Genomic DNA, 71,456 nt, shown 5'->3' on the forward strand with positions numbered 1-71,456 from the left:
AGGTTATGGAACAAAGACAATTTCACTGACCTTTTGTGAATCCCAGTCATGAGGCTTGCACCGAGGACTACTGTAAACTCCAGGGCTGCTGTAAATAGCACTGGGTTATCTGTTGCCAAGAAGAAGAGCAATGAAATTAGTATTTGACTTGTCGGTGGTGCTCTAGCTGTGTCCATTTTTCTGACCATGACTTCTCTAGTGCTTAGCAGGACGTCAGGTGGCACAGAACTGTTATACCAATTTACTGTTATTTAGAGAATTTCCCATTATTGGGCATCCTCAAACAGCTGGTTGAGGCAATTTGGGGGTAAGAAGGAGCTGCAGCACAAAGACATGACTCATTAAGATTTACATCTATGAGGTAGTCACCTTAAATTTAATCTACAGTGCTGCCTCCCTGGTGTATGAGGTATGAGCAACAACCACAAACTTCTGGCAACCAGTTTGCTTATGCCTACATTGGTCTTCATACTGATCACAGCACCACAGAGCCCAGCGAGGAATGTTCTCCTTCATCATTCAGTAGGGACTAGATTATTTTTTGTTTGAATTTTTCATATTTTTCAGTCGCCAATGTGGTTTTGCAAACTGCTCAGAGGTTAAAAGTCATCCTCCCAACTTTGCAGAGCAAATTCTAGGTTAGCAGGCCATTTGCCAGAAAGCCTCTAGCCCCAGCACATATTTATGTCCTTCCTGATGTCAACAGCTGGACAATTCTGCCTTCTTACTGGAGCTAGAGAGGGTGGCAAATGGAGGCAGACCTTCCAATAACTACAGTTAGTCTCCTGGAAAGTTTGAGAAGGACGACTGAGCTCCTTAGCTAAACTCCGTGATTAACGGAGTCTGAAATAGGAGCAGAGCAGTTGGTGTGAAATGCTTTTAATGGCTTCGTTTACTGAGCAGAGTTGCTGTTCAGATCTAATCCGGTGTTTGTTTATTTGGGGATTTCAGGTGCAGATAGAGGGAACCTAGAATCCAAAATGCAGGGTTTACTGAATCCAATCCATGCTTTAAAGAATAATTTATTTGTTATCAGAATGTGCATAATGATGTGGGATGCGGCTGTCTGGGCATTCAAAAGCAGAGAAAGGCAGGCAACCCCAAGGGGAAAGCCTGATGTTACTGCAGTCAGTGGGAGTTTTGCCATCCATTTAACCAGAGCCAGATTTCATCTCAGGAAGCTTGTCATGGGATGACACCATGCCACAGGCATTCACAATGTTATCAGCGACACTTAGTTTGGTGTTTTTCTCTCTGTTTTGGTGGTTGTCATATAGTCTTTGTCCTCAGGTGAGATCATTTGTGGAGCCATGCTGATAACTGAGCCTCCATTCTTCTTCCCCACTGACAATGCCCTTGCTTTTCCAGCATCCCACTTCTCACCGAGGTGCTGTAATGCATCTTTGGACTGAAAGACTTTTTCCACGCCCAGAAAGAGAAGAGACAGACGATCCGTGCCCTCTCCTGTGAACAGGATCAGCCTCCTCTGCAGTTTAAAAACCACATAAGCCAGGCAAGGATTCCAGGTGGTGTTTATCCCAAAGCATTTCCAACAATCCCACAAGAATGTTAATTACTGACACCAACAATCTTGTTCTCATTCGTATAATGGGAGTGCCTAAAGGTCTTACCTGAGGTTGGTCCTATTGTATGAGACACCATACAATCACACAATAAAAGCAGGTCCTTTCCTCAGAGAAGTTAGGAGGAAAACCGAACCAAGGGAAGGTGTTACTAATCACTGAAGGTAGTGCAACAGGTCCACCACAAAGACACATTTCACATCTCTTGAGTCCTAGGCTTTCAATGCCTACCACATTTTCTCCTGGTCTTTGTGCCAGGAAAGGTGGGGAAGTGAGACTCTGGGAGCAATTCAAAACAGAGAGGAAAAAAAGTAGAAAGGCTAAAAACAAAAGCAAGAGAAGCTCTCCAGCTCTGGGACCCATCCACTGCCCAGGGGCTGATCAGCTGCCTTTGGTTTGTGGAGTCCAGGAAGTGGAGAAGCAGCCACGTCACCTGCATGAAAGGCAAATGGGTCAGCAGGAGTTAGATGAGCAAGTCTCAAGTATTTTGCCCAAAGAAGCTGTGGGTGCCCCATCCCTGGAAGTGTTTGAGGCCAGGTTTGACGGGGCATTGAGTAACTTGGCCTAGTGGGAGGTGTCCCTGCCCATGGTGAGGGGGTTGGAATTAGATGATCTTTAAGATCCCTTCCAATCCAAACCATTCTGTGATTCTATGATAAAACTTCAAACTAGACAGATTTCACTGCTGCATCAATACCTGCAGCTCCCATAAGTGTCCTGTGCTGCTAGAGGTCAGTCACGGCTGGGTTTTATCTCACACTACTGCTTTAGATCTTTAAAAGTGAAGGTAAGATATACGTATAAAGGTTCCAGGAGCCCCTGCTGGAAAATACTGACTGAAGTATCCCCACCTTAAACCACAGAAACTGAAGAATAGCAGTTAGTAGAGCCTTGTGACAGTACAGTAAATACAAACAAAATTACCTCAGCCCATGAATTTAACAGTTCAGGAACAATGGCACACACCATTAGTACGATATAGTGAATACAGATGTGCAGAAACAGGTAAGAATATTGACATCCAGACCACAGATCTGGACTGGGACAGAGTTCTGTTTGTAATGAGCAACTATCTTGTTCATACACTTACCTGGTATCCCTTTAAAGATTGGGGTCTCCTCCCTCCTGTTAGAATGCTACTCAAAATCTCATCACTCTTTCAAATTCCGTGAAGGAATTTCCTAAAAATGTAATGGACATTTTATGGAAGAGATATTGTATTGGGCTTCTTTATTTCTCCTGGAGGACTTGTCTTTTGTCAGTGACCTCCTGCCCCAGGATCTGTGAGCAGCTGAACGCGGTGACCCCACAAGGGACACATGCCCACCCTTAGGACAGAGCTCAGGTTCTGGATATGGCCATGGTAGCTTTCAATTGGACTCAGCTGGAATATTTCAGGTGTTCAGATTCAAACTTTGTGTTATTTCTGTAAGCAAGAATCAAATGTTGTACCTTCCTGCCAAGAAAGGCAGGGAGCCATGCTGCAGCACCTGAGCATGCTGCAAAAGTCCAGACAAGAGCTTGGTTACGCAGCTCATGGAGGAGAGCAAGCAAGCCTCTTTGCAGAGTAACAGCAGCGACACAGCCTTGATTTGCTAAGAAACAAGCTCCTGTTCCCAGCAGTATCTAGTCTGAAAGCAGAGCTACGCCTTGAAACATTCTGCATAAATTTTAGTGTAAAATCATTTCTAGCCTCCTGCAAATTTCAAGTATCTCCAAAAGGAGGGCAAATTTGCCAGTGTTTCTTCCTAGATTTCAGAAGTCCGGCTTCTTACCCCCATTAGTACTGCCTGAATCTTTCTCAGAAGCAGGGCTGAGCAATTTGGAGAAACAAGGGACAGCTTAAAAAAAATACATTTCACACTAAGGAGTGGTACTGCACTGACAGCTCAAGCAGATAAAACGTGGGTAGCCTTCAAATAGGTAAAGTGTTTTACTCGCTAAGGCTGTCAATCTGGCACTTTTCACAGACGTTAATTTTACTTTCTTTTTTTGTTTAAATATCCCTTCAGGGCAACAGTTCTGGAAAAAACACCACCATTCTGCCACCGCTCCATGCTCCTCCCAGGGGACCAGTGATCAAAGCCAGGAGAGCAAAACATGCAACTCTGACGGGGTACGAAATGCGGGTGATCGTGCCATGAACCCTTGTATCTTCCTGACAGACCCGCGGCACATTAAGCACATCAGGGGCTGTACGTCTGCTGTCACGATGTGGTTTTACCACACACTTTTATTTCCTTAGTACCTGAACGGCAGCTTTAGAAATCAGATTACAGTCTGAGTGCTACAGGCTGCAGCCCCCTGACTGAGCCACTAAATCAGACTAATTGAAACAACAAATATGCCCGAATAGCAGTTCCTTAGGAAAATGTTGCCCTTACAACACATTGCTTTTACTTCTAACATAACTTGACTGCACTTATTGACTAGTTGGTATTTCTGCTACTGCATTTGAAGTCTATTGATTCTAAGAAATATGAAATGAGTTTCAAAGAGGTCAGAATGTGACTTTGTGTCCAAGAGAGACACAAAGACATTCAGAAACACTTAAAGGGAGCAGTGGGAACTGCAGAAAACTAAATGAGGTTACTAGTTCGTACCAACAGAGATCAGTGGTTTTGGAAAATCACTGCCCACTGGCAGTCACGTGCCTTGCCCCAGAAGAGGTGAAGGTGCTAAGCCACTTCCTAGCAAGCAGGTAGCACCGCACTGTAAGAAAATGTTGCCCAGGCTGTCGCACCACCTACTTCCCCCTACACTGATGCACATTTTGGGGAGGGAGGATGCTCTGAGAAGGACCAAAGGTTGAAATGGCATGTCCTCCTTCAGTGTAGTGTGAGGTACGTGTTGGCAAGGTAGTCTGGAAAGAAAATATTCTTACACTATGCAGGTATTACATTTTGTGTAAAAGCAAAATGCCTTCACACTCACAAAGGCATTCAGCTAAAAATGATCACTACCAAAGACCAGTGAGAATTCAGATGTTTGGAACAAAAAAAAAAAAGGAGAAATAGTAGAGAAAGGGGTGAAGGCTATGGGAAGCACCTTTCATTTCTGAAAGTACAGAAGAGCTTTATTCACCAAGAAATCCATTTCTCAAAAAGACTCTCATTCCACATTCAAAAACCTCCATTGAGGGCTGAAGAGAAATTGAGGTTTATGTCTATACCATCTAGAATGAACATTTACATTCCAGGAAGAAAAGAAATGGCATTTTTCAGATGTGAGCCCTCTGAGGCAGGTAACAAATAAGATATATTTGACAGAGGAAGAAAAGCTTTCTCACGAATCTGATGTTTTTCTAGCCCCAAATGGCTGCAATCTGCCTCCAAAGCCTTCTTTCAGGCTGCTGCTTGCTTCATGATCTGTTAGTTTTGCCTAAGCCACTCTCTCAAATGGTAGTCCAGCTTTTTCCTTCTGACCTCGAGCCACTCACCAGACAGCAGGTAACAGTCACCTGGTTGTTCTGGGGTTGTCGTCACGTTATCTGCTGTGAGCCAATACTTCTCCTGCTGCCAGGTCATTCTAGGAAGTGTTACTTTTGGAGAAGACAGCGTAGGAGAAGACACAGTATTACTGACACACTTTTGATGTTTACTGCTACTACTGGTGTTAATGTGTGTTTTTACTAAAGAGCAGAGCTCATGTGTAATCCTTAGCTTAAAAATAAAGCTGCAAAAAATACCAAAGAAAAATACCAGGAAAAACAAAAAAGCCTCACATAAAACTCCCAGTCTCTTATTCTATCTTTTTTTTTTTTTTTTTTTTTTTAAGTGTTGCATACAGTTTCTGACAAATGTAATAGCCCATGGGGGTACAGTGCCCCCAGAAGACTCCTGAAGAAGCACATGCTGTGCCCAGGCTCCTGCTGCAGGAAGCGAGCAGTGAGAACTCCAACTCCGTGTGAGGCAAATTCCTCACTGTGGGCCGTTTCCAAACCAGGCAGATGAAGAAGTTAGCCTTGTTCCTGGCTCCAGCCAGTTCAGACGCAGGAAAGGCTTTTCTGATTTTCAGCTGATGCAGGTGAACAATATGGACTGTTCTAGAAGGGACATATGTAAGAAATCTTGCACGTCACCTAAAAATAACAGATTCGGTGTATGTAAAGAAGGACTGAGCACAGAGAGCTCTATCATTCTCTGACATGGATAATGTATTTATACTGTTGAAAGACAAACTGAACTCAAATAATAGACCAGATCCTGACTGGGTTTTGGAACTGTGTTCTCATCTGTGTTGAGAAGCCTTGTTTACATTAGAAAAACACCTTCATCAGAGCACCTGAACAATAGGGAGTTTGTTTTTTGTTAAACAGGGAAGCCTGCACAGGATGCTGAATAAACCTAAATAGAGCCCACCCATCATAAAGCTCACATCCTACATAAAATTCTCATGTGGAATACAGCAGACATTAGAGGAAAGGGTGAAAAGGCTCACAGCTCTGTGAAGGATAAGAGGAAATGCAGAACTGACAGCAAGTGGACACTCATGGGTCACCAGAGAAAGGGGAAAATATAAAAAAAATATAAAAACTTTGTGATTACAGCTAAGCACAAATAAATACATTAAAAAAAGATAAAAATCTGTTTCCTGCAAGGAGTAAAGTTTGGGGGGAAATGGACTCTGCCAAATATTTTTCTCTGCTGGAGGCATCAGCAGGGTTCTGACAGACACGTTAGGAAAACAGAGCATACGTTTGTGCATATTCAACAGCCCCTATGGGAGACATAATTTTCTCAGGCAGCCATTTGGGTTGTGTTTGGCACTTGAACTGTTTCATGGGCTTTGATAGCCTAGGATCTGTGTAGATGATGTTTTGTTCTGCGGCAAAAGAGTAGAAGCACATGACCAAAGGCTCTGATCAGCTATTGAAAGACCCAGACCAGCAGAGCTCAACCAACAAAACTCCTTTGTAATGGAAATGCCATACCTAGGCATGAAATTAGAAAAGCAATGTGTACAAGGAGATTACAAAAAGATTGAAGTCATCCCCAGTATTCCTGCCCTAGCAGAAAAGGATGCAAAGTTAAGATACCTTTGAGCAGTGAACTGTCTACCCAATTTAGCTGCCCAAGCAATCAATGACAGATCTTTATGTGCAAGAGCATTCCCTAGATCTAACATACAGATCCTCCCAGGGAAACTGAAAGGAGCTAATTAATAGCCCCAGATAAACAGAACTAAGTGCAAAACTGGACATAGATCTTTATAGACCAGTGCTGACCAAGCTGAATTCTCCCCTTGCACTCTTACTAGCACTTATGACCCCAGTGAGGCATAAAGATTAATGCTTATACAAAAAGCATTTGCTTTCCACTTTTTGTGAAGCACTTGTAGGCTGACTGCTCGAATGGTTCGTCTGGTTTCAATTAGAGATATTATTAGTCTTTACTTACAGTCAGAGTTGGGTGTAGTTTTGCTCTGGACTATTCAAGGTACTAACCCCCGTGCCATTCCAGAGGAGCCTGAAGTGATACCTTTCTATCCCTACCCTACGATTGCTAGGAAGTTAATTCAATAATAAGTCAGACTCTGTTTACATTCCCAATTGACCAGCTCTATTCATGTCAGCAGGGTTGCCCTGTCTGCAGTGCATTCTGAACCCCTCGGTGCCCTGAGCTCCAGAGAGGTAATGACTGTTATTCACAGTTAACCCACAAATCACTGGCCAGGCGGGAGATGTGAAAAGTCATGCAAATCCTCTTTGTTCACAGGAGGTGCAGCGTAAGTGGCCTCATAGGAGTTTCAGGAGGAGTTTGAAGGCTGTCCTTGAACACAGGATGCTTCCTGGTATCACAAAGGCCAAATAAACTGTCTTAAACTGTTCTGCTGTGTAATACTGAGGCAGTGTACAAAGGAGACACCAAATACCATGATGGCAAACATTCTGGTAGGCTGAATACACTCAAACAGCCCAAAAGCATGAAGCTGCACAGGCCAGTTCGTTGTGTAAGCAACGAGCCTCTGAAGATGTGTATGCTGAGACAGCACCTAGAGGGAAGCATCTTCCTGTTTGACTCCACTTGCTCTCTTAATTAGGCTTCTGTAATCATACAGCAGTAAGAAAAAGCTGGCTCCCTTTGGAGAAACACTGCAGAAGTGGGTAATGCACATTTTCCAACATCAAGGCCTACCTAGCAGAAAGGGCGCCCCAGCCATCAGCATATGCCCACAAAAGCTCAGGGCAATGTGCTAGGTAGGGTTCCTGGGGCTTTCTTCTAGAAAATGCAAAAATACATGAATTTACTTTGACGATTGGATTGTATGTGGTCTTCTGCAGTCGTGCACAGGATTTCTGGGATAAAGCTCTCCTCCAAGCCACCCTACGGCAAACCTCTCCAGGGAGAGGGAGCAGAGGGAGCAGAATGCATACCCCATGCCTTCCCTTCCCCTGCAGAAGGCAGTCACAAAGACCTGCTGTCCTCCCCTCTGACTGGGCACTAAGAACATGTGCAGCTACTGCCCTCCTCCATCAGACCAGTTCATTTTGACCTAAACATTTTAGGGAGAAATGCTAGAAACAGTTTGGCCAGTAAGTCAGCAGTAAAGGTCTGTCTGGTGCAGGGGAAGAAGTTAAAATGCTGAAAATGAAGAGTCTGCCATGCATAGACAGCCCCTGTAGCACGCAGTGCTGAGAGCAGGTTTTTCAGGATCATGACTTTGGACTAATGTGCCTAAATTCTGTGCAAATTTCACTTCAGATGTTTGGATCTAGCCTTAAATCTCCCTTCATTCCTGTGGAGAACTGCAATACTTCCATGGTGTTTCACAAGGTCTTTGTTAAACTCGGCAATCCCTCTTCAGGATCTAGGGGTGGAAGGTCTCACTCAAAAAAAAACACATTTATTTTATAACTAAATGTAAGCTAAAAGAGGACATCAAGTAGCAGAGACAGCCTGAGGGTACTGCTAGGATTCAGAGAGATGTAATATGCTTTAGAAAGGTAAATCTCAAGTTCAAGAGCTGCAACTGAACTTGGGCCCCTCACCTCAGCTGACACGGGAGCTGCAGCACTGCGTAGCTGGATGTGTCATTCCTCCAGCCAGGTCTCTTGGCTCCAGTTTCTCAGAGGTGCCTTTCTGTATGGAAGCTAAAGATCATTAAAATCTTCCAGAGGACAACCATGAGATCCAGCCAACATTCCTCCTTTCAATAAATAAAACAGTTTCTAGCATAGGCGGCTCTGTGAATTATTGCAGAGCACATAATAGTCCCTGTATTTGCCTACACAATCACTGAGCTCCCCAGATCTAACTCATTACTGTGCTTAGCGAAGTGCTTTGAACTGCCTCAAGCATGAAAAGCACCATCTAGGAACAAATTTTATTCTCATAAAAAGGTATTAAGGCAAGTTAGAGGCACTATTGACGCACATGATATGTTAGAATTGGCAAATGTTCACAAAGGCAAAATCCAGCTTTGTGCATCAAGCTGGAGGGTACCTGTGTGCACGTGGATTGTGTCGGAGGGTGTCCCCTGCTCTGCCCTCCAACGCTCCCAGCTCCCACAGACAGGCTGGCTGCGTGAGAGCCACGGCTTCCTAAATACAGCTGTTCTGCTTAGCAGGAGAAATCTGGACTCTGCCTGACCTGATTTTAAAGGGAGATGTGAACACCGCTGGCCAATACCTGGCACTCTCCAGCTGAAGGACTTCAGCCGTTCCTGACCCATCATTCCCCGTGACCATTGCACCACCTCCACGGACCAAAACTGCACCCTTGCACCTTAGCCAAAACACATTCCTGCGTCACCCTTTCCAGTGCTGTCAGCTCTGCTCAGCTGTGACCTGCAGCACCCTCTGTTGTTGCTGTCCCGGACTTCACCCAGCTCTTGCTCCCTACCAGGACTCTCCCTTTCCTGTTTCAGTTTCTGTCTTCCAAAAGAACTGTGTCAGGGCACCACAGTTATGCCAGACTGTCCTGGTCTGCACTCTCATTCCCTCCTTGCTAGTCTTGCCAAATGCAATTTTATTCCAAAAAAATGATCTGTGGAATGGAGAGACACTGTAGGTATGGGACTGAGACAGCTGAAGTCCTTCTTGCTGGGAAGAGCTACAAGAAATAGGCTCTAGAGATCCAGAAGTCCTGGAAAATAAAGTTTGGAAGTGTCAGGTCGCTCCTCTCCATGAAATTCTTTATGTCAGTGCTGGAGTTAAGGATGTTGTCAGAGCAGCCAGGATGTTCTCAGGGTTGGTGGGTAGGGGACAGAACATTTTTCGCAGACCCACAGGAAAGCGTTGTGCTGTCCCAAGCCAGTATCGTGTCCCAGAGGGACACCAGAGTCAGCACTCTCACTGCTGTAATTGCCAGCAACCAAGATAAATACATTAAATATTAAAGGGAATATTGAGAAATAACAAAAACTAATACAGAAACCACAGTGGTATGTGCTTGCAGGCACATGTGCACGCGCATGTCTGCAGTCTGTCCAATGGCCTCATGCGATCATCCACGATTCTGTCCCACAAGCTACATTCAATCCCTCCAGCTTTCCACTGTCTTGAATTCGGTCTGTAAGATGGAAGCCCCGTGGCCCATTTTAAAGCACTAACAGCCCCTTTTTGGCTTGACAGCCCAGTACTTTTCAGGAGGTTGGGGCACAGTTTCTCTTCTGGGTTCTGAGGTATTTGGGACGCTGCAGAGATGGCACAGCCGTTCTGGAAGAGAAAGATGTGCCCCCACATACGCTCCATGTGCAGCAGTGCCAAGCGAGCTCCACACCTGCCTTCCAGCTTCGTGGTCCAGCACACAGCCGTGAGTCTTAGCAAGAGCAGGTGAAGGAAAGAGTGAAGGGAGACCTCCAAATACCTGAAGTGCTCCTATACTATGGGACTGAGGAAGAGGGAAACACACATGCACTGGCACCTTCGCCAAAGGCTGTGCACCAAGATCCTCATCCACTTCTTATTCCAGCACTTCTCATGGGCTTCAGGAGGAACTCAGTGAAGTAAATGCCTCAGGATTTAACCCACAATGAACCTACACATAAATGATCTGCACGTAAGGAGAGGTCCCCAGGACCGTTGCTCTGGAGGCCCAGGGCAGAAATCCCATTCTGTGAGGACCTGACTATGAGATGCAATACCAGGCCTACGGCAGCAGCCGTATCAAAGACAAAGCTTTCTAAAGAAGGGGCTGGTGTGTGTGGTATCTCTGTCCTCAAGCATACAGGAAACACTGCTTGAGAGCCTTCACTTCAGCTGTGCGCTAGGTTTTTTATACCTCTCCATCTAGTTAAATTTTCTTGGCTGGCCTCCACTCTACCCACAGAGTGCTGCTTGGAAAGGAGGAAACTCTGATTTGCATGCACAAAGACCAGCAGATTTCTTCTTCCACACAACAATGCACTATTGAAAGGAAGTGCAGTCCAGCAGGTCCCTTACCTGGGGGGGCGGTCTGCTTGTCCTCACCAGCGTTTCAGCTGAGCTCATTCCATGGAGTGAGCCTGGTGCTAGTAAGTACGAGAAGACTTGGCTGAGTGATGTGCTCACGTAGCTTCATTTTTAGATCTTCCCCGATGGGAGAAATTGAGAGCCAAAGATGTTACACCAAAAATACTCATCCAATTACTGGAGCACTTTGAAAAGGTGATATGGATCAGTCTAACACCCCAAGCTCCTTCTAGAACAGAACGTGAGCATGCAGACGCTGCACTTTTGGGAAGCATCAAGAACCAGACAGATTAGCTTTGTGGCTTTTGTTAGTTGGTTCTGACTTGCTTTTGACTTCTTGCCTGCTCACTATTAACACCCCATGGTGCAGTTGTGTTTGACTTCACTATAACAAACCCTGATTTATATGGCCTCACACCATTCCTCCTCCTTTGTGTGGCCTTGAGAACAGCATAACAGGCATACTAAAATGGAACCCATTTCAATCAGTCACTACCAAAGGAGCAGACATCTTCAAAGAGAGCTATCTTTGTGAATCAAACTTCACCCTCCCTAAATAACTGTTTTTTTGAAATGAAATGGCTTATTGGGATTTGGCAGAAGCTGACAAATACCTACTCCAGTGAGTAGACTTTAAAAAAAAAAAGGTGAAAGCATGACTGAGATTCACAGAGCTGCACAATAAAGAGAGAAAAGATTCAGAGGAAAATCAAATGTGCTATATTCATCACTCAATCACTCAATTACAAGTATCCGAGCAGCTGTCCAGTGAAAGGAATTCAAGCTCCCTATTTTATGGTGCGTCTCTGAGCATCGCTGATGCTTTTCCACTTGGAAATGCAGCAGATGAGCTGTATCCTTTCCTAGACCCGTTGCCAACAGAAAATCTGCAAACCATTGTCACTGATACTAACTTAGGAGCCATGCTGTAACATACCCTGCCACCAAAGTGTGTCCACTACTTAACGCACTGCTTGCTTTAGGAATGTGGCTTTTCTTTGGTACAGAGTGAACACTGCAATTTTGTGTTGCATGTGCCAAACAGGCAGGGCTGGGTGGGGAAAGAGGAGGGAGGCTTCAGCTCAGAAATGATAGTACCTATTTTTAGGTTCCCAAAGCCAAGCTGTGCTGCTCCCACTCTCTTCTGATGATCCAACACGTATCACTCTAGATGTCACCAATCCCAGGCAGTCTTGTCAGTTTGTGGTGCTGGGCTTCAGCATCCTGGGGGAGGGAAGATAAGCAGCAATTTTTCTGAAGTCTGTGGCAGCAACAAACTGTATCATGATAAATGTAAGTTTATTATTATTATTTAGATGAGTTGTTTTTTGTTTGCTTGTTTTTTGAGTCTGAACTTGCTTTTAGGAGATACATACCTGGCTCTGCCTGCTCTGACAGCCCTCCACCAGAATGCAGCAGAACGTCCCCTTCACTGAAACATCCTCTATGAAAACCTGCTGGAAAACCACAGCGGATTTTTTTAAGATCTGATTTAAGGATATTGAACGACCAAACACCTTATTGCTCACTGCTGCCTGGGACACATAAAAGAAGGTCTAATTGGAGTAAATTCAAGTCCCAAGTCAGTTTTACAAAATTATAGTGTTTGTTGGGGGGCTGCACAATCTTTTCATAGCGCTCTAGGTACTACAGTCCCTGATTCCCTCAGAGATTCAACCCACAAGCAGTTTACTGCACATCTGCTTTGCACTAAGAGCCCTCTGCATGCTTTTAACACTCTACCAGCACAAGACAGGGGTTACTGTAGCCCCTTGGTGACAACTTATTCAAGTAACAGAATCCTCAGGTACCACAACCGAAGTGCTCTGCTCACATCACCTGCAGCAAGTACCCGCTGGAGTTATGCCAGAGCTCTTTGAGAAAGCGGGGAACCAAACTGCAGTCTCTTAGGTCTTCAGTTGACCTACTGCAGGAACATCCCTTCTTTTTTCAGCTGCTTTTTTTCCGTTACATTATCCTGCAGTACACTGTGCAATCAAGTAATTAGAAACACAAATGGTACTGTTTCTCAAATGCTGGAGCATTTATCTTTAGAAATCTAACAGTGAAAGAAAATGACACCATGTAAAAAGACACTGTTGTAAACAGGAAGGGTTCACTCTATTAAAAAAAAAGTTACATTCTTGATCAAGAAACAAACTGGTATGAATATTCACGATCGTATTTTGCAGCCATGCAATCTTGTTATCTTCTCTCCCAAACATCTGAAGAATATGAAGTCTGAACCCTTTACATAAAAATAGCTTAAACTAGCATTGACAGAAAACACGCAGCCATATATTGACCTGAGAGGCCAGAGAGAGTTCAAACATGAGCGAAATGTCCCTGATCTTGGATGGGGGCTGGCAGAGCTCACCTGGGCCAGCCGCACCCTGTGTCACTGCACACCACTTCTGCCAGCCACGCAGCCTGGGGGTGCCTCAGCTGAATTCCTTTTCAGCAAAGGCTGGCTGAAGCCAGCAGTGCCATTATATTTAATCACAGCGGAGTTTTGGTACCCATAGAAGAATCCTGGAACCCAAGTGTATATTCATGATCGGTGACTACAGCCTGGTATAAAATGTCTGCACTGCTTCTTTCCACTCCAGTCTGTGCCTTTGAAGTCATGGTAACAGCTTTTGGATTCGAATCCTCTGATGAGACTCCTTGATTTATTAGGTAAAACATCTGGAAAAAATGAAGACTTGTGGCAGTGTAAATCCTCCAGAAGGAGCAGAGAGGTTTTGTCTGAGCAGTACTCCTGTCAAAAATCAAGGAAACCTGAGCCCTGGTGACTGGCTTAAGGTTGCTCCGTGGTTGCAAAGCTGCAGCTCAGAATGGGCCCGTTCATGTTTCACCCACTGCCCTGAAACCATCAGGCAGGCTCGGCCGAGGCCGTGAGCACAGAGAGGAATGTACATCAGCTAACAGCCCTCGGTGCTGGGATCATGCCACAGCTAACTACATGATTTTCATACGCTCTTGCAGCTTGAATGTCGGTAGCAATTCTGCCCTTGACATTAATAAGGTAGCTCCTGTTATAAATCACTCCGTACTGTGGAAGCAGTATGAAATGTAAAATACCTGCCTCTCTCCCTCAAAGAAAAAGGCAACAGCAAAATGCAGACAGGCCGGGAAGACGAAGTTCAGGTCACCTACCCTGCCGTTCTGTGCTGTAAAGGGGTGGCAGGGTGGCAGGTCTGCTCCCCAATTACAACCACCTATGTGAGGAAAGGAACGCTGGCTTTGGCAGGAGGCGAAAATTACCAGCCTTGGATAACGCTGATTTGAAAGGAATAAAACCTGTACAGGTAACAAACGAGGAGACGCACATTTTGTGAAGTGGATTTCTTCTTTTATTTGGAATGAGCCCTGAACCAAGGCAAAAAAAAAGAGAGGAGGCATGGACCAGCAGGAGCAGCTTGCTTTGCCACGGAGTTGCTGCTGATGGCTTTTTCTACGAGAGGTGTGTGCAGGGACACGTGTGTGAGCAGATGCATCTATGCCTATTTGTAAAATATTTGTTAGATGAGGGCACAGCTATAAAGCACAGAGGTACTTGACTCGGAATTATTTACTCTCTCTGCCTCCTCCACACACCAACCCATGATCCAAATTTCAGAGCTCCCGCTTTTTTCCCCAGAGAGCCATCTTTTGACAGTCATTTTCCCATCTAAATCCCCCTTCCAGCGATTTGAATAATGCAGCTGTAACACTAGCCCCAGTGCCAGTCTTCTTTTTGGAGGGGGTGTAGGGCCGGCAGAGGAGGGGGGAGTTCGGGGAGTATTTTTTTAATCAGATAAATTATTGCTGGGAAACCAGCCACTTCTCTTCATTCAATTTATACTCTGTGGGGAATCCATCTAATACCCCTTTGCCGAGTGTGAGGCAGGACCAGCGAGATGCTGTCTCAAACCAGGGAGGAAAGCAAAAGATGGGGTGGAGCGCTGGGAACGAACAGACCACTGGAGGAAGGGGCTATGCAGAAGCAGGAAGGCAAGAAGAAAAACCTGAGACATGCACGCAGCTCCTCAGACGAGGGAGGAAAGGAGAAAATGTTCCTGCTCACTTCTCCGCTGGCAAACTGGAGCCGACTCGGGCTGCAAGCGGCTGATATGAGCTCGGGGCTGGTGTGCGGAGCTTTTCACCTGCAGGGAGGTGGCGAAGCTCCAGGCAGGTCCGTGGCTGCACGGGAAGGGGGTTCCTATCGGGCACTGCTTGAGTTTGCAAAATGGGTTTAGTGATTTCACCCTGGCTCCCAGTGGAACTGGGACTGTGCCCGTTCACCTCCCCATTGTAACTGGAACTGGTTAATGCCTTGTTGGCCGACTGAGAGAAGCTGAGGGCTGGGAACAGAGACAGCTCCCAGCACATCGGGTTTCAGACATGCTTGCAGGGCAGCATGTCTGGGAAGCTTGCCGTGCTGTCTGGGCATACCTTTTATTCTTGTTTGTATTACTTTAACACCTAAGGCCCCAACCAAGACAAGGCTCCATTGTGCCGAGGCGTTGTGCACGCACGTAGCGAGAGATGGGCTGTGTCCTGAAGAGCTCACAGCCTAACCAGACAGACAATTAGAGGTGGGGAGTGGAAACAGGTGCACAGAGAAGGGAAACGATTTCCCCGAGCTCAGGGAGTGAGTCAGCGTCCAAACCAAAACCAGGACTCGGTGCCTGATACCAGGCCACAGCACTTGCTTCCCTTTCATGTGCTAAAACCAATTTAGCCTTTACACGTCTCACTGTAGCACTTCTCAGTGACTATACGTTTGTATCGAGTTTGTAAAGAATTACAGGGCAATGGCACCCAAATGGGTGTCACGGCACACTTTCCTGGCCTTTTCTTCTTCTGCAGAACAAAGAAAGAAAAGCTTTAGTGGAAGAGTTGGCGGTGAGCTTGGGAGACAAGGAGACTTCTGAGGAAGATTGCCCAGATTCCGGGAGTGACTACAGTACAAATAATGGTAGAAAATAAAGGAATTGACTCAGCAGGAGGCAAAGGGGAACAAGTGGAAGAGTAACTCTGATCTGGAAAACTGCATGGAGAATATGACATACCAGGCAGAAAAGAGAAAGAAGGCAAAAAGAATCCAGACGTGTACAGCCTGCATTTCAGATAGCTTCCTTCTGACAGCCTGTCACCAAACTGCTGAGCACCCATCCTCAGAAAAGCAGGCCTTACACATAGTCCAGTTATTTTGGGCCCAAAACAAACAAAGAGATTCCTTTAATTCAGAGCTCATTTCCATCTGCCAGTCCCCGTGAGTTTCCGTTTCCAAATCCAAACCGCTTGAAGCTGTTGTTCCCAATACCACAGTTTCCTTTCCCAGGTAAAATTTATGGATAAAGTAACATAGATCTAAACATGTAATTAAACCCCTCTAGCCTATCTACCAAATAAACTTATTTTCAGACTTCAATTAACCTCTAAGGTTACATCTTAGAATTGCAAATCTCACTAGAAATGCCAGAACCACTTGTGGCAGGATGAAGTGAGCCCACTGTGTCGGGTTACGGGGATCATCTTAACCTGCAGTGGTTCTTGTCCAGCTCAGAAAAAAAAAAAAAATCCTGAGCTGTCCACTCCTGTCCATTGTCAGAAGGAAAAAAAAAATAAAGGAAAAAAAAAAGGAAAAAAAAAAAAAAAAAAAGAGTAACTTGGGATTTTCTCCTTCCTTTCTAGGAAACAGAGAAGAAAGTGGTGTTATCTCCTCCTCCTCAGATACTGTTTTCTTGTATTTTAAGTCCCCAGACATATGTACTTTATATAAGAGCTGCCCATTTCAGAGGTTTTATCCTGGACTGGATGATCTCTGGTGGTAGGGGTATTCAAGCTGCTTTGTGCATTTAGTCATCCCTAAGTGTCATTTTGGCAATCTGTTCCAGATTCTAAGCATTTTACATTAAGACTTGGAGACTTGGTAATCTCCCCTCCCAGTCTCCACCAACAATAGAAATATCAACTCTTCAACCTTAAATCAAACACAAATCTCTCTAAAATCCTCACCTGGAACCATCTTTCACTGGTCTCTTATCTCGGTGACTGCTACACTCCTCAGGATCCACAGTAGTCTCCCTGACAGAGGAAATAAAAACAGATCCCATGAATCAGGACCTCTCCTTGACACGAACAAGGTGGAGGGGCTGCTCTTTGCCTGCAGCTAGAGTAAATTGCTGTTTAAGCCTTGCCAACATTTCTGGAGACTCACCGGGCTGTGGGAGGTTTGGGCTGCTCCAGTCTTCCACATTGGTTATCATCTTTCATTTCTTTTACACCTGATACCATGTGGTTTATAGAAATCTCTCTGGGCCCAATAAACTATGGAAGTGAGTCTCCTTATTCTGTTTTCTTTCTTCTCCTGCCCTTCTTCATTCATTTCCTGGCTCTAAACTAAGCAACTGAACCCCCCAGGGTTCATCAGTAAGCAAAGAGCAGCCAGAAATGACAGGAAAGAGGGTCGTGCCCAAGCATGAAAGAAAAGTAAAAACAGAAGGAGTCCCCAGCCCTCTAACAGGGAAGAAGTATGCCTGATTGCATCACTCCTAGGCTCTATTACACACAGGGTGAGCGAAGGACAAGGAAAACCAGCCTTTATGCAGCCAGGGATCTGTATTCCTTCAGGAAACAGTTCATGTGCTGCTTCTCAGGGCAGCTAGAAGCACTCAGAGCTTTGTCATCACCTGAGCTGGAGGCCCTGGACAGGCTGTGTCAGCGCCAGGCTTTTCTTCCCAGCTCCCCTGCGACTGTCCCCGCGGCACACCTGCGAGAGCAGAGGCAGCAGGACCGACAGAGCTGCTCCCCACACCTCCACACGGGGCTGAAGCACCCTGCTTCTCTTCACCAGCACTCCACTAATGGAACATGTGCAGCCACACGCGGCTCCCTGAGAAGCAGAAATACCCAAGCCCGGTTATTATGGAACCAGATCCCACAGATCATCTTCCCCCCTGCCCTTCCCCACAGCGTTCCAGCTCGCTTCCAGCTCACTTCCATGTGCTTGGCTGGACAACTGGCAGCACATGCTAGGTCGGAGCAACACATGTGCTGCCTGGCCAGCTGGCTGCTGCTGCTTCTGCCAGCGGATGTGGGGCTTCTTCCACCAATGGGGATGGCAATTTGTGTTTTTTTTTTTTTCCTCCACTCAGCTGCAAACCTTCAGGTAACTCATGGGAATTTCCTATCACTCTGATTGACTGACACTTTCAAAAGTAATTCAAGGGAAGGGAAGAATGACAGTGTAACAGTAGGATATTTCTTTAGAAACCAAGATAAAAACGCTAGTGTAAAAGGGCTGGTAGAAATCTTGTTTCCTTCACCCACAAATTCCTTGATGCTGGAAAACATACCCCCCCCCCTCCCTTTCCCATATTCTCCAGCTTGCTACAAGTTCTGACATGAACAGCTTCTGCTGGGAATAGCTGACTGTGCCAAAATACGAGAGTTGCTGTTCCTATGCTGTCCTCCCCTCCCCAGATTATCACATTTCAGCTATTGACATTGCCCAGAAAATGAACGTTGCTCGGTGTTTGCTAACCCTTCTGCTCCTCTCTGTTCTGCAAGGACCTCTGCGGGACAGCCGGCTCTCTGCTGTTTACAAGCCCATCTGCTTCTGTTGCTTTTCTCCACCTGAAGCTGGAATGCTCTGCTCGGGATATTGCTCACAGTTGTGCTGGGAACTGCAAAGAGCAGATGAGAAATTCAGGTGGTAAGCAAGCAGCATGAAACGAAGAATACAAATATGTTTTCCTCTAAATAGTCCTAAAAATAACATAAACAAGAACAAGATGACAAAGGAAATTCCCAAAAGCTAAGGATGGCTTCAGCACCACAATTGTTCCAAGGAGAGACCCAAATTACGAGAATTTATACATTTAGAATCAAACCAGAAAGGGAAAAACATGTGCTGCAGTGACTGTTTTCCTGAAATTACACTGCAGCTCTCTGCATTTCCAAGTCTCTCAAGGTAGAGGTACAAGACTCCACTTTGCCCAAACCTGTACAGCTGCTGTGAGCTGCTTAGTTCAGAGTTCTCCATGCAGTTTAACTCAAGGCCACATTTCCAGGGATAAAAGGGGGACCTTGGGAGTCAGAAAGAGACTGGACACCTGTCTGCCCATACCGTCTTCAGTGGAGTGCCCTCAAAACCAGAGCTGCTCTCCTAAGAGCCCGAGATAAGCACAGCTGCAGGAGGGACCAGAGGGGGCCCTCCAGAGTCTTATGGCACTGAAATGCTCTCCGTAGCCCAGCACGCTGCTAGTCAGCTAAGCACACCGTGCGACAAGCCTGGGCAGGCTGCTGCAGACATCCACAGGCTCTGTGAGAGGCAGCTGCATGGATGGGAGGCAGACAGGTCGGGGAGCACGCTGTGCTAGCAGAGGCGGGTGCAGATAGAGTGAATGCCTCCAAACCCCGTGTTTCTTTGTGCCACAGCCTCTGCGCCTGGCTCACATGGTGGAGAGGGTCTGCGCTGTGATGTCTGGGCACTGCCTTGGCTGACGGGGAGCAGCAGAAGGTGGCAGTCACTCTTTGCTCCCAGCTGTGGGCTTCACAATGTTGGTGCCTGGCTTGGAAGAGAAAACAGAAACCATTGCTGCTTCTGGCCCTTCTGAGAGTTAAGGAAAACTAGCAGACCCCAAAGAGAGGAGCTGAACTGCCCCTGATGAGATCACATCAGAAAACAGCGGGGACCAGAATAACCTCACTCCTGCCCTGTGCTGTGTTTTTCAGCAAAATTTGCTAATTTGGGCCAAGAACTGGCTAAAGGAAGGGATCAGCTACAGCATTTGGGATGGTATCCATGCTGTGTCCCTAGTTTCAGAAGGGTCAGCGTGCCCGCGGAGACATTTGCCACTCTGTGTGGCAGAGCAGATGCAAATTTTACAGGACACACACACACTGGAAGTTCGCACTCTGTGTATGGACAAAGACTGAGAAGGAGAAGGAAATACTGGAGGTGGAGAGGGTGAGATCTCAGGGCGGAAGAACCCACTGCAGGTTCCTTCTAATTGTCCCTCTGCACATGGCTCCCTCCTGTGCTGTCGGGTCACCAAACTCCACCAGTTCAGGGTCAGAAATTTGCCCGGTTTAGGGAGGAACACGATGCCCCAGTTGGCAGCTTCCTGACTCTGCCCCACCAGCTCAGCTCAGCACAACTTGCACAGATCACGGCCCAAGTCTTGAGGCTATTGAGAAAAGAAGCTGTAAGCTCCTGGGAAGGGAGGAGCTTGCCAAGGCAGCTGCTCTGCTCAGATGTGCAACCTGTGGAGAACCTCTCCTTCCCTCTGCAACACTAACGTGCCCTTTTCAACACATGAGTGGGCTTGGATTACCTCTTTTTTAGCACTTTATGGTAACTGGGCCCCGTGCAGAGGGAGATCTGAAGACCTCAGAGCTGCTCAAGGCTACTGGATGAAATGCTGGCTCAGCTTACACCCACGGACAAAGGGCACCCGCACCTCTGAGAAGCGCACGTGCTTTGTTCCCAAGTTTCAGCAGAGCTCAGCTCTGTGGTGGGCACCAAAGCAAACTGCTAGATTTACAAAGATGCTTTCACATCTGTGCTAACAAGGTGCAGGGGTGCTCTGAAAACTTCACCCTTAGGGGGCAAGGGAAGGAGGAATGAAATCACACTTTGCACAAAGCTTCTGCCTCGTTCACTCTCGGGGAATCTTCTCGTTCAGCCTAGCTATTCCTCTGAACAGCTAGGTGCAACACCCCGGCATAAAACAGTGCCTGCAGCAGTGCTGTAGCTCTCAGGGCCTGGATCAGGACCTCTCAGCACACATGCTCTTCATTAATGCTAACCCGGGAGCAGAAATGATCCGAGAGCAAAACCTCTGAGAGGATTAAGCACAAGCTTTGGTGCAGGGAGGGGATCCAACCTGAACTTCCTCCAAATCACGCAGTCAGATCTGGTTGCTCTGGTTTGGACCTGGCTCTGGCAAGACAAAGTGACGCAGTCAGACACTGAAAGAGGGGAGCAGAAAGAAGGGAAAACAGCCCGCTCCCTCTCACCCCAAAAGCGCAGTGCCTTGCTTCTAGGCCCCTCAGCGTGCACAATAAACTTGTCTCCCTTCCTCACTCTGGGTTACATTGTTCGCTTTCCTGCAAATTGTTTCCACATTCTGTATAAATAACCCCAGTGCCAGGGAGGGGGAGGGAGGGAGCAGAGGGGCGCGCAGAGAAGGGGTGGGAGGAAATCAGATGTCTTTGTTACTTTTCAAAAAGAAGGTGGAGGATGCCGAGAAGCAGTTTGGAGCTGGAGCCTTGGCAGGCCGAGCAGAGAACTGCCATCGAGCTGTGTTCAGACCTGGAGGAAGAAGAGTAAACAAGGGAGAGATTATATATAATTATAGACAATCATGTTGCTGGGGATAAACAGGAATCAAAAGCACGGAGGCACTGAAGTCTGGCACGTCCCCAAGCACAGAACAGAAGCCAGCCAGCAAGAGGCAATGTGGCTGGAAAGCGCTTCCCTTTGGGCCTGTTTTCAGTTAGCTCAGGGGCTGTTTTTTTTTCCTCTCTTCTTGGCTTGAGGCATTCCCCCATAAAGAGATGAGCCTGCCCAATGGGAAACAGAAGCCAAACTGAAGTCAGCAGAATCCTTGTCTGCGACATTAATAGATTACTCTGTGAGAAACGTCAGAAATGTTTGGAAAAGATACAGCCCGCTTAGGTCAGCAAAAACAACAACAACAGGAATTTCTGAACAAAAACGGCTTTAGAAACATTCCCGCAGTGGTGCCTGTGTGTCCTGCGGGCACTCTCCTCACAGGCAAAGCCACTCAGGAGCAGGAGGCAAAGGGTGAGCTGCAGCTAAGGGTGGCACCAGAGGCCTGCTCCCAATGCCCCTAGATCAGGGCTTCATGACAAAAAGGTGTTCAAGCCCCTTGGCTGCCTCACCTGCTCCCAGCGTGTGTGGTGCTGAGCTGTCTGGGAGAGCTGTGTGTTTGACGCAGCTCCCTCCTCAGTTTGCTGCAAACCAAAGGCAAAAAGATGAGCCACTGCCTGCGCCGTGGGGCACCCCGTGCTCCCTCCTGCCTGCCTCTGCATCTGCAGGGGGAACAAGCAGGAACCCGAGCGTGATGGGGCCCTCCTGCCACCGCCTGCCCGCCCGTGCCACGAGGGCACCCAGCTTGCTGTGTCACGGCCCGGCACTCCAGCAACTGCTTTGCCTTTGCAGAGCCTGGGAGGGGGAAGGAAGAAGCTTCTGTGTGTGCTGGAGATGGCTCTGGATGTAGTCAAGCAAGCAGGCTCTGATGCTACAAGTGTTGTGGCCGAGACTGGGGACGCTCATCTGCCTTGGCACAGCTCTCCCTGAGTGCCTAAGAGTGCCCTGTGAAGGGGAGAGGAGGAGGAAATGATGAAGAAACAAAGCCAAGAAGCACAACTAAAACAACGGCATATGGCCCACGAGGTTTGTGTTGTTCTGTTTCTTTTTTTAAGAAGGACCTTGGGGGATTTGAAAAAGAAACAAGAAAGAAGCCTCGCTCATCCTTCTTTTCCTTCCCTTGAAGGCTCCACAGCTCACTGGAGAGTTAGAGGGAAGGCGACATGATGAACAAAGGACCGCAACCTCAGTCGGTGACAGAAGGAGGATTGTTTAGCAAGGCAGTGTAAAATGCTCTCTCCCAGGCATTGTTTTAAATCCAAATAGCTTACAGCCTGCTGAATTCTTAAGCCATTTTCCTGATCTCTCAGCTGTTCTTCATTGAGAACTCAAACTTCAAAGCAAGAAAGCAGAGAGAAAATATAGATATAAGAAATAACCAAACCTGTGTTTAGAATCAGCTTAAGCGTACAAGACACAGGGCATGCACAAAGGCTCTTCTACTTTCTCTCCTTCAGTAAAGGTGCTCTGAATGTCCTTTTTCCTAAGGAAAGAAAATGGATTTTTTAGGGGAAATTACATTTGCTCTCTGAGAACAGTGGCACAGTTTGGTGAATGGTATCACCTGGCTATGTGGGCATAGTGTTTTCTGTATTTTCTGTGAATTCATCATTGTGGGCATTTTTCCTCTGAGATTTCTTATACCGACAAATCCCTCACCAGTGGTGGATACATGTTGGGGGGCATATATGCATCTGCATAAGTGCAAGATCTCTCCATTGGCCATGTACAAACTGCCGTGCTGTTACAGGTGAGGTCAGTCTAAGCATAAAACAGGAGTCATGTTTATCTCAAAACTGCTAGAAATGGATCAGAGAGGGCAGAGGGAATGGAATTGGAAAAAGACAGCAATGGGTTAAAAAAGGCCTTTGGGGTCCAAGCCTTATGTGCTCTAAATTTACACTGACTGGGAGGTAATATCTAAGCAACCTACTCCCACATGAAGTTACAGCAGTTACTTCCAAACATCCCAGGCACGAGCATACAGAACCGAGAATAAAAACAAGGTAACAGAGCAATAGCAAAAATAAGCTGCCCGTGTCCTTTAAACACGTGCCTGTGTGCCATGCTGGACAGAAACAGTGTCAGAAGTTTAGTGATATGGTGGGAGAGTACAAGTGAGCCAAACTGACAGGCCTGGACAGATGATAGCCGCTTTGCTTTCTCTTTCATTTAGAGGTAACCAAGAAGGGAGAAGGATACAGAGTGCTTGTCCTGATGTTCTGTCAAAAATAAAATGAGGGTACTGGTCTCCTGCAAGCACAGATGAACATCAATCACAAGTCCTTCATAAAGGCAGGCCCACAAAACAGTCCCTCAGTGTTATTAGAAAGCAAGAATTAAAAGTTTATCAAAGTGGAAAGAGCAGATCCTCAAGGGAGAACGGATTTCATAAGCAATCACCAAATCCTTCTCCAGGCACCTCAGTGTGACTTGCAAGGCAGCCAGAAAATCAAAAGAGCTGCTACCTAAAGAACATACAGTGAGTGGTCCCAGCGGGAATCGTGGAAAACGCCCTTAGGTGGGATAAAGAGCCACTCCTTCCCTGACTCTTCGAGTTCTCCTAAAGCAAAGAGGAAAAAAAAAGAGCACGCTGTCTGCATCGCTGCTTATTTTTGCATTGCAAGACTTATTTGTATGTGCTGGGGAAAGGTTCCCTTTGGCTTGTCACAACATCTCCACGTCTGGGCACGTCAGCTGGCAGTCTCTGCTTTGGATGGGCTCAGGACAGGAGAATCAGACCACCACTTCGGTCCCCCAGAGCCCAACAGCTCAGCACCTGCTGAAGGTCAGCAGAGGCAAGACCCAACTGCATTTCAGTTCTGATAATCCCATTTTGGATACTGGAACTTGGCCATGGGGAATGAAAGCACGACTGAAGCACGACTGCTTTATCCCCACTCTGCGCGGCGGCCAAAGCGATGCTTTGGAGCGCTGGCCTGTGAGTCCCACTTCTGGCAAATCCAGCAACTCAAAGGAAGCAGAGCAATGGGATTTTTTTCCTTGGCTCCTTGCTGGTGGCACTGGAAATCCTTGTAGGCCACCGAGAAAGCGTGCTGCCCCCTTGGCTGGTGCTCACACCTCTGCTGTTGCTGTCATCCCCTGCACATCCACTTTTGAAATAATTACTTCCACGGCTTATGAAATAACTCATGTCACTGATGGAGACTGATGAGAGCAGCCCTCCAGGCCCGAGCTGCTGGGGGTGCAGGCACCTTTCAATATGCTGCCTGTAATAAATGTGGCAGGGGGAATGCAACGTTTTGTTCAAGGAAAAAAAAAAAAAACCTATTTCAAGCTTCTGAAGGGCTATTAGAAGATATGGCATGATAAAACTCAGGACATGAGCCTCTTTAGATTTAATAATACATGCCATCGATTTCTTCCTGCCGAAAAACTTCAATGAACACCCTTTTTTGTTTAAATCTTTTGTTGCAAAATTGATTATTCATTGAAAACATAAATCCCAAAGATTTGACCAAGTGATTTCTTAAAGAGTTCAGATTTCTGCATCAACGCAGACATTTCCAAAAAGCAACAACCATTTTGCTGTACAGTGATCGTTAGCAGAAAAGCAACTCTGATGGTAAGTTTTTAATTAGCCCATATAAATGTGCATGCAAATGTACATAACTGCATTTCAAAGGAAAACAACTCGCCCTCTAAAACTAAAATGCTTCTACAATAAAAGCTACAGAAAAACAGCAAGCAGAAATATTCTGATCCTAACATGTATGTTAATACGTCTGTTAAGCAGACGAATAGGGTCAATTTATCTCCCCCTGCCTGACCAGGGCTCCCAAACTGACCAGAAAAAAGCCACCCACAACACAGTTGAGGAGCTGTGATCCACAAGCTGTATCTGCTGCTGAAGTACCATGCCCTGAGATCATTGTTAAATTGCTTTCTGAAAGATAAAATATGCTGGTTAATCTGACTCCGACGGGTATATTTTTCTAACCGGTGCAACATGGAGGTATCATCATTTAAAGGATGCGTTTCTACATCGCATTCTTTAAACTATCAGATCAGGAAACCTCCTGAATGCTGCCTACACCGCACGTCTGATTGGCTTCTGTTCTCCAAATGGGAAGGGGGCAGGGAGGGGGGTGAAGCAGCCGCCAGAAGAAGAGGATTGAGATACACACAAGAGAGAAGGGGGGCAAAGGGAAAGAGGAAGATCAATTAATGATCCGATCCTGGTGAGAAAACAAGTACAAATGTGGTCCCTAAAGTTAACGCCGTTGGTTGCAGCGAGGAGCCGATCGATCGATGTTGGCGATGGCGTGGGGAGCAACGCGGCGCGCTGCAGTGGGAGCCCAGCACGGGCTTCCAGCGGGCAGGGCGCAAGTCCCCAGATTACAATAAAGCAGCTTGAAGGTGACAGATTTCATTGTTGAAGGTGATAAAATTCCACGTGGCGCGCTGCAAAACAAGGGCTGGAGCTCAGCCCGCAGAAGGGGAGGCAGCCCCAGACAATGCGGCGGGAGTTTCTCCTCCTCTCCTCTCCCTGGAAATCGGTCCAGAAGCACCTGAGTGCCCCAGGTGTGCGATACGTTGCTGCCTGACCCACAGCTGCTGCTCATGAACCGAACGCCCGGTGGGGTTCCCTGCCTCGTGCCTCTATTCCCACCCATGCGGTGGGAGCGCAGGGGTGATGCAAAGCAGCAGAGACATTGGGCTGGCCTCACAGAGAATCCTGCAGCAGGCAAGATCCTGCAGGCCGTGTGTCAGCGTGAACGAGTTGGCCACACGCCCACGCAGCAGAAGTCCGACCTTCATGCCACACTTTGCTGCAAACGTTTTGAGGAAGGATTGAGAAAGGACAGGTGTCTGCTGCTCTAACAGAGGTTGGGTTTGGTCTGGATGCTGCCCCCAACACGGCTGCTTGAGATGCAGGGAAGATTCAGCAGCAGCGATGTGAAAGGAACAGGAAAATCAAAGCCTGAGACTAAACTAGCAATTAGACCAGCCCCGGAATATATTCAAGTCAAATCAATCCATACAAGAATTTCAGTCACGGTGTGCTCGTGCCCACACTTCCTCCCTCCCTCCCTTCCTCTCCTGCAACCTAGGGCTGAGATCCAGCATTCCTGTCTGCTTAATCAGAATATGCAAGAAGTGCAGTGACAACATGTCTCCTAAGATGCTTTATCAGTTTTGCAAAGTCCCAGTTCATCCCCCTCTTGCGGATCTATTTACATATTGATGTATTTATTCGGCTCTCTCCACCAGGCATGCCCCATGAGATTAAACCATTTTATTTACAAAGACATTGGGGTTGCAGCTCCTAACAATTAAGTCAGCCAAGATATAACTTTGCATGTGCTTTCAGATTGATGTGTGAACAGACAAAAGCGGCCTCGTCAGCGATTCAGGAGCAGCCGGAGGGAGGACCGGTTAAACCCCATCTATATAAACCAGTCAATAGCTGCTGCAACTGGGAAAAATGAATTGGGGTGGTGGGAGGCGCAAATACGCCGACTTGAAAGATAATGAGCCAGTAGGAGTGATGGATAAAACCTGCAGAAGAAACTTTGCCAGCATAGCTCACCTTAAAGAGCAGATTCTTCAGAGTAGCTTGTGCTTCAAGGGAACTCGCAGGCTCACAGGATTTGCCCCTGTGCCATCTCACCCATCAAAGCCACCTCTTAAAAAGGAGAAAAGCTGTTTTCTCTCAGAGGACTACGCAGGAAGGAAAAGGAGGATGGGAGGAAAAGGGAGAAATACCTTGCAAGATGGAAGTCAGCAAAAGGTCATTTAAGACAAACTGGAGCTGGCTTCACACTCCAGGCAAGGTGCTACAGCCCCTTCTGCAGAGAGCTTTTCCCTGATCTCCAGAACTCCCTCTGTCCTTCTGCTCCCCGCGGGCATCTGATGGGGCTCCAGTTGTCAGTGCTCCTCTCCGTACCCTCCCTGGGCACGGCGTTGTGCGTTAGCGTAGGGCACACGCTTTGGGCCAGCTTTGCAGCGTTATCCTCCCAATCCCTGCGCGGTGCCACCGAGCGCCAGCGAGCCCTGCAATTAGAACAGCATTCATCAAAGCACGCGCTGGATGCGGAGGTGAGCAACAGGCACCTGCAGGAGTAGGGATGTCCAGCACGTGTTCCTATTTGTCTCTCTGCCTTCCGCCAGCTGAAGTATGTCCATCAGAGCATTGTAGGCTCCATCAGACACAAAAGCTGAAAAGTCACCTGCGTATTGAGACCAGTATAAATCTGGCACGCTGCTGCCGGCTCCTGACAGCAATCTCGTCGGTGCCAGCATTCTTCTGAGCATCTCTGACATTTCGGAATTATATTTAGAGACCCGCATGTGAATTTAATTTTGAAGTTTGCTACAGAACTCTGATATATAAATATTCTGCACACCCTGCCTGAGGGTCTATTGGTGCACAGCACGGCTGTGTCAGTGCCTGTAATTAAACAGGAACGGGCAGCCCAAGGAAGGAGCACTAAACGGTAGTCTAACCATCTTAAAAGTCGGCACTTGTCTCCTTATTAATTCTCACCCTGATCTTTTGCATAGCACTATCGCCAGGCTAATTAATCACAGGTGCAAGCATAAGCATTAATTGCAACAATGAATCACTCTTTTTTTGTGTGTGTGTGCCTGGCCGTTTCTAGCCTATAGGAATGCTGCTACTCCCGTTACTTTTATAATTATTATAAATATAGAGCCAGCAACATGCACTACATTTGTAGGCATTAAAAAAGACATGGTATTTGGCCTCAAGCATTAACAATCTGGTGCATATTCAGGGAGGTGATGAATGCATTTCACTGACAGTCTGAAAATGCATTTCCTGGATCATTTTAATTCAGGAACGGTCTGAGGACGTGAGGTAAAGCACAGGTTTGGGGAATCCAGCATCTGCAGCTCTCCTGGTCAACACGCTGCAGCAGGTCTTGGCCGCTCATGGCTTGCTGGGACTGCCAAGGCGCACGGCGGTCTCCAAATCCTGCTGCCCAGCCTGCCTCGACCTCCCCGGGAAATTACAGAAGACGGGAGGGCTCTTGAGTGCAGATGGTTCGGGGAAATGTTTGGTAACCTTGGGGTCTCCAGGCTCGGATTCAGCTTGAGCGAGATCAACCCAAAGCCCTGACATGCGGATGAAAGGATGGTTGTGAACCTTCGAAGCCAGGCACGTGCCCGGAGACTCCCAGTACCGCTGGAGCTGTCAGCAGACGCTCTGGTGCCTGACCCCCTTGTGCCCACGAAGAAACCGGGGGCTCCAGGGGCTCACAGGACAGACACAGGGCAGGCAGTGGGGAGCACAGGGGAGCTGAGGCCACCGTGGCCTTTGCTGCAGGGAATTTGGAGCCTTCCAGCCTGGTGCTGGGCGAGACGATGTCTTCCCTGGCACGGGCACAGGACGACACAGGGATGGAAACACGTCTCAGCGTACTGCGCAAGGGGTAAAAAGCAGAAAAGCTGCTGACTGTGCTGCGCTGAGAGATTAGATTTTAAATGTATTAAATGACTAACGTGCATTATGCGTCCTTCCCAGGCCAAACCACCTGCATACACAATGTGTGGCTATGATGTGGGGTTGACAGGTTCAGGCAAATGGTTCAGGACTAATTTTCAGTGTCAGACTGGCAGAAGGCGCTCCAGACAGAGGCTCTTGAGGCTGGGGGAGATGAAGCCAAAGCTGTGAAAACACTGCTTTTTAGGGAGAAAACAAAAGCTAAAATTTGAACAGCTATAAAAACAGTTTGTCAACCAAACTACAGTAAATATTTCCTTTCTTTGCTAGCACAGAGGCTGGGGAGATAAAGAAATAGCTGAAGGAGAACTCAAGGTGAGCACCCGTTATTTACAGCTGCTGATGAATAAGCAAACCCCCACACTGTGTTTTCCTACAGGACAGCAAAAGCTCTGGCCTGCTTAAGAGTCTGGTTAGTTGTTATTTTTTCCCCTCCTGGGGTGCGCTTTACATGCTGCTCCAGTGAAACGCCGCACCACTATTAATTGCTCGCACGCACATAAAGCACACGGTATTCTCCTTCCCCACCGCTGCGGTCCCAGCAGATCAAATGGGGGAGCTGGAAAAGTCACCTACCAAGGCAGAGGCTGGGAGAATAATGTAAAAAAAGATCCAAAAGGATTTGTGTTGCTTGTTTTTGTTGGTCTCTTTTCTTTCTTTTTTTTTTTTTTTTTTAATATAATTTACTTCCCTCTGCCAGCTTAAAAGCATAGGCTTGTTTGAACTTCCTAGGGAAGTCGGGAGCACTGAAGAGAAATTGGCAGGCTCCAATCTGGCTGCTTTTCCTTATTATGAGAAAATACACTCCCGTCTCCTTGTCTAAGGGTATGAATTCTTCATCTCATATTGTGTTTGCACAGAAGCGTGAAATGTATCCTGAACATTGGTCGTCACCCACACTTCACAATGTGAGAACAACGAGGGCAGTGAGACATGGAATGAGAACGGGAACGCCACAAAAGTGGGGGAGCGGGTGGCTGCTTCTGTTCCAAGGCCCGGGCTCTCGCGCTGCATTCACCATATCCATGGCATTTAAAAGGAAACCAGAGGCACGTTTTTCCTCCGAGATGCTCAGGGGCCCTGTTTTGTGAGCTGTTGTCCCTGTGGGAAGCTCCCTCCTCCCTTTCCGTAAATGTTCCCCCTGCTGCCGCTGAATCACCAAATAATCTGGAGACCCGTGGGAAGGGAATTAAATGGTGGTTATCACGCTGCCATGTTCTGCTCACTTTATTTGTTTTAAATGACCATGAAAGCAAAGGGGGGAAAAAGAAAACACCCAAGTGGAAAGTTAATTGAGCTGCTGAAATGTCTTTAAAGGAGCACTGTGGGCTGGATTATGATGCCTCGGCTCCCACTGGTGGCATTTGCTCACATGAGTGGGCACCTGATCACGCAGCATGGCCGGGACCTCTCCTCTAAAGGATCCATGTCTCTTGGAGCCAAGGACAACCAAAGCTACCCAGCTGCAGGGACCTGACGGGGGCTTGATAGGACGGCATGCTCCAAAACTGGTCAGGAAAGGACCAGGCTGCAGGAACTCGATGTGGATGGAGGCCACAGGGGTTTGTGTCCTGGTTTCTCAGCAAGGTTTCCTACTTCAAGGAGAGTAGCCAAGGAGCTGGCCCAGCTGGGCTCTGGCATTAGGAGGGAAAAACTATTCCCCTGTCTGTCCTGCCTACTTTCTCCCCCAAAAGCTCCACTTACAGTTAGGAGAAGTTGGGAACCCACAGCAATGGGAGGGAACTTCCCAAGGAGGTGGAAGAAGGAAAAAGACCAAAACATGGGGAGAAGACCCAAGCAGAGAAGAGGGAGGAACTGTCCTGAGCGACTGGATGGAGCTTGAATCTAGGAGATAGGGAGCGAAGAAAAGCCAAGACGTGGAAAGGCTGGTACCGCAACGCAGCAAAGCAAAGCAAGCCACCCACACCTGAGGGAGAAGTCAGGGCGGGACTGTGTGGGAAAAGGGGGCTCAGGAGATCTGCTGTGGGAGCCCAGGGATCGGGCAGGGAACCTGCTGGACCTGCTGGAGCAGCTGCGTGCGGGCTCGGCTCCGAATACGAATAGAACACAACTTGCCTCTGGCTTGTTACACCTGGATTTTATTATGAGCCCAACACGCCGCAGTAAATAAAAATGTGTTCCTCTCTAGTCAATCTGCTGCTAGATCTTAAAATCCTCCAACCTGCAGGAAATTCTATCAGAAACCCTCCAGGAAGGATCCCTGCATTTTTATGCGAGGTTCTGGGTCCTCTGCAAAGCCAAACAAAAGCGCACGGGAGGAGGGAGAGCCGAGCTCCTCTCTGCCCTGCCCCGTGGCACCCCTGCTACACCGGCCAGGCACTGCTCGTGGCCCACTGCAACTTTCTGATCCCTTTGTCTCATCTCCCCCCTGACAGAGGATGCAGTCCCTCCCTGTCAGCTCTACAGGACCCAGCAGCAGTTGTCAGGACAGCCCACCTCCCATGCAGCTCCTCCTGTCCCTGTCCTCCCTGCCCTAGATGTGTTCTCAGGAGCCTTGCAACCACGACTACGACCAGATCACAAGGCTGAGATTCGCAGCACCTCTTCGAGGGGATGCCCAAGGCTGCTTCCCCAGTCACCCTCCTTTGCTACAGTTTTGGCTGCCTGTGTGGCCTCTGATCTGTTTTGTTCCCCATTCGTTAGTGCTTCCACAGGACTGACAGCTAACCTGCATGGAAAAGCAAGCTGGGGGAAGCTCAGGGATGGATATAAACTGTACAGGTCTCCAGGGACACTCACTGTAGGCTGCCTGTGGGCTGTTAGAACAGCAAAAGCTTAACTGTTCCCTGGACAAGGGAGCCAGCACAACTAGGAACACCTGGCTAAAAATCAGCACTGAGATTCCTTTTCCTTTTTTTTTTTCCTTTTTTTTTTTTTTTTAAGGAAGAAGCAAACCCCCACAAGAAGTCTGTTCTCAGGACCACCAGAGGAAGGCAGATTTCCCCCAGTGCTGGTAACTTCCCATAAGAAAGCAAGGGACCCCAAGCCCAACGAGAGCATCACATCCAGAGCTCCCATGACCCTGGTGCTCTGAAACACAAGCAGGCAGCAGGAGTCAAGTGGAGGTACGCATCCTACCTTGGCTTGGGAAGATAATTAAAAGGGCAGCCAAGGATGGGAGGGGGGATTAAGGACCTTCCCTTAGGTCCTGCTCCACTAGGTCAGCACTTTCTGGGAATTGCTGTGTTGCCAGATGTTGATTGGGCATCTGACAGGAGATGAATAAAGTCAATAAAGTTCTTATTTCTGGCTATAAAAAATAATAATGAAAAGCAGACTGAGGGGGGGGGTAGGCTGCACAAAGCTTTCCCAGGTTGCACTGAGCTGAATGGAGGGGGAGCTTTCCCTTCTCAGTTTCTCCTGCCTGCATGCCATGAGCAATCGGTTGTAAATCAAGCAGTTGGATGGTACTGGTGTACAGTCAGAAGTATTCCTTGCTTCCTGTCAAAGGGAGGACCTTTCATTCATTTTGCATGACCTTCTCCCACTGGCAGTGCCAGAGCTCCCCAGCCGCAGCCCTCCTTCAGAGTGCATCGTGCCAAGCCAGCCCCACTGGTTCAGGGCTCAAGACCCAAGGGTCTGCAAACCAGAGCAGCTCAAATGTCTCCATGAAGGCCACATCACCTTCTTTTAATGACAACTATTCTGCCTCTAGCTCTGCAAGTGAGAGCTCCTGTTACCATGTCAAAGGCTGCTCCACTTCCTCGCACCTCTCCCCAGAGGTACAAACGTGCCTGTGCTTTCAGGTCCTATGTAGCTAAAGATCGAGTTCTGAATATCAGTGATTTCCTTTGTGCTCTGCTGTATCAGCCTGGGGATATTTGGCTGGGGCACTCTGAGCAGTTCTGAGACTTTGAGATGTCATTTGTGTAAAGAGCTTTGCTACACAGCCACTGTCAGAAGAGCTGCCTTTGTCCCCACGTGCAGCAGTGACCCCTCTCTTAGGAAGCTCTGCAGAAGGTACGAACTCCTACCACGCCAACACCTCCCACAGTCAGGTGGTAGCTGCTTTGAATTCAGTTTAGGAGGTGCAAAGAGATAGAAACAAATTAATTGGTTTGAAACCCTCATAACCTGGGATCTAAACAAGCTCCTGAGCTGTATCCCCCAGAGGTCCTGAACAACCTGAAGCACCCAGGCAAGGGTATCTTTATGCCATGTCAGTGCTTTCCCCATTAACAACTCTTACACAGCCTGAAACTCCCTTAGTTTCAGAGCCAGCCTTCAACAGGTCCTGTACTGCTGGGAACACTGGCACCTACCTCGCCTGGCTCTGGATAAGCTTGTAGATCCAGCTCACTCCCCAGCAATCAGAGCAGCTCTGTTCCCCACCAAGATCCAGGTTGGTAACTGGCACTGGCTCCACACTGGCCTCTCTACAGGAGAAGAAACATTCAGAATGTGTATGAACACTGTTTGACAAGGTGGCCACCACCTCAAGGAGCAGTTCCAGCAGGGCTGTCACTCGTTCTTCCTCCCCAGGAGGGCAGGAAGCAAAGCTGCATTACTGGGGTGGGTTTCAACCCAGCAGCTAGCTCCCAGACCTCTCACAAAGCCAGGAACCACCATTCTTCAGAAACAGTAATGCCTTCAGCTCTGAAATTGTTGCAGTCCACATGGGAAAACCTTCTACCGGACCTCTGAAAGCCAAAGAAGAGTTAATTGCTGATCTAAAACCCGGCAAGTTGCCTAGATACCACGGGGCACGATCTGGTTACACTTGTGCAAACAATCTGGCACCAGGCAGTGACGCACACACCTTTGCATTTAACATTTCTGTTTTCCCAAGCCTTAACCTCACTTGTCGGCATAATGGACTGGGAATACACATTTAAGGTGGAAAGCATTTCTGGAAACTGGCTATTCTTCAAAGGCATATTTACTGGATGTTCCAATAGCCACAATTCAATAAACGTACAGCAATATTATGCTGGGCAAAAATAATTGGGATAAAAGAAGAGTGAAACTCCTATTACCGTTTTTTATTCGATATTTTTATCAGCGATCTAAATGACGCTATAAAAATCCTTGTTGTGGCAAAGTTTGCAGATGCCAACAAGAGCGGTGGTAGGGAAACAACAAGCAAGACTGGACTATCAATACACAGCTATCTGAAGTAACTGGGAGTTGGCCACACTCCAGCGAAACATGATTTAAAAAGTCAAATGCAAGGTAAGGCATCTGAAACCAGAAATGCAGGTTACATTTACAGGACACTGCCTCAGAAAGCAGTTGCTTTGAAAAGGACCTAGAGGACATCTCAGAGCGCCGCTTTAGCCCCAGCTGCGGTGCAAGCTGCCATAAGGGACATCTCTGATCCCTCTGTGTTCAGAAAGGGCAATCACAGACCCCAGCAGGGGGTGATCCTTCTCATTCGTGGCACCAGTGACAATCTGCTGGAAAGCTGTGCCCAGTCTGTGTTTTTCCCTTCAAGGAGAAACAGAAAACACAGAAGTAATTCAGGCAAAGCAACACAAAAAGACCCAGCAGCTGGGTCCTGCGCGCTTCCGAAGGAGCCCTGGCCTGCTGGCTTACTGAAGATGCGGCTGAGAAGGGATCTTTCTGCTCCTGGCACCAATACAGGGGAAGGCAATTGTGGGAGAGGGCTTTGGGATACCATGGTGCCTCCTCTAAGACAACGGCAAAAGCTGGAAATTAGAAATTTAACCTTGAAACAAGACACAAACAGCAACGGAGGCCATTCAGTACTGGAAGCATTTGCCAGGAAACTAGGTGAAATTATGGGATTAGCTGTGTTTCAGAAGCCACTCTTTCATTCACCTTCTGGGAGAAATTACACTGGCTGTAAGACAAAACAAGGCTGTCGTAAACCCAGCTGCTCCCAGAGCTGAGTTCTTGCTCAAGCTGTTCGGAGCAGGCATTTCTCTGTGACTACTTGGAGGAAGCACTGTGGAAAGACTCAGGCAGCCTGAAAGACTTTTCCTAGCTGCCTCGAACTCTGCACTGTGCTCTGGGGGATACTTCCACTGCTTAAGCTTTACATACTGTAAGTTATATGACTGTCTCTTCCCACATTAAGCAAATACAGATTCCCTCCTGCAGAGCTGCAAATCTCAGTATCAGTTTCTCCAGTCCTCACCAAATCCTCACCAGTCTGGCTCTGGAGAAAATGCATAAAGAACCCCCGTCCGTTCCTCGTTACAGCTGGGGAGCTCTACAGATATCTGTGAGGTTTCAGGGTGTAACAGAGCAGAAACCAGCTCAGCATGCTCATCTTCTCAAGCTAAGTCTGTCCTTCTGTTTCAATAGATTAGCTCTTCGCCTGCATTTCCCCTTGCACAGTGATGCCAGCCTGGCCACAGCAACAGTGAGCAGCGAACAGCGGGAGGCCCTGCTTCATCCAGCACCAGCTCCCAGATCTCTAACAGTGGCAGCTTTTGTTCTCCTGGTTCCTGTCTGATCTCTCCAGCCCCATCTTACAGCACTCTGCATTCCTCCTTCAGGGCCCCCTCCTGAAGTAACTGCGTGAAACAGTGTGTTACTCTTCTATTTCAAATCCAGACCTGGCATCTGAGCAAAAATAAAAAGTGATCAATCATCACACTGATGCAGAAGGGTCTTTCTTCCCTCTCTCTCTTCGTTTTGTAAGCTGAACTATCAAAAGTGAAAATTCATCTTCTGTTTGAATATGCGGGCAACATGTAGAGCTGAGCACGGTGACGCAAGGAGTGTGTTTTCCAGTTTGAAACAAATGAATGCATTGCAGAGAATAAACTGATAATGCTAATCTTACCTGCACATCTTCCTGCCAAACTGAGACTGGAAATTCTTGTCACAGCTGCTGGGTGAACTACGCTTTGGACTAGCCTCGCCTGACACAGTGCCCCACACATCTCTTGGCTCCCAAATCCAAAGTCACCCGTGGGAATCAGACAACTTTTCCAGTTGTAGACTGGATCTTGGGTGGAGTACCAGAAGCAAATGCTCTCAGCAGATCCGAAGTCTGTCCAGACAGTGCCGTCCCTTCCCTCTGGTGAAGCAGCAATGCTAATCACAAAACAAGCAACTTCCTGATTGCAAAGTATTGCTTCCCTAGAACAAAAGCATTTCGGAGTGAACATGGTATAAAAACAACAAAACAGGCTGTGCATGTTCAGATTGTCTTTCCCTAGGCATTTCCAGGAATGGGAGGCTGGTTTAACTGGCTTCCTGAAGACGCTTCTGCAGCTGTATTGGCATTTGTCTTATTTTGGACTAGGGCACCCCTTCTGAGGTGACCTTACTGCACTTTGGTCCACACTGCAGAATTGGATTCCTTTCAGCCAAAACTAAATGGCAAAGTGTGCTCCAGAAACCCACCTAACATGTCCCATGCTACTGGGTATTCCAAGCCACGGAGCCAGATTAGAACTATCCCAAATGAATCACCCAGAATGCCTGAAGTGGACCAGCACCAAATGTTTCACTCCCCAAAGCTGCACTTACTGCATCTTGCTGCTTGCTAATGCAAGCACAACCGCTATTAAACCTCTCCCTGCATTTGCTCATCTCCCTGCAAGACTTCATGATGCTTTGCAGTAGTACATGGCCCCTTTGTAATAATTAGCTTAATTTTTCCTCACTCTACATGGTTTAGCTAAGCAAGGTTTCCTCTGGCAGGAGACAGAAGGCAACACACCTGGAGCTAGCAGCTCACCCCATTTGCTTCCAAGTGTAGCAAGTTCACAGGTCTTCTCCATGGAAGTCTGGCTTGGCACAGCAAACCCTACGGCTTCTTAAACTTACTCACTGTAATTCCTAGACTAAAGAAAAGCCAGGGCTGAGGTTCAGGTTGAAAAACATGTATTCTCATGCTGCAGGCACTGAAGGAAACAGAAGGGCAGGTGAATTTCCATAAAGAAATTACCAGCGTCATTAAGGATTAATAACTATTTTTGCATCTGATAAGTGATTGTAGTGTTAATCTCCTGCAACAGCTTTTTTCTTAGCTGTTGTGTGTACAACCAAGTTCTTTGCAGGACCACCTCTGGTACGTTACCTGACATGCTCAGATGACAGGTTGTGTAAGGCGTACTCATTCACTAGTTATTTTCCAATTACCATGTAGCTGTGGTATGATGAGCAATCTTGTACAGAGAGAGGGAATCTTAATTTGACTGCCCTAAAAACAGGTTACTGTGATTTCTAATGAGTGTCAAACAATAGCAAATCCTAACCAACCAAAATAAAAGGTAACTGGCTAGTGTCATGTCTAATTTCACTAAACAATGGTAACATTAAATTCTCCTGCTACGGTTGATTTTGAACTGGCAGCAAGAATGAGTTATGCCTGCTACACAGGGATTTCATAGTTCTCCTTCGGTTCTATCTTTGATTTATTCAACAGATTTATTTTATGGTTTACATTTTAATATTTTTGCCCTTCTGTTAATGATAACATGTCTGGAGATTTGTGGCTCAGCTTCTCAGTGGCAGAGAAATCAGGAACATGGCACCTGGTGTACTGTCAGTGTAACTGGTCACCTTTTAACAACTACGCCAACTCTGAAATGCAGGTGGTGGCTACCCCCAAAAGATTGCTCCTACTGCAGGAATCTCAATCCAAAACCATCACTCTTCTCCCAGAAATGAATGCTGCCTCAGAAACTGATTTAAATCAGAGACCAAAATAGAGGAAAAACCACTCTCCTGCTATTTTCGCTCTTCCCTTCCTCAGAACCTTACGCAACAAATCAGCCGCTGGTTATCATACGTCCTCCAAAGACTGAACTTTTTTTCCACAGAGCGGCAGAAAGATGAGCATGAGTAGCACCATCAGCAGAGCAGCAGAGGCATCGCATTACCCTCAAAAACTGTTCGGAAAGCTGCTGGAAAGCCCTGAGCGTTGTCTGCTGGACAGCTCAGCTGTCTCACGCTCAGTGGGAGCGATGCGGCAGGCTGACGTGGAGGAAGCGCCTTTCTTGCCCCGACTGGCACGGTGCTGCCGAGATGTCATGTAATGAGGAGCACCTAAAAGCAGAGACCCAGATGAGCATGGCGTTCAGTGGCTCGGATGAGGGCTGTGACAGGAATAACACTGATAGAGCTAACCATACACATAGACACAGCTACACTTCCACATCGCTGTGTTCTGTAACAGGCTAGGGATGAGAAGTGTAGCATCTCTTTCTGGTTAACTCTTCAGCATGTGAACGTGCCTGCATGAGACCAGGAATGTTTTGTTCCTATCCAGTTCCCCCTCCTTTATCTGCAGGTAATCAGGAGCAGCTGCATGCTTAGGTTAGCCCTTGCTCACACACAAATATAAATTCTCTGATATAATTGCTACATCAGCTACAAACAGAATACATATTTTATACACTATAATAAAGCATGGCCAAACACAATATCTATTTTATATATGAAAATAATACATTCCATCAAATGTTATTTGTTACAGAACTTTCTATCAAATGCTGCTGTGCAGATGTTTACACCAAGAGTGTGTAAAGGACTCAAAAAATCCAGAAACGAAGGAAAAATCTCTCTCACTCCTCCTGCCGGTCATTCCTCACCCCCATACCTCTAGCAGACCTTGTGATATAAACTGCCCATCTCCTCTGACAAGACCGCAGTCCAGGTCACACCTCCAGTTCTCTGTGAAAGGTACCGTAATTGTCATGGAGGCATCTTGGACCAGCCAAAATCATATTGCAGTTTTGATCCCACTTACATAATTTAGCAATATAATACTGCCAAAAAAGCAATTTCTATGCAAAGAAAGACCATTGAGTCTTGCCTGATCCCTCGAGCTTTGTGTCGACTGAAATTTAATGATCCTACTTGTTGTGGTGTTGCATTCATCTTTAATAAAAATATTAAAACACCGCGGCAGAAGATCTTGCAGGACTCAATGCCTCTGCCACCTCCCCACTGACGCCCACCTTTCACTCCAAGCCGCGGCTCAGTCTTCCTGACAGTATTTTATCCTTTTCAATAATGGATTATTTTAACCTACATTTAGGGGGTTTGTACCATAATCCATCATGCAAAATTTTGTTAAAACCTTCTGGAAAAGCAGATAGATTTATGCTATCTAGACTGATAGTTATTTCATTAGCATAAGCGATCAAATTAGTCTGACATGATTTACCTGCAATATATCCATGCTGACTCACTCCCATTACAGTACATTTATTCTTTCTGAAAAACAGCTGCAAACTAGCTGTAAATGAAGGCTACCAAAAGGCTTTCCTAAGAACAATGTTCTTCTTGAATCTTTGCCTCCTGTCATTATTTCTGTTGTGGTGGAGGGTACACATTTTTGCACCATTTTGGGAATGGGCCAGATTCAGAGAGCCAGAGGGTACAGAGCGTTACAATTGGAAGTACAAAAGAATTATCTCTCCAGGGAGGGCTGCTATAGTCAAGGACACTTGACTTCTTTCACAGAGAGCCTCAGCAGAAAGAATTAAGCCTGGTATGAGACGCTCAAAATAGGATTTCATCTGATCTGATTTTCTACAGACTCTGATGAAGCAGGAGCACCAGTAAGGTCTACCTCAGTAGCTCCCAACCACTGCATCACCTTCTACATCAAACAAAACTATTAAAAAGAAATAAAGGCTTTTCCATAAACCATCCTCACTGCAGGAAGAACTTCCTGACATGTAACCTACAACTTTTCCCAACAAAATTCAAATCCATCATTTCTTATCCTATCCCTGCCTAACAGGAGAGTCAGGTCCAATGAATCTGTTTTTTGTAGACCAAGCAGAAAGACCTGTTGCTCTTTCCCCAGGGCAACAGAGAATCTTCTCTCAAACTGAAACCTCCACTTCCCTTGCTCCGCTGTCTGGTTGGGACCTGTAGCTGGACACTGCAATCATGTTGAGAGATCTCTGTCTGCCGAAACAGGGCTTTCAGGGGAATTGCTTGGGTTTTTGGTAGGAAAGATTTCCTTGCAGGAACAGAGCTGAAGTCCAGAGAAATAAACTCCACTGACACATTCAGCCACAACACTCTTCTTTTTCTGCCTTAGCTCATGGCTTAGCTCATGGCTTTCTGCCTCCCCCAGGCACTTCCTCCTGAGCTGAAGGGAAGCTCAGGAGGCTTTTTCAGTTCTTCTGGGTACAAAGAATTGCTTCTTACACTTTCTTTACCCATCACGACAGCTTGTAGATAATAATGTTCCTCCGCATCTGAATGCAGTTGTCAAACCACAACGAGCAAAGCCCACAAGGATTTCTACTGTAGCAGTGCACAGGCGCTGCACAGGGGCCAGGGGTGTAATCCCAGCTGTGCTAGTGGCCCCTTGTGCCTCCTTCAGGCATGTCACCTTCCTCTGGGAGCCAGCCTCCTTTCCACCTCGAGTCTGCTTTGTATGTTTAAATCCTGAACTCCTCCGAGAAGAGACCAACTCAGGTATTTCCCAGGGGTCTCTGTCCACAGATAGCTGAATCTGCTTCCCTAGTAAAGGTACAAACCACTCTGCATTAACAGAGTTTTCTTTGAGTTTGCTGTTGGCTGAATATTCAGTAGAGATTCAACACACAGGATTTAAAGACTGCAGATGAGATGACTTGGGAACTTACTGCGTCCTGCCTCCAAGCTAGTTTTTGTCTAAGGAAGCGCTCCTGGACAGAAGGGTGCTTACAAAGGTCCACTCCACAGCAGGCTATCAGGAAATCTGTCTGTTACCAACTGAATCATTAAATTATACTTTTAATTTAGACTGTCCTTCAACACAGTGAAGCTACATGCAACATCCTGCTGTGGGCAAAGTGAGTCAAGTGGTTACTAAATGGTCACAGGTAAAAGGTAGAACAAAGGTCCAGGCATTAAAGCAAGCATAGAAAACCAACCTTTTTCCACCATACAGCAACCTTCTGTAAGGCTTCCCCCACTGTTTGGCATGGTAAAATAATATAGCCAGAGATGATGGTATTTTTTTCCCCCTACATATACTCTTATTTAGTTTCATGGGGAAAAAAAACTTTCCAAACTCTTAGGGATTTGCTTATTGTGTTTTAAATAAAATAAAGTTAACCGTGACAGTCACCCAGGTGCTCAAAGCTGCTACGTTGGATCGGTTAATCGAGTGGATAAGATGTGTCCTTGGGGAAGAACAGGTGCCAGCCAGGCTTTATCCCTAACTAGCCAGCGGCCCCGATTCGGCAAAACTCTCAAGTGTGTGACTAAAGCTGAAGCACATACTTAAGCATCATTGACTTCAAACAGTTTTAAGCACATATTTAAAATTAAGCAGAAGCTTTGATAACTTGGGACCTTAGTCAAAGCTAAGGACCTCTAGGAAATCAGCAGTCCTGTGCATGTTCGGGGTCTGGCTCCAAGCACAGGATACACATGCCGCTCCATGTAACCCCCCTAATTAGCACATAATCTGTAGACTACCAGGAAATAGTGGCCTCTTCTCGATCAGCACTGTCAAAGTCATGACAATGCTGCAGAAACCGTTCCGCTTTAATTACATGTGATCATTGAAGCTAACCACGTACTGTATAATTAGTAAGAAAAATGAACTATTTAAGCAACTTGCATTTAACAAACAGTAGTGGCATTCTGATTGCAATTCAGTATTCATTTACCATAAAAAAAGATCTTATGCAGGAAATGGATTTTTCTGATTTTAAAATCTTGCAAACCTGAGTTTCTCCAGGGTTTTCAAACAAGAAGCCCCACGTTCTGAGCAGGTTGGAGGGCCAGCAGCCATAAGGTAGCTTACCAGGCAGTGTGACCTCTGAGCAGGTTCCTAGCTGGATTAAGCCCAGCTATGTATTACTGTGAATGGAGGAAAACAAAAACAAAACAGACAAAAAAGGGGGAAATGATAGGTTTTCTCTCATTTGACAGAGATCTTGCTTTTCCCTCTTTTTTCCCTTGCACATTTTCATGGTTTTGTAGACAGGTAATTACATGTCTGATGTAAAGACCAACCCTCATCGTTCCTGCTTCAGAGCTGACAGGTTTAGTTGCAATTTTATCACAGTAATCACAGTCAGGAGGACTGTATTTGGGATACAGCTGGGGTGGAGGAGGGAAGAACAGCTCACTTGACCACCTAGTCAAGGTTTCTAAATGGGTGATGTGGAATCAGTCACAGAGTTACTGCTCTTACCTTTGGCTTCATCTTCTAAGCACAGGAGAAAGAGACCTGAAGCAATGCAGAGCTGAGCTGAGTTCTCACAACACAGAACAGGGTTGCAAGATCATCCATGCTCACTTTCAGGAGCAGATTAGCACACCTGAGCAGAACTGCACCCAAGCCAGTGAATGTGCTCTCTCAGGAAGACTAATTAAGTGGGGTGAACGTAGACAGTCCTAAGCTTGAGCCAACTCAGCATCTCAGCCCCACAGTTCCTGGCACTTCCATTCTGGCATTAGCGATGGCAGAGCCAGCTCAGTCTGCCTGGCCTCCCCGCCCAGACATGCCCTTTGTTTCCCACGGAGCCCCACAGCTACATTAGCTTGGACTCCAAAACTTACACCAGCTAATTGCTGGTAGCGGCGTGGGCTAGTGAGCACATGTCATTTGTGGAGGACAGGAGCGAGAAACATCTCTCTGAACTTACAGCACCACAGCCCACATGGGGGTTATCTTGCAGCTTCCTCCAAAGGATCTGGGAGTGGGCTCTGCTGGGGCGAAGCAGAGAGGACACCACTGTAGAAGCACTATATTGACATTTCCACCAGAATGTTGGCACAGAGGCTTTGCTTCGTTGTCATTAGCTGGTCTGAGGAGGTCAGAGTCAGAGCTACACTGCCAAAAACTGCCAAGACCAGGTGTAAATGAACAAATGAGACGGTGAGAGAAATAAGAAGGAGTGAAGTGCACAAACGTTTGGTTTAACAGCAGCTTCCACTCACCTGGCACTGCATCTTGTCAAAACATCTTTAGCTCATCACCAGCACTGCTCAGCAACAGCGTCATGCCATCCATGGGCCTGTAGGAGAAATAAACCTTTTTGCAAGACGCGAAGAAAAAGAGTGAAAACAGCATTGCAGGTTTTCTAGTGGCAGAACAGCCAGGAGTGAAAACTGATATTCCCCACACAGAATCCAGTGTCAAAGGCTGGATAGGGAAGGGGTCCTGAAATAACCATCATGAGCCTACACCTGCTCAACGAGTGACAATCTTTGGATGAGAAGATAAAATCAGGAGCATCACAATTAAATAGGGACGTCTGGTCACAACTATGTGCTGCTGGTGCTATTGAACTCCCTTAAGCTGCCCTTTAGCAGCATGTCCCTTTCTAAAACTGCCAGTGCCTTTGTTCTTCTTGAGAATAGCTGCCCGCTTGTGCACACAGAGGCAGGGGAAGGTTGGACACTGTGTGTTGCATTGTACTGTCAGCCTAAATAGAAGCTGATGGGATAATAATTAATTGCAGTCTCCCTGTAATAAAAGACAAGACAAAGCAAGAGATATAAATAAAATCATCAAAGGAACTCACAGAATAGGAGCTGTGTCTGCATTTTGTGGGCAATTTACAAGCCAAAGGAAGGTTGGGAACCCAAGGACTGAAAAGCCATAAAAATCTATGGAGCCCTCACAAAACCATGACAGCATCTCACTGATCTGTCTTGTTACCAGGCAGAGGTATAAATTCCCTCAGCACCTCTGTTGTTTAAGGAGCTGGAAAGAGAAGGGAAAAGAGGCCTGAGGTGGGAGTGACCCCAGGCTCACTCAGACCCGAGCAGCGGGGAGGTGCCCTTGGAGAGAATAGAGGGAACAGAAGGCACCGAGCTCCGCTCCGAGGGGAACAGGCTGCCAGCAAGTGCCGCCAGCCCAGAGGTATGGGCTGGAGAGCTCTGGGCCGCCAGGAGCTCTTTAATGGAGACATTTTTAACTCCCTTTGTCCCTTATGGCCTGCAGGAAAGCAACCCCTGCCCTGCCTTGACACTTGCCAAAGCCCAGCTGCTTGTCCCTGCTCCCTGGCTTTGTCGCGACTGTCACCTTCCAGCTTGGAGGGAAGGACACGGTGGCGATGTTGATGTCGGGGGGAGCTGCCGCCCCCAGTGTTGCCCCAGCCTCATGGACAGCTGCACCTGGAGACAGAGCCATGGGACAAGGAGGGGAATCCTGCTCCTGCCTCCTCACCATGAGACTGCAAGAAAACAAATGGGTGTTAAAGAGGATGGATGTGAAGGGAAGGGAGGGGAAGATCCTCTGTCCCAGACTCAACTCCCGTTTAATGCCCAGTTCTCACAGAGTCACATAACCAAGAGCCTAAACACCCTCACAGCAGCACCAGTTACATGACACATCCCAGAAGAACTGAAAGATTATTTGGTGCTTTCATAAGACAGAAAATGATACAGCCCTCACAGACATATGGGCTAAACTGCTGCTGGTACAAACCCCTTCTTCTAGGAAAATTGGCCATTATACATTCAGCTCATCTCCATATTGCCATTAATCCCACCATGGAGATACAGACACTTCCCTTGTTCGTTCCCTAAAGTGAATGTAGAGTGCAGGGAGAGAGAGAAAGAGATGAGGCACCTCCTCTGCCTCTCTGGGAAAAGCTTTTCTTGGTAAATGGGTACACACCAGGGACAAGCTGGAAGCATAGATCCTAAATCCCAGCCCAAATCTGGGCTTTGTTTTGTTGTTTTTCTCCATCTCTTTTAAAAAGTCTCCTGTCAGAAATTCCTCCTCTGGTTAAACAAAGCCAAGGTAAAGAAAAGCAACTAATTAAAATGAACTGCCATTACACAATAACCCCTCCCTGCCAAAGGCAAACACAATCTTCTTCCCCAAAAGAACACATAAGCTCTCAGCTAAACAATAATTTCCTTAACCCAGGCGGCAAAGGCTTTCTTTCACCCGCTACCTAAACAACGAACAAAGGAACCAAGAGGAAAAAGTCACCTCCCTTTCCCTTTGCCTGGCTTGCCAGAACCCGATGAGTCCACGCTAGCGATGCCCGTCGGGGAAGGCAGTGTTTCCTTGCCTCGTGCAGCACGTGGGGCTCTGCCTTCCTCGGGGCGGTGCGCTCCTGGGGACATACCTGGGGACCTGGTGCTGCAGCCAGGTCTAAGGGATCTTTACAGATCACTCCCTGCCCTGTGTCTCCTTGCAGGCTGGAAAGAAGGGGTGGCATGGTCCTAAGAGTCCCTCTGCACAGCAGAGCTCTTGACAGCCTAGGAGCTCTGGTCTCATCCTGGGCTCTACAGCTTTTGCATTTGCTTCTGTGCAAGCAAAAGCCCCACTGCTGGGTTGGTTGTCTTCAGTGGCTGAGCCTTGGTTCTAAAAAAGCAGAAACCTGGGCTGCCAGAGAGAAGGGTCAGCTACCATTTACAGGTCTTCACATTATCAACTTTCCTTGTGGTCCAGCTGGAAAGAGAGGAGAGCACAAGTGATCCATCCATGCAGAGCACGTGGAAAGCGAGGGGAGCTCTCCCTTCCCAGCAGCAGGGGTGATCCAAGGATCTTGAGGCGCGATGCTCAGCTGTGCAGCGTCCCCGGCCAGCTCTACAAACCAAAAGCAGATGAGTATTTCTATCACCACAAAGGCCAGGGAAGGCTCCCATCACTCTGCAGGTAACCTTCGCTCACTAAGCAGAGCACATCTTTGTCAGACAGCAAAGCCAGAGCATAGCTAATGCGCTGCGTGGGGGAGAGGAAGACAGACAGGGAGTTAATGTGTGTCCTTGACTCCAAGCAAGTTGAGAGCTGCAACAGAGAGTAGGAGAGATCTGGAAAACACCCAACTGCTTGTGGGGGCTGCCACCAGATTCTCCCTCCAGCTTGCAATCAGTCCTGTGGGTAGGGAGAAGGGATGCAGGCTCCAAGCCGCTGCCAAGGGAGGAGTGCACGGTGGGGCAAGCGAGCAGAAAACTCCCAGCACAGCTGCCGCTGCGCCAGCTCGAGCTGAGCCTGCTGCTCACGCCTTGTCACCATCCCACTCCTGAGAGCAGCCTTGCTCAGACCCGCTGCGGTGATCTCCTTGTGAATGCTCCCCGAGACGGTCCCGTCAGAAAGGGCTGTCGTTTCCTGTGCTTGAAATGTGCACCGATGCTTTGCTTCTGCCTCTGTGCCCTTCTGTGAGGGATGGGTGTTCTGGGGTGATCCACGAGACTCAGCGTGAACCTAAGCGAGGGAGAGCCTGGGCAAGCAACGCCAGCAGTGCCTGGGCAAGAACCAGCTCCATCGACCCAGCTCCCAGGTCTTCAGTGCCCAGCAGCCACCAAAATGATGTGTGCAGCCTGCTCTCTGTGCTAGGGGCACAGATCAGCCCCAGAGCTCTGACCCCAGCCCTTTGTAATGGCACTCGGCTACAAGAGAGCCTCCCCACCCAGCAGGCACGAGGTCCACAAGCCTTTGCTGTCCACTGCACTCTCCTGGTTGTAATTTTTAGGTCAATCTATGACCTAAAACTCAAAACTCTTCCGGTGGTTTATGCAGGAGCCCCTGGGCTTACCCCCCAAAAACCCAGCTCCATCCCTTCATGGCTGCTACGTGGCTGGGCGGACAGAAGTGCCTGCTGGGGCTGGGAGCAGCATGGGGCTGCCTTCCATGACCTCAGGACGTGCACGTTGAGGCCACCTCCTGCAAAAGGTCAGGTCCCCGACCTCATCACGTTCAGAGCAAGAAGAGCGTGCCAGCAGGATTTTCACATGAGCCTCTTTTACTTTGTGCTGTGCAGAACAGAGGCACCAACAGCTACTTGCCTGCACTGCGGGAAGGGACCTGACAGCAGAGGGGCATTAGCTCTAACTGAAATACAGGAACTTTAGAAAACAAAGGGGTCTAAAGATGGATCAGACGCTCATCTCATCACATCGTCAGCTACAAAATTTTCCCTTTCTCCTGGCAGTTTCTTTTACCTGCATCCAGGCAACGGGAACGACTGCTACAGTCATTACTGCACACACCGCTACGACCTGCTCGAGGTAATTCCTACTCTGGGGCAGGGGAGAGGGAAAGCGCCGGCGTTTGGAACAGCTCCTGCTCAATTGTCTGGAAGGTGATTGAATGCTGTAGCACTTAGATCCATACCAGCAGCCAGGCGGGAGCGGGTCAGAGGTGACAGAGAGGATCTTGCCATGTGAATATAGAGTTTAAAGAGAAATATTTCACTCTGATCCCATTTAAAGCCCCACGTGCGGTGTGAGCAGTAGGAGCATGTCCACAGAGAAGCTGTCTGTGCTGGATGCCACCCACAGCAGCATCCAGAAAGGAAGTGCCTTGGTCTCAGGCTTCGAAACTGCCCCAACCTTTGCACCAGCAGGGAAGAAGGGTGCAGGCATCAACTCTACCCACCCCGAGCACAGATCCCACACTTCTGCTCCTTTGATCTCTGCTTGCTGGCATGCAGCCTCGGACGGCTGATCAGCCAGATGCAAGATATGGCCAGGACCTTGAACCTCCTGCGGTTATTGTATCTGAACCATCTTGCCTGTCACGCAGGTTAGGAAATAGGACCAATATTCTGCATGGGAGTGAGCACGCTCACACGCAAAACCAAAGGCAGTTTGAAGCCTTTTTATCAGTAAGCGATAACACCTGGACTTTGAGCGTATATTCAAATTATTTAGCGATTAGCAGTTAATATTCTCAGTGATAGGACGTGTGAACTGCAAGCAAGAGGGGTTTTGGTCTCCTCTTCGAGTGCTCTTGGATCCTGGACTACTTGGCAGGAGGAAGCAGCTGACGACAGCCACAGTGAGCAGCTGCTTGTGCCTGTGAGGAGCGCTGCCGCCCCATCTCCGGATCCTCGTGCTCCGAGACCTGCTGTCTCCTGACAGTCTGCGAGGTTATTTGGAAGGAGGCAGCCGGGGGTGGCCTCGTGGATTTTAATCAAAGTTACAGTCGCATCAGGGATCCTGTTGGATATGGCATACGCACAGGTGGGGGCCCAGTGTGCTCCAAGGGATGGACAGGTTCCTGAGCCTTGTGAGAAGGTGAAGAATGCAACACGGTGCTGTTAGGCTGCCTGGGACAGACGCAGCACAGCGACAGGCTTGGCCCAGTCACACACCTCCAGCACATGGTGCCCAAAGACGCTGGCCTGGCTGCCCAGCAGGTATTCTTCAGGTGTGTGGGCATGGACCTGCAGACCCATCAGGGGAAGGACGAGCAAGAGACAAAGCACACGGGATGGCCATGACAATCTAATCAAGCTGTACTGCTAATGCTCCTAGGAACAAAAGCTGGACTGTGTGGTTTATTTCTGCTTTGCTTTACTGCATGTGCCCTAGGAGAAAAAACAGACACCAGCAACCCTCTCTCACTGCCACAGGACTCTCAGAAGAGAAAATGCTCCATCCAGCAGAGCTCCTGCATGCTGAGCTCCTGCAGACACGTGAGGACTGGATCAGGACTGAGCAGATGCATTACAGCTTTCCCTCTAACGGTTTGTACAGCACCTGAGGGGCTGTAGGCCTTTCTGTTAATGCTCCACATTACTTTCTGAGCTCTCTGCCCTTCACTCGTGGCCTCTTGTGATGCAGAGTTGAGCCCCCTGGTCCTACAGCAGCATGCAGAGGGCACAAAGCTATTGTCTTGTGGCCCCCCCCCCCCCCTTCAGGCCGATGAGATTTACCTGCTGCAGCCACGAAGCAGCTCACACACAGACAGCATCCTAACAGGCTGATCAAGGGCAGGAAGGCAGAAAGCTGCTAAGTCCTGAGGGGACTTGTCAGCTTAAACCTTATCTGCTTGAGGCCTGCAAGTCCTGAGGTAGTCCTTGCAGGGCATTATGCTCACAGAACAGCTCCCACACTTCTACAGTAGTTCCTCCATTCCGTGCATGAGCTTTCCTCCTTCACAAGGTTTTGTTTCACAGCCATTTTCTTCTCGTGAAGTCTCTGCCACGCTGCCAGGTGCACAGGTCTCTGCTGCAGTGTGTCTGCGGTGCTGCAGAGGTGTTGTACGAACACCACATGGGACCTGGCCCTGGGACCTGGTTAAGGAGAACAGCCACATGCTCTGAACCCAGGGGAGCTCCCATCCTCACGATCCTCCAGGGGTAGACAAGCCTTATCATGGCAAGGCCAGGATGTTCCGTTCTGTAACCCTAGTACATCGTGGTGCGACGACGCAGCCGTGTGGATCAGAGTCGTGTGGAAGGCACAGGATGGGAACCAAGGACTGCGCAGGCAGAGGAACTTGGTTCACTCAATAGAAGATTAAAGTTGCACTGACTCAAGGGAACCTACTCCAGGGTTTGTCTAGGACAAACCTCTCAACACAGGGATGACAGCCAGGGGTTGGCATGATGGCTGCTTGCACACCGGGGGGTCACAGCTCCAGCTCAGCGGGGCTGTTTGTTCTCTGCCTTGATCTTCATCCCTCAGCTGTACTGAAAGGAAGTTTGTCCGAGACAAGCGTGTATGGCACACAATGTCAGCTTCAGAACAAGCTGTGAGGAAACAGATTGAGTTCTCTGTGCAAACCAACTGCGAATCCATTCCTTGGTGGCTTCTCTTGTGGGACACTTCAAAGGCACCAAGCATCCACAACGCAGCTGCTGCCCTGGGGAAGGAGTTGTTGAATAGCCTCCGTGAATGAGAAGTAAAAAATTAAGCAGTTAGATTTGGCACGTGCATCACAATAAAGATCCCTGAATGCTCAGCTTCTTATTGAACCTAAGGCGGGCTGTTAATTCGTTATTCACTTCCCAGCCTGGAAGGAAAAGCATGTTATACCCGAGGGCCAGAACCGATGAACAGAGCCATAAATCAAGCAGTTTACAAGACCAGCAATTAGGAAACAAGCCGACAGAAGGGAGAACTCTGTCAGTAATAAAGCAGACACACCATAGGATCTGCTGAGTGCTCAAAGCAGCTGGGGACATGCAGTCCTTTCTACACTCCATCTCTAATTCTTCCAGCCATTTGCTGTCTTTTCCCTCTGTCTTCTATTTCCTTTTATTTCCTCCTGCTCCCCTTCCAGTTTTTCCTCTGTTCTCTTTCCCCTCTCTTCTGAAAAGCCGATCCCTCCCGAGAATGCACGAACATACCTGCTGAGCCAACGGATTTACCAGCTGCTGCCCAGGAGCAGAGGCACGTGCTGGCACCAGCAGCCGCGTGTGCACAGCCCCACGAGCGCCGCGTGTGATGGAGGGAGCGGAGTGCCCTGCGCCTGCCCAAGGACTGCAGCGGTACCTGAGCTCTGGGGCAGGGGAGGACATCCCTGCAGGTCCCGGGATGGTGTTGCTGGGGGAACAAGTGGCTGTGGGCAGAGCTGCTCATGTAAGGAATGACTGGGATGCCTCTACGACCACAAGGCAGGTCTGGCTCCCTTGACTTTGACCACTGCCCCTCCAGCATTTCCCGCTCCATTTCTGGCTCCTTCTCCTTACTCACCACTGGAAATCCTGCCCTTGCTTCCCCTCCCGGTGTTACAGCATTGTGTGCAGCCCTGGACACTGGCAAAGTCAGGCCTGTGCAGCTGCTTTCTGCACGCAGCTCAGGCACATGCATGTGAAACCTGAGTGCAGGACCGGGGTATTTAACCAGGCTCTCTTGCTCGCCCGCATATCCCCTCCTGCCCAGCACACTCCTGCATCTCTAGGACATCACATATTTGGGAAATCACAGCCAGCATTGATATATTTTGTCTACATCCGCCTTTGGTACTTGGTATGTGTATAGAGGAGAGAAACATGGCAATTTTAGAGCCTTATTTTATCAAGGCAGGAGGAAGACCAGATATTCCTCTCATCATCCCAAAACCAAGTGGATCCAGTTACACCAAGAATTAAGATTGTGATATTCCAGTTCAGCCTCAAGGGCCTGGAGGAATCTCAGATCTGTGAAATTTCTCTATGGAAACACTCTCTGCCATCACCCAGACACCGTCACAGCAGCAGACACCGGGGTAAAAGCACAAGACACCACATCAGCATTATCGCGCCACGGCACATGCTCAGCCTCTGCTGGTCCAGCACATCCCAGCTCGTGGTGCCGACACTTCCCAGGAGGGGGGCTCACAGCCCAGGGAGTTTCCAAAATAACAAACCCACCTCAGCTGCCAAAGCCTTTTCCTTTTGAGGCTTATCGCCCCTAAAGCCATCAGATCTTGGTCAAAGCTGAGACTTGTGCTAGGCACAAGCACACCCTCTGGAGGAACTGCGAGCTGCCCTCGTCCTGCTGGCACGGGCAGAGATGACCCAGCAGAAGCCATCAGCCAGGCTGAGAGCAGTGCGTGCTGGGGAGCGCAGGAGCAAGGAGGGTGCCCTGGGGATACCAGGACAAGGCCACGTGTCACCAGCGACCACAGCCACTTCCCAGAAAGGCTGCTCTTCTCTGCGGGGTGAAGCCAGTCTGTTTTCAGCATATCAGAGGCGCAGCTGATAGGCACTTCAAGGAAACAAAGCGCTGCCTTTGAGAGCACGTTACTCCAGCGCGCTCCCAGCTGTCTGTGGTTTTGATCTTGAATGGCGAGGCTAAAGAGTCGCTAGTCCACAACAGAAGGAAACATCTCCTCCAAGGCTAAGCACAGAGGGACTAATAATCCACCTCCCCCAGCGCCGGGGCAGGGAGGCTTTGATGAGCTCTTTGGCAAGTGCTGTAGGAAGAGGCTGCAATATAGAGTTAACTAATTAGGTCACTGCACAGCAAAAGTAAAATAAAGTAGAAATCGTTTCTGTTCAAAGCACATTCCAGGGAAGGAGAGAACAGCTGCATTACCAGAGACAGGCTGCAGCGAACTCTGCAAGAAATCGGGGAGGGGAATGGGCTTCAAGGTCTTGAGGAAAGCAAATCCCAGACACGAGGCCACGGCAATAAAAAAGGCTCAGCAGCTGGGGAGTCCTTGGGAGATGACGGGAAATCCTCTTCAAAGAAAGGCTTTTCCCACCCAGATCTTGGCAAGCCACCGTGAGCAGTTATGTTTTGCTTATCCAAAGTCTCTTCCAGGCTGGCCAGCTGCAGATTTCACACTCGGAATGGCTGGAGAGTTTCTGAACTCATCCCAAATGTGCTTTGTCCTTTGATGACAGGATCCCAACAGACTGCGTGTCAGGTTGTAGTAGTGTGCCCTCAGGCATCCCAATCCGTTATCTGATGGTCCCCTGGATTCACAGAGCCATGGAAGGGGCACCAGCAGGTGCCCATCAGGAAGCATCCATGAAGCTATGCTCCTCTTTTCCACCTGTAAGCTCTGAGCCCTATAAAGGAGATTTTGTCGGTCTCCTCCTCCTCCTGCACAACCAGAAGACATTTCTTAGCTGCCTGTATCGTACAGGAAGGAATAACATGAGAAAACAGCAACTGCTGGTGCTTACCCCATGGGTTTGTTTTCCCAGAAATGGCATGGAGGCTTTCCATGGCATCAGGTAGGCTTTCAAGCAGCGCTTGACGGAAATCCAGCCGCTTGGCTTTGCCCCAGATCGCTGGCACCCTGGGAAGGTCAGAGCACCGCAATAAGCCATATGCTCAGCCTTGGCTTCCCCTCACAATGCCAAGGCATGTCTGCAAGGGATAAAGCCAGAGGGAACGTTAACTGATCGCCACTGAAACGGAGCCTCTGCTTGGCTTCCACCCTAATTAACTATCAGGAGGCGATGCCGGAAGGCCCCCGCATTGCCAATAAATAATGTGGGGTTGGTAATTAATTAGTAGCCTATTGGGATCCCAGCACCTCTCGCCCACAGCCGAGCTCTCCAGATTGATACAAAGGGGATTTAATGGAAACACAGCAGTTTTCCCATTATGGCCTAAAGCAAAATAGAACTAGTTTTTGAAGGAACCTCATTTACAGTCCTCTCACATGACTGATGCTTAGCACCTAACCCTGCAGGTACGGGAATGTATTGGAAAGAAACCTGCCTGCAGAACACTGGAATAAGAGAGAAAGCCCCTTAGGTAATTTGGTGAGCTATCTCTGTTCACCATCCTCCATGCATAAGAAAACACAAGAGCAGAAGGATAACAGAGACAGGTCTTGCACATCAGTGTATAGCTGACAGCACTCCTGGAGACTCCTGGCAGCTCATCTCTGCCAAAAGAGCAAGAAAACCCCACTAAAACAGAACATGCCATGAAATGGGCATCAGGACATCCTGTCTGGAGGGGTCAGGAAGGGACAGTTTTGCTGAGCTCATAATTGTGAGGCCGAATACCATGACTCCTTCCTGTGGCTGGAAGCTGGAAGTGAAAGGCCTCAGAGAGCTGGAAAGGAGACAGCCAACAGAAGATCAGGTGGTTCTCATTGCTCGTGTAGGGAGCTGTAGTGTTGGGTGATGTCTAAGCACCAAGTTGTCAGACCCAGGGGGCAGGGGGAGGTCAAAAAGGGCATGAGGAAATCACATCAAGGCAGTCGGAGGTAAAGGATGCTCAGAAGACGAGATGAGGAGCAGCTGCCAGAGGTCAATGGATGATCCTGGAATAAGACTTCTCTAAGGTTACTGAGGGTTGCTCTGGCTGGAAAAGAATACAGACAATGAGGGCATCCTGCTGAGAACAAGATATTCCTGGGTATCAGAGCCCGAGATAGCACAATATCGCACTGACAGCAGAGGACAGGATAGAACACCCCTGCACACCCACAGAAAGAAGCCAGAGCTAGTGCTGACATGATAAAGAGGAAGCCATGTGCACTTGTGCTCTGCTTCTGAAGGGAAAATATGCCTCATACACACTAAAAAGGTGCTAGAAGCACATAAACAGTTGCCTCAGACCATAGTTTCATTCCCTCATCCTAAATTTTTGCAAGTGTCCCTTCTGGTTTTCCTCCAGCTCCAGCCGCTCTGGTCCTGCAGTCTTCAGCCCTCTGGTCCCGCTGTGTTCCTCTTGCCTGTCCCTCTCACCTACCAAAAGCTCTGCCTTCTCTGCAGCTACCTCAGCTCTCAAGCCCAAGCTTGCAGTTGCTCTGTCTTCCTAACAAGCTCTCTGGCTCATTAACCTTTCATTTTGCTTCTCTTCCTCTGTTCAAGCTGGAGCCTTTCAAGCTCCCTCTCCTGACTTGAATTTCCTCTCCCTTGGACTCTTGCTCAGAGGTCTGCCGTGCTTGCTCTTATGTCTGTCAGCAAGTTACAGCATCTTCCTGACACCAGCAGCTGTGTGCTGGCCGCTCTCACAAGTGGGCTCCATGCTGGGAGGTACTGTAACCTCTCCCTTCGGACTCCTGCAATGTTTCCAAAAAATCTTGTCTTTTCCTGTCCAATGGACAGAGTTTTCACTTCTCTTTGTAGGCCCTCGTTTTTCCACATACATAAAGCTGTTGGTACCATGAAAATGTCAGCTTAACCATCAAGAAACAGATCAACTGGTATGAATCATTTGGAAAGAAAAAAAAGATCAGAACGGAAAAATCTATGATTCATCCACACCTTGGATAGTGTGTGCACTCGTGGTCCCTTCATCTCAAAGGGGATAGCAGAACTGAAACAGATTCCGAAAAAAGCACAACAGATGGTCAAAGACACAGAGCATAATTAAAAGCACAATTACCAAAGGCACAATGAAGTAGGCTCAGACTTGTTAGCATGTAAGAGGAAAGGCTTGCGGGGGAAAAAGTCAGGGTGTGAAGTCATTACTGCTCTGAAGAGCTCTTCTGGCTCTTCACCTTCTCTTCCAGAACAAGAGCTCCAGGCCAGCAATGAAGCTAAGAGGAGGGAGGACCAGCCCCACGCACCCTACCTTCTCTAAGACGGGGGGGGGCACCCTTCCTCACTGCCTCTGAAGCTGGTATGAGGTCTTTGCTTTGGGTTGGACTGAGGACCAGCCATATTTACCTCATAGTTCCCATTTCCCCAAGACTCTCAGCCAAAAATCCTCTCTTCCTTCACATCAGGGAAAAAAAAACATCCCAATGTTCTCAGAAGTTAATTATATTACTGCTGAAGGCCTTTCCTTGCCTTCCCCCATCTGTCATCTTTCATTCATTATGAAGAAAGCAGCCCCCATCTTCTTCTACCAGCTCACTGCACCAGTCCACCCACCAGATTTTCAAGGAAGTGCTGCCGTGCTTTTCCTTATTCATACTTCTGGAAGGGAGGAACACCCACAAAGCTCATTACTTGTCTTCTTCAAAATCTTTCACTGTGATTTGTGCAGGAAGTTTGTCAGTATCACTTCACTGCTCCTCTGTTCAACTCCACAAGGAAGTTCCACTAGGAACAAGTCCTCTGGCCACAATCAGGAAAGAATCTCCTCCTTTGTGCAGATGCCATGAGTAAGAGGAGGGCTTGGGATTAGGGGGAAGCAAGAGCTAGAAAACCATGCATTGCTTGCCCTGCCCTCCCAAGAGCCAATCAATTTGGATGGATACTGTCAATTGAAATGACAAGATGTGTTCTGGCCTCCTTCCATCTCCTGGACATTAAAGACACAGAAAAAGACAGAGATTTTAGAAAAGATTTCACACTCAGCTCCAGGATAACCTCCATGCAGCATTTTTCACGCTGGGGGTGGCTAAGCACTGGATAGGGGTCCTTGAAGATAAAACAAAACCTCTCTGGATGAGGCTCAGATAACCTGGACCTAACTTTGAAGCTGTCTTTGAGCAAGGGCACGGACTGAAGACTCCCTGGGGCTCCTTTCACCCAACATTATCCCAGGATTGTAGGAGTATGTGGCCCTGAAACAGCAGGCAGAATCTCACTTGCCTCGTTAACAGCAGGACTCTCCTCTAAGCGCAGAGCACCCCATGGAGCTCAGCTCTTCTCCTCGGCTCCCTGGCATGAGGTGCCCACACAACAGAAGAATCTGGCTCAGTCCCTGTGCTCGTTGCCCTTTAGATGCAGGAGAACGGCTCCTGTCTTGACAGCATTCCCAGTCTTGCAGATAAGCCAGAAGTAGAGGGTGCCCCTGGAAAAGTAATCTGCAGGAAAACTGAAGTGCTGCTGTGAAATGCTGATTGGTTTGCATTTGAATTTTAGTAGAAGTGCACTTATATCAATGTTTGACTCTTTTAAAATGTTCCAGGTTCATAAGAGCCTTGCTAAAGAAGACTTCTTGGCAGAGGGGGGGGGTGTCTGCAAGAGAAACACCAGTTCCCATTGACAGATCCTCAGGATGAGAAATAGCCCTCCTGTACACACAGACACCTCGGGATTGGCCTCCTGCAAGGACAGATTTTACATCCTCATCTGGAGATCATCATGGAAAAGAAGGGTTTTAGAAAGCCACTTTATAACCCTGAGCATCAGAATAAGTAAACGTGCAGCATCTCACATGCTTTGCTCAAGAGATGAAGTGTCACAGGCTTTTGAAGGGATTCCAACTAATTCCACTACGCATACAAAATCTGGCTTTAACTCTTCCTGTGCTATCAGCCTTAAGGTTTTTACATTCAAACAGATTTTTAGTAAGACCTTCCACAAAACGGCCAAGTGCAGCAATTCTCTGTGCTCATTTCAGCCAAGACATTCTTTAGCCCTTTCTCAGTGCAGCACTAGGCGAGATTGGACTGAGCTGCAGGGATAAGGGTGGGAGAATGTTGCTTTTTGTTGTTCTCCTTTGGGAACACAGCAAATGTTTTCAGGGGCGTTTTCTGTACTGAAATCACTTGAAGTTGCTTGGACAGCTCTGCTCAGCAGCCTCAGACAGTGCAGCAGTGTGGTGAAGGATAGTTCTGCTAGTGGGAAATTCAGCCCTGAAGACCTTGCTTGGGGTTATGTGTTTCCAGAATGGCATGAAACTAGGGAGGAGTAGACAGAGCCACAAGGGGAAACATCAGAGAGCTCCCTTGGAATAATCCTCTTCATGGAGAAGGGCTCGAGCAGCTGTAGGCTCTTCCAGAATATACCTTCTGAACCTCCAGGGTCAGCCAGAAAGGGGCTGGGTTGTTATTTCACCAGCAGACTGACTCTGGAAACAACACCCACTAACACATGCACACAGAGAAGGGTTCAGCACTGAATATGCCCCCGTTTTCTACATATGTAATAACAAATGGGTGTGCTTGCAGTCCAGAGAATCCCCTGCTGCCCTGTTCAGCAGCTGGCTAGTATCCTTTTCAATAACCAGTGGATCCTCTAATGATACTCCCTGCATTCTGTGTTCTTGCAGGCAGCCAGCTAGAAGTGCTTATGTGCAGTTAGACCCTGCGTGATGATTACAGATGATAAATGTAATTATTTTGGGTCCTGATTGCCTCTGCTTTCTTCATTCTGTTGCTGATGTGTAAAACAGCCCCAGCGTTAACAGTTCTATGGACAAAAACACTGTGAAGAGACAGCCTTCCTCCTGAAGGAAGGGCCACGTGTTTAGGGAAATGAACAGTTCAATGCAACAAACTGTTCAAGGCACTCAACTGCAGCTGCGCCAGCCTCCTGCCTCCTGCAACACAAAGTCTTTAAGATGCACCTGAGCACTCTGCAAAACCAAGGTCAGAGAGTGATGGGAAGTGGGTTTCATTATTTGGCTGTAAAACCAATAGACAGGAAAACATCAGCGATGAACCAGTTAGGCTGACTTCTGCTCAAAGCAGCGCTGTCACACAGGTATCACAGAACGCAGGATTTTAGGAAGCTGAATAACACTGAGTCTCCTGATGCAGCAAAATGTCCCATCACACCTGTTACTAGCATGTGTGAAGCTGTGGGGTGGGAGAACACTTTCCTGCACCGGCCAGGAGCTTACTGCCTTCAGATTTGCAGCAGCAGATGGAATCCAGAGCACAGATCTCCGACTTCTGTTTTGAACCAAAACTGGGACCTGATGCACCAGCAGCGCAGTGCAGGGAGGCTCTGCTCTGCCCCATGAGCCCAGATCTGCTCAGCCAACCATGGCTTCTCGAAGATCTGCCATGTGCTGAACAGCCGCACTTGGACGTAGGTCCATGGAGCAGCGAACACGTGCTGTGACACTGAGCAGGACCTGCACAGGGGAAGCAACGGATGGCAGGCCCACTCCCTGGTCTTCTGTTGTCTTCTCTGTACTCTCATATGGTCCTGTTCGTAGAGCTGGGGGTGAACTCCCTTTTATACGATCTGCTCCACATGCTGAGGGACAGAACTGGCAAGGTCTGGGCATCCTGAAGAGCAACATAATCTTTCCCGTTAATCCAGGAGAAGGGCAGTATTGGGAGAAGGCTGAGAGGCAGAAGGAACAGCAAGGTTGGCAGATGCTCACACCTGGCAGCCTTGTTTCCCTCCAGCACGGCCTGGCTCCTCAGACAGCCAGTGCCTGGGACAGAGCACTCTGGAAAACAAGGAGTTCTTTAAGTTTTCTTATTAAATAAATCAATCCAGCAATCACAAGATCCTGAAGCCAAAGTGGCCAAGGATAGGAGAAGCTAGAAAAGCTTCAGTGAGAACAGGTAACAAGAGACGTGTTTACCACAGAAGAGAGACAAGGCTTCTAACACTAGCAGGCTGCTGCACCACAAACATTCCCTATGGCCTGGTATGGCTGCACAGAGATATTTACACATACAGGCAGGGAGACGCCAACCCCTGGCTGGTGAACAATCAACTTTTATCCTCTCCAGACCAGCAAAGCCAAGATTTCAGTAAACACGCAACCCCAAAAATGTGCCTGCGGATTGGGTAGAGCAGAGCCTGTGCTCTCCTTGCCAAATAACAAAGCCGTTCTCCTGTGGGTGGTTTCATGGTGAGGTTTCTGCGGGGAGGAAGTGTTTCTAGTGGTCAAGGCAGGGAGCAGGGGTTCAGCAGACCTGGCTCCCATCCCTGGCTCTAGGCAAATCAGGGGAGCTCCAACTGCAGCAAATGCGCACTCTCGCTGGAGTCACTGCTGCCCTCTGCTCACCTCTCCTTGCTCAGGCGCAAATTGCTCCTCTGAGGAACACAGAGACGCAGGCTTTTCCCCACCTGACAGCACTTCCTGACCTTGCAGGGTTATTGCTCTTGTGATTGATGCCTGAAAGACTGGCAGAGCTCTTTGGATGACAATCTGTCTGGAAGGTATTGGAAGATGTGCACATGCGAGTGCTGACACGTGAGAAGGAGACATGCATCTCACACACACTCTTTACTTCCCTCCATGCTCACAAGTCTCTACCCAGACTTGCTGCATCCGCTAGTCATGCATTTAAATATTTACATGATGGGTCTGCAGAAAACCTGTGTTTCAGAGCAGAGTAGCCAACGCTCTGGCTGAACAGATGCCCTTACAAATACCCAACCCACCTCCCTGCTTGCCCAGACTCCACATTTTACTAACAAAACCAGCAAATGTGAAGCCAGACTGAAAGCCTACAGCAGATACAACCCAGCTCTACTCAGTTCTGATGGGCTGGTGCCAGTGACCTCCCCTGGCCCCCGCATCGTTCCCTCTCCGTTTCATCCACAGATGTCATTAACCTGCTGTTTATCCCCTCCTCCAGCTCATTAATGAAGACACTAAAGAAGACTGGATCTAACCCTGATCCCTGTGACATGCCATTAGATAAACACCTCCGTGAAGAGTTCCCATCAACCTCTTATGTATGAAGGACTGTTGTCCTGAGGTGTGCATAGCTATTAGAGCTAATGACTTCACCTGTCACAGCTTATTTCAGTGAACCCTACAGGGAGAACCCACCAACCGCATCAACAGTTTGTAAAGAAAAAAATAAAAGAAGGAACACCACATTGTCACCCAGGATGGCTCGGTGTTAAGAGGGCACACCAGGTTTGTCTGTTTACAATGTTTTATCTGACTGCTGTTTCTAATTTCTGTCCTAATTTTATCTGCATGATGTTATTTTTTTTTAATCTTCTCTTACCTTGTTGGCTGCATTTCAAAAATAGGTGGCATGAGTCAACTGCAGTGGACCAGTGTAAAATCTTGTAAGATACTTCCCTCAAGTGGAGGGAATAAAAATCACTCAACTGTGTGTCACAGGCTCTGAGGTACCTCAGGTAGCAGAAGATAATGGGAGATGGACACCTAGATGAGGTAGAATCTGCCAACCTGCTTGAAAGGTGTTAGGAGCGCAAAGAAATTATCAGTGATACTGCAAAATAAACCTCCCTGCTCTACAAATGTCAGGGCACACAAGACACCACCCAGCCACCCTTTGTAGCAGATACCAAAGGAGCATATGCTCTGACAACCTGTCAAGTTACCACATGGACAGCTATTCTAAATCCATGAGCAGGTTTTTAAAAGTCCTGAAAGCAAGCTGAGTCGAGCATGCCGAGTGCTCCTACATGACGTTTTAGCAGACGTGGAAGATGCTGTGGGGTGAAATACCTGAGCCCTGTACAACAAGGGGACCTTGTCTACCAGAGCCCGCAGCAGGGCTGTGAGGGACAGACGGGAACGGAGCGAACCAGATAGACATTGCAGTCTGTTGGTAGAGCTGGTGTGGGTGGTATCTATACTCACCCTAAGGCTGATGTCTGATCTCATGATCACTGCTTTCCTCAAAGCAGGCAATGAAACATGAACAAAGAATTCAGATCTCGCTGTAGTTTTACTGTTACGATGATAGCAGCTCAGCTCTGGTCTCTTCTGCGTACATTGAACAGGAGAACATTTCATCTCTTGAAAATGAAAAGAGATAAGAAGGGCTTAGCACAAGGCAGGATTTGTCTCTGTAACTGATCAGTCCAACAAAGGGAAACACAAACCGTTTATTACTGAAAATGAGTTGTGCCATCGAGGCAGATGCCTGCAATTATTTCTGTTAAATATTATGTTTCATTAACTGTAAAATATATAATTAATAAACTTGCCCCCTCATTTTTGTTAAGTTTCACTGCAAAGACCTTATTACTGGAATAAATCTTTCTAGCAGCACATGTTGACAGAACAGAGGAAGGTGCACGCCCCTGTGTGTGTGATAATTTCCTTATGCGAAACTGAATTATTAGGGAGGCATAATCACCTCTCTTCACAGCTACGACTGTAGATACACCCCACTCTGAGACTCGTTGATTAAGCTCATGCCTCTTAGAAGCAGGGAAGAAGACACTGCTTTGGCTGGCAAAGATGATTTGATCTGAAAGCCACCAAGCTTTTCTTTCACTGGCAAGTCTGCAGAAACAAAACATAAAACTTGATTTTTGATTCACTCCATTAAAACAGTCCATTTAAAAAGTCTTCTGACTATAAAGCTGTTCAGAAAGACCTCTGTGGTTAGGCTGCTTCCCAGATTCTTTTATAAGCCCTGTGTTCATCCACCTCACAATACTGTAATAGAGCTGCAGGACTGTGATTTGCTTTCCACATACATCACAACTGTTTAGATTTGGGGATGTTTGGTGATGGCTGTTAAACCATACCAATTAGAAATGCTTCAAAAATGCTGCTGAAATTTGACTCCAAGCATAAAATTCCCCTTAGATTTTGTCTCCACTTGTGATCTTTACCTCAAGCTAGCTGATTGCCAGTTCACCAAGGGTAATTAAAATATTTCCAAAGGCTGTTCTGGGCAATCTTTTTTGCCTTGCTGCAGGCTACAGATGTTCATGGTTTGCCCTAGGCCGATGTTCATTCCTGCCTGAGTTGGCACAAGCGGCAACGCATGCCAAACGAGGAGGAAAGCTGCCTCCATCACAATTCTCCCCTCCCAGGGCAGGTGGCAGAGAGAACAAGAGAGCAGAGGTGGAAGGAAGGAGCGCATGAGCAGTCACCAGGTACAACTTCTGAGCATTGAGGAGACAACAAAACTCTGGGAGGAGAAGAGAGCTGTATGTATTTTAATAAAACCCTATGATCTCACTGCTTCTGAGATGTCTGGACGCCTCTCAGCAGAGCCAGCGGGCTCCAGAGATGAGGGAGGGGAAGAGCGCTGCAGGTCGTGTGTGCTGGGAAATGCGCGAGCCCTGCCTTGCAGCAGGTCAGGCCTCAGGACGCTGCAAGAGATAACCTCACCCTGCTGCTGCCCTGAATCTAAAGAAAGGGGCCCATTCTCCGCATCATTTCAGCTAGCACTTAGGAATGTTAAAACAGCCAATCAATTTGATTACACAGAAATTTTAGAGTCAGCAAATTATCTAGTTAAATGATGCGTATAGAAATGTTAATTCAACAGCAACTGAAACCTTCTTAAATTTCTTACCATCTGAAGGCAATAACCCTGTATGAAGAAGAAAAGTAAGGGGCTGAGCATTCTGTCCTTGCAGAAGAAATCATAACAATATTTTAGATATTGCCTATAACGTAACCTCTTCACAGTTACACAAATAGCACGGGTTGAGACTGAGTTTAGAAGTACAGGAATGGAAGCTCTGAAATTGCATTGCACAACCATTTGCCATGGTTTTGCTCCAGGGGAGGAGCTCATAGTTCAGCTCATCTTCATCAACGCGCCTCTCTGCATAACCGTTGTGTATGAAAGTATAATTTTACTTTTGTATACAGAAGTATGATGACACGTGGCTGTATGACATGCACACCCCTGTCCCTCCGCAGCTACGAACCCCTCTGTGCGCACACGCCAACTCTGCTGACTACCAGGCGTTATTTTGTTCCACAGGATCCCCGCTGGGTCAGACCAGGAACGCTGGAGAACGAAGATGGAAAAGTTAAGCAGCTGAACTCTCTGGCTCTTGGGCCGCACAAGGGGGAGGGAAGAGGGAGGCAAAGCATCTGGCTTCCCTGCTTCTCTAACAGCCTGGCGGGAAGGCTGCTGTCAATTCCGCCTTCTGCCTTGTTGGAAGAAAGTAGAAGTGACAAGAGGCCCTCCAGGCAGGCAGCCAGGAACCAGAAATTCAATTGAGTTACCTCCCGAAACTGGACTTTTTTGGAGACCCTTTCCCTGAAATTGTTTTGCCTTAAAAAAAAAAAATTTCATCACAGTTCAGGGCCAATTCATCACCCGCGGTCTCCCGGCTCTCCTTTCCTCCAAAAACGCGTGATTTGCACAAAAGGATTTCCATTTTCCAGGCTGCTCTACAACCAGCCTCACCCACAATAAATACACACACGCATAAATATGCACACACACACGCATGCATAGACACAAACACTGTTATTTATAGATACAGGCATTGCCACAGACAGATAAATACACGGGTGCGTTTCTTTCCTATATAACACGCAGGGAGAGAGGTGATGCTGCAGCTGAATTCACTCTACATTCGGTGATGAGGAGACAGAGTGTGGGACATACGGTCTATCTCTAGGGCTTAGACCAACCGGTTATTGGCTGGTGCTGCTGTTCTCTAACAAGCCCCTGGATATATCACTGTGGCTGTAGAGAAATGCAGCTGAAAGAGCCTTTCACTGTCAGTAGCAATCTGTCACTTCATGTATCTTACCCTGCCTCTTCCAGCACAAAAGCTTCTGAGCTGCAAGTCGGTGTTAGGAGAAAGGTCATTGTGCAGGTAGGCTGGGGTATTTTTCTTTATTTCTGGGAATGCACGGCCAGCTTGAGGCACCGTCTGGATGCTGCAGCATGTATTTCAGCTTCACATATGCCTAGCTATAATTTAAGACAAGGGAGCATTTCCATTACAAATCCCATTTTTTCCTGCGGATTTATTTCTTAGCTATTTGGCTTCACTTTGGGGTGAACCTTCATTGAATATATTCACAAGCAGGGAGAAAACTATTTTTCTTGTACAACGTTTAAATCCAGCTCAGCCTCTTTGGGTTGTAAGATGGTGAAGGAAATTACGTATGCACACAAACACTCACAAGCACATACAAAAGCTTATACAAACATATGCCCTCAGAGAGATCTGTTACAAAAAAGACAAGCCAATGCAAATAAGCTCAATTTTAGAAGTGAATTAATTTGACTGACTTTATTATTCTAAATTATTAACAAGTTCTAGCAAACTTAGAATGCAATAACCACACATGGGCTTTCATCCGAGTTAAACAGAAACAGATAACTTCTCCTGATATACGGGGTATCGGCATAAATCTGCGAGAGCGAACTTGGAGGCAGAAACCCAGCACAGAATGAGCCCCTCTCTTTGCAGCATTGTGTTCGCAGCTCCTGTACGGCTCTCCTCCCCTGAAATATTCCAGTGCAATGAATCACCCTCCGACAATGCCAGAACCCCCTATTTTCACGAATGCCAGCTGAAACCTGACCTCCAAGGCACTCTAATCTGTTTATGACTTGGTCTGGCTTAGCAAGCCTGTTTTGGGGGCTTTTTTTTTTTTTTAAACTCTTTATCGATTCTACTTTGATGTAGTCCAATAAAGCACATTGACAGAAGCAATTTATGTTGCCTAGTGCCTCTAGTTCCAGGAAAGCCTCCATAGCATATATGAAGAGAGGTAAAGCAACGTCCAGGTTACCCGGTGGTTATCCCAACCTCACCAGCTCTGTTCAATCCACCTCCACAACTGAGACAAGGAACAGCTGGAACTGGCAGAGCAGGCACCGGTACCAGCAGGGTGCAACCCGCTGCTGCCAGGGCTCAGGACCACTCGGCCTGGGGAACTGCTCATGGAGGCTCTCGTCTCTCTCCCTTGTCTCAAACAGTGGCCTGTAGCTCCCCTGCTTGTAAGGTTAGGCACCTGAAGTGATGTAGAAAGCCAAGCTAAGAGGAATCGATGCCAGATGGGCCAGCCCTGCAGGTAAGTGCTACCCTTCCACTGGCTCTGAAGGTACTTGTGTGGTTGGAGATACCAAATGAAGAAGATGTAGGAGTTCCCTGAGGACCCCACACCTCTGCTGAGAAAAGAGTGGCAGGGTGCTCGGGGTGGAGGTGGTAAGGTGTTCACATGCTGCCTGCTGCCCAGAGCCAGCCTGCAGCCCACAGGAGCCTGCCTGTGTTAGAAAGAGAGCTCAGCTCCCCTGGCACATGCCCAGAGAAGGAGGATGCTACTCCCCATGGATTCCTTGTGTCACCTGGCAGAGTCTCCATAGCCTGTCTGGGGTTCGCCCTCCCCATCAGTGCAACGGGGATGTTAGCTCTCCCCTGCCTCGCCGCAGCACTGTCACGCTAACGATGTTAATGCACATTGTTCCAACTCCACTGAGAGCCAGATTAGGCAGCCAGGAATTGTACAGATTTATCCTATCAGTTGGAGATGCTGTGGCTATCCTCAAGATATGCTGGATTCCCTCTTCCTTTCTTGGTTTCACACTCAGATCTTCCCTGAGGCTGAGAACATCATCCAGGAAAGATGCCAAGTGAAACCCGTGGTGTTTGGTGGCTCCTATGTGTAATGCAATCGTTTTTTCTCTTTAAAGAGAAATTCTTGCTAAGAGGACACAGCAACAGGGCAGAGGACACCTGAGAACTGCAGAGACCGGAAAAGTGAGCCCCATTTAGCCGCAGAGCAGTTTATAAAGTTCCTGATGCATTTTTCCACTAAGTACAGCAAATCCCCCACACCGAGCAGCAGCCCAGGTGGCCACAAATGCTGAAACGCTAACTGCCTGCGCGGCATGCGGGCATTAGGGAGGGCGTGCGGGTAGGCGTAGCGGGAGAGCAGCTGAAGGCGACACGGGGTCCTTCCAGGGAGGCAGTGCCACCTGTCAGGAGCTGGGCCTGCCGCGGGACAGCTCGGGAGGCATTTGAGAGCTGCAGGATTCCCATTCATCCCAAGCCTCCCGCGGGTCGGAAGCACTGCTAGAGTTTTGCTCTGCGTCAGCCGCTGCTGCACTGTGTGAGCGGCAGAGATGGCCACGAGGCACCTCCTGTCCTTTAGGGAGTCCGGGTGGTGAAAATGCAGCTCAGCACCCAGCAAAGGGGAAGAAGATGAAAGGAAACATGGGCTCTGAGCCTACCTGGATCTGCTGCCTCCGCTCAGGCGAGATACCACAGCTCAGCCCGCCTCCTCACAGGGCTCCTGCTGCAAGGAGTAGGCAAGCTTATTGCACATTCAGTCAGCATCAGAGCACAGGCACCTAGCTCCAGGCTCTTCATTTATAAACAGAAGAGCTGAAATGCCTCCCATCCCCTTACGGAAAACCTTGCTCTGTGCCAAGAGGAGGAGGAGTTCCCCCCCTGCTTGTGCCACATGGGTCTGCGAGCCATACAGGTAGGTGGACACATGCAGGGACAATGGCACTACAGACAGGCTGCAGCCCAGGTGGACAGCGTGCTGGGTGCTCCAGGAACGGGACCTGCTTCAATTTCTGGAGGGACTGCAACAGTCCTGGGTGATACATGACGGGCACGGGAGTCTGTGCAGTCTTGCACCAGTGAAGGCTCCACCTGTGGCCCCAGCATGTGCCTCACTCGGCACCAACCACAATTCCCACGTGGCAGTCACCGAGCGACCTGCAGGGCCCAGCAGGGCCAGCTCACCAGGCTTCCCGGCACTTCAGCCAGGACTTATGAAGCCATCACACGCTCAGGCTGTCTCCAAACAGAGCCAGCATGCCTCAGGATGCTGCCTGCTTTTCACCTGATTGTCATTTTTGGTCGTTGTTACTGAAAGGCATTTCGGAGCTTCGAGACCTGCTGGAGAGACGGAGGCCAAATTCCCAGCCCTTCCGCCTCCACACTTCTCCACTGCGTCCTCTTTTCTGGAAAGCCTTCCCGTGCTAAGTATAGTTCCTAACAGGTGCATGACCAGAGGGGACTGTCAGGGCCGCAGCTGTCCCCACAGAGGCCTGGATCCAGCCCCATCTGTCTCGCTGGAGTTATCCACGCTGCCTCGCTGTGCTCTTCGGCCACGGGATGGGGGAGCATCAGAGGTTCAGCCGGGGAGGAGATCGTGTACACGCGTACACGCACACAAGAGGGAGGATAACTGTGCTGGGGAATGCCACAAACAAAGCCTCTGACATCAAACTAATGCATCCTTTGAGGCTTTAAAGAGCCCTTGCCACACACAGGCAGGCTGCCAGCTAACTCATCTCTCTGCCTTGCCATGCTAACAGCCTGATGCCAAGGTCAGGCTTAAAACAAAAGCTGACTGCTTTGTAATCCCCTGAGCCTCATTTGGGAATGCCACAGTACTGGTAAGAATCAGTGGCAGAAAACATTTGGCCGGAGCCAACTCCAGCAGCAAGCTGTCCCTCCACTGGGCAAGGAAATAGAGAAACAGCACTGTGCTCACCAGCTAAAAGTGCTCCCTACCCCTTAAAGCGTCAGGCTGATGTAGAAATAATGAGGAAATAATCCTTTTGCAACACACCACTGCTCCTTGCCACTGCACGTTGCAGAAGAGCAGCTGATGTGTACTGAGATGTGTTCTGTGGTAACAAGCTGCCGTGACTTAATAGGAGGCTGATGAAAACCATATGCAGAGAAGAGGACGGTACCTTGACACCACCACCACCGCTGAAAGAACAAGGAATGGCTTTCTGAACTCACACAGTGCCACCGCAGAACACGCTCCGTGCTGTGCTTGGGCCACAGGGTCTGAACTCAGGGAGCCCAAAGCCCCAGGAGCTGCTAAGAGCCCGAAGCTGCAGGGCGCTCGGGGAAGGGGTGGGATGAGACAGATGTGTGTAAATCCCTGGCAGAGGGAAAATCCATTTCCCCTCTTTTATTTCTTTGTTAAGAAGAAACCACATGGCTGCTAGCAAGCCTCTGCCCTGTCAGAGCCTCCCAAAGGAAGAGCAACGAGCCCCTGGAGCTTTGTGGGGGAGAGGACAGCACTTGCCTGCAGCTGTATGGACAAGCTCTGGGTCCAGGCAGGTGTCACAGGGCAGTGAGCCCAAACGGCGCTGCCATCTGCACTGCCCTGCAGCCCGTGCCCCTTTCTTCCTCAGGGCTTCCTCAACAAGGCTGAGCACATGGCTCAGTGATGTCCGGGGCCTCCCTGCTCCCATCCCACACCTTTTAGCAGGGCATTACACCTTCAGACACAGACACGAGCAGGACTTTCATCAGTAGGAAGCACAGGATCAAGCCCAGACTCACTAACACCAGCACTGATTGCAGGCACTGCATCACCTCAACCTTTTTTTTTTTCTTAAATTGCCTTATGCCTTTTCAGATCTCAGTTTCTGTCCTCTCCTTCAGGTTTCCAGGGCTACATTCCCTTACCTTTTTTTTTTTTTTTTTTTTTTTTTTTATGACAACCCTTTTCAGAAAGAAGAGCTGACTGAAGCAATCAACTCCCTTGGGGCTCTGGGGTAATCAAGACTATTCCATCATATCGGTGCTGACAGGGCTGGGGCTGCCAGACTGAGTTATCACAGGTCCTGCCCTCCCCTGCCATCACTCCCTACTCACCAGGAGAGCACCGGTCCGGGCCAAGCAGGGAAGGTCAACCCCAAGCTGCAGAAGTCTCCCATTATTAGGGAGACATCAAAGAGAAAGAAGAGGAAAACAAACATATCCCAGACATCTCCCCCTTCTAGACATCTCTGAAAATCATAAGCAGCTCAGACGGCCCCAGGGAGGGAATGAGGTATGGGGAGCCACGAACCTTTCGTGACCAGCTCACCGCTTATCAAGGAGACTCTGGCCACATGCCAGGCGTCCCACAACACCATGTCACACAACCTGACATCTCCTTCTGTCCCAATTCAGCCCCTGCCCAGCAAAGGGCTGCACTCCTCTCCTACCACAATGAACTGTCAGGCCGAGAAAATACATGGCCAACACTTGCAAGTTGTTTTTCTACATCAACCTGGTGGCCCAAACCGAGCCAAGACAGAAACAACGCACAGCAAAGCCGTATGCAGTTCAGCAGTATAGCCAGAATATTGGCAGCCAGACATGGGATTGAAAATGGGTCTTTCTTCCCTTTCTGTCCTCTATCTAGCTAGAAAAGAGCTGAAAAACCCAAGCGGCGAGGTAATTTCTCTCTGTCTTTGCTCTTAATCCCAGCTTGAGACTGCCTCGAGCTCCAGGGCCCTCCCCAGCACCACGAGCTCAGCAGCAAATCTAAGCAGCCTTGGTCAACTTTGCACTCATACCTTACAGTACATGGAGCAGTGCAGCGGGGTCTGATAAACTCTGGGATTAGAGATGGTGGATTAATAATCAAACAAGACGTTGTCCAGATGGGTAGCAGCCCTGGAAGCCCCAGACTGCCAACAGCTTGCACTTTACTGTGAAGCTTTCAGAAACAGGGTGGTGTTTTCAGGGTGGTGTTCTCCAGTCCCCAGCTCCGGGGGCCCTGCCTCCGCAGCCAAAATTCCACTTCTATTAGTGCTAAAATGGCACTCAGCTCTCACAGATGAAAACCTGAGGAAGCAGATCAAGGATGAAAGCTCTGCTCCTCAGACCTACAAGAAAATAAGGGTTAAAGCCAGATTTTTAACCTCCAAGGTTTTTGAAGCCAACTTTGACAGCCAACTGTCTCAGGCAGTCGTGGCTGTTCTTTGTAGCTGGTGACTCACTGCACAGGGGGGGTTGACCTCGGGGACTGGGACGGTTCTCTCCGATGTGGAGAGAGGTGGAAGAGAGGAGGCACAGGACACCAAAGCGGACATTTGAGAGGCATTTGAAAAGTACAAACCAATCTCTGAGCCACAGCTTCCTCTGAGTCCTGCCTGAACATCTCTGCAAACCTACCCGGCCCTTGCACGGTGCTTCGAGGACAATTTGACCCGGAGTGTGAACAACAGGATTAAGCACTGGATCAGCAGAAAAATGACTGCAGCTACTTATTACTGCTTGCTATTGAAGAATTATTGTTACTACAGAACGCTTGTTTCCCTGAGCCACATTGTGTAAGTGTCGGTGCCTTTGCTAGATTTAATGGTCCAATTATCACGGGCTGTGTCACCTCCTCCCCGTTCTACATGACGAGACCTGCTCTCCTGCCTTCATTCCCCTCTCCTATTTTGCTAGCAGGCAAACACACCTCTGCCGCTCCTTCCTGGGTAGCCTTCTTTTTAGCTTCTCCCATGCTCAGGGCTGGCAGGGGCTGGGGGAAGGCAGGCAAGTGGAAGAGCAGTCTCTGGGCTGGACATCTCACCCTTAAGGTGGCTAGTTGGCCTAGTGAACTTAGTGAAAACGGAGCCAGAAGTTCTCATTTAGAGTTGAAGTCACATCAAGGTCTCTTCTCCCACACGTTGCAGTGAGCCCCGGTCCTGGTGCCCAGCTGCTGACAATACACTGAGCTGCTCAGCGGGCTTCGCCCAGAACTAGCAGCAGGAGGCTTGGCAGGAATGTGCAAGGAGAAAAGAAGTGACAGAGCACTGCCAGACAAGAAAGTGCTTCCATCACCTGCAGTAGCTGTGAGGAGGTTACAGATGACTAAAGATCAACCCATCTGCAATTAGCCCCACAACCCCTCTCTAAGAAATATCCTGTAAATATTCCAGAGGCAAAGGAATTTACCTTTGGTAGACCCCTACCTGTAGGGCAGTGCCTCAGCCAAAAATCAAAACAGACATGGGACTGGCCAGTAATTCTTCTCCCCATCATGGTCACTCTATGGCAGGGCCATGGGGAGCATCAGTACAAAACAAAGAGAGGGAGGAAGGGGAAATGAACATGCTGGGGTGGTGGCCAAGGGGCTAAGCTTCTGGATCCCCTACCTGCAGCAGGCCACCAAGGACGTACTGTGAATGCCAGACCTGAGAACATCAGTTCCTCGTCAGGATATCAAAAAAGCAGTATAACAAACAGCATTAGAGAGTTTCACAACAGGATCAGACATTTATGTGAATAAGAACAGCATCCGCAGCGACAGTAGCTCAAATGAAAATCATAACAGCTATTGATTCTCCTGCTTCAGGGTATAAGCTGCTTGCCAGCTGGGGTCAGGGGGAAATCTCCCCCCATAGGGTAGTATTGCACAATTATGGGCATTATGGGATTTTTATGCCTTCCTTTAAGGCATCCGGCCTTGGCTTCTGGTGGAGACAGGATACCGGGCTGGAAGGACCATCGGTCTGTTCAGCTCAAACAGTTTTTATGTCCTAATACAAAATTAATGGTTCTCTCACTCAGATACCATGCAGTAAAGCTGCCTGCTCTGAGCACCGCAGCTAGCAAGGCAAAAGTGGGACTGAAAATGTGATCCTTGTGGGTCCCTTCCAACTCGGATACTCTACGATTCCATGAAATTCACTCTTTCAACCCAACAAGGAAAGGCTCTGCTTGGTCAGGAGCAGGGATGGGACTGCAACAACCCGTGCACACCGGTCCATTTGCCTTGACCTGCCCGCACATCCTTGCCCACAAGCTGCGACTGACCCATTTTGGCCTCCCTGCTGAACAGGGTTACTGGCATGTTTCCTTTCCCTTTGGGAGCCCGGGGAGCTGCACAGCCAGGCTAGCATGGAAAGCTGCCTGGACGTGACTTCCCTTCCTTGTGCACATCTTGGCTCGGTTTTACCTGTGCTGATGCTCCTGCCTTATCCGCAAGCTCCCTGCCAGCGGGTGCCCAGCATGGGCAGGTGAATCTGTGTCCTCATGCCCCGCACAGGGCCCAGCCTTCTGGGCTGTTCTCTCTTCAGCAGCCTCTCATGCCAACACAGGGGTGTCTGCCAGGTCAGGCAGGCTGTGGAAGCAAGAACAACTCTCTTACGAACTGTATCTGAGGATCCACATGGAGGTCCCTTCTGCTTGTATGGAACCACACCTCATCCATCACTCAGACAGCTAGGCAGGGCCACTCATCTTCATTTGATGACACCTTTTATCTACAAACACCTAGATTAAGTCTCACAACCAGTCTGTGAGCTGGTCAGAATCTTTTTACGAAGCCAGGGGCACACTTTCCTGGCTCAGATCCGGCGTGGGGCTGGATCGCGAAGAACTGCTTGCTCCCAGCCTGACTTCTACAGCAGGACTTTTCCAAAAAGCTAGCCATGCCCCCAGCTTGGTGAGCCGATTATTTTGGTGTCTAAGTGGAAGCCAAGTTCTGCAACTGCAGCACATGCGGTTGACTTGTGGCTTGCCCTGAGGGAGCCAATGGCACTGCTGGGAATCCTGACCCAGG

General features: G+C 48.3%; 2 long non-coding RNA genes across 9 annotated transcripts; both read right to left on the bottom strand.

Moving 5' to 3' along the window:
• Positions 1 to 12,074: 12,074 nt before the first annotated feature.
• On the bottom strand, positions 12,075 to 21,953 carry LOC118172308. 7 transcript variants are annotated; one of them, XR_004753635.1, is made up of 6 exons: positions 21,880 to 21,953; positions 18,512 to 21,286; positions 17,738 to 17,860; positions 16,984 to 17,052; positions 12,354 to 12,431; positions 12,075 to 12,201 (listed from the first exon to the last, which is right to left on the bottom strand). It is a non-coding gene; the product is annotated as an uncharacterized LOC118172308 (long non-coding RNA). The 7 variants fall into 7 exon arrangements; XR_004753636.1 differs by lacking the exon at positions 17,738 to 17,860; XR_004753634.1 differs by having other exon boundaries at positions 16,984 to 17,860.
• A 1,101-nt stretch (positions 21,954 to 23,054) lies between these two features.
• Positions 23,055 to 60,221, bottom strand: LOC118172309. 2 transcript variants are annotated; one of them, XR_004753640.1, is made up of 6 exons: positions 60,069 to 60,221; positions 42,705 to 42,781; positions 27,098 to 27,385; positions 26,922 to 27,015; positions 23,836 to 23,930; positions 23,055 to 23,589 (listed from the first exon to the last, which is right to left on the bottom strand). It is a non-coding gene; the product is annotated as an uncharacterized LOC118172309 (long non-coding RNA). The 2 variants fall into 2 exon arrangements; XR_004753639.1 differs by having other exon boundaries at positions 23,055 to 23,930.
• Positions 60,222 to 71,456: the final 11,235 nt, after the last annotated feature.

This window comes from Oxyura jamaicensis, chromosome 10 (assembly GCF_011077185.1).
Source record: "Oxyura jamaicensis isolate SHBP4307 breed ruddy duck chromosome 10, BPBGC_Ojam_1.0, whole genome shotgun sequence".
NCBI lineage: Eukaryota > Metazoa > Chordata > Aves > Anseriformes > Anatidae > Oxyura > Oxyura jamaicensis.